Source organism: Phacochoerus africanus, chromosome 8 (genome assembly GCF_016906955.1).
Source record: "Phacochoerus africanus isolate WHEZ1 chromosome 8, ROS_Pafr_v1, whole genome shotgun sequence".
Classification (NCBI taxonomy): domain Eukaryota; kingdom Metazoa; phylum Chordata; class Mammalia; order Artiodactyla; family Suidae; genus Phacochoerus; species Phacochoerus africanus.
In genome coordinates, this window is record NC_062551.1 from 169,985,234 (window position 1) to 170,057,322 (window position 72,089).

Sequence of the window (72,089 nt, forward strand, 5' to 3'; positions counted from 1 at the left end):
CACTACGGATTTGGGATGATAATGCTGTGTCAGTGCAGGTGCACTGACTCTAACAGACGCCCCACTCTGCAGGGTGTCCAAAGTGAAGGAGGCTGGTGGGGGACAGAGGGTCTATGGGGACTCTGTCCTTTCTGCTCAGTTGTGTTGAAAACCCTCTAAAAACTAAAGTCGACTCATTTTTTAACAAGTCTTTACCAAAGGACTTTTTGGAGCCATTACTATTTGGATATTCTGGAGGTACCAGAGGTGATACAAGATGCAGTCTTTCCAAATATTTTAGCGTTGTTGTGCCTCGCCTGTCAGGGTCTCACGGGCCTCCTAAGCAGTTCAGGAACTGCCGCTCCAAGGGACTCCAGCCCTCCCACCCCTACTCTCTTGCCCCTCTCTGGTCCCTAGATCTGGTTTTGTTCCCTCAAGTGTGTTCTCAGCGATGGGAGAGGAAGCTGCCTGAAACTCCAATCTGACCACACCCTCCGTTTACAGCACGTCAGGCTAAAGTCCTTCCTAGGCAGAAGGAAGCCCCCCATGATCTGGCCTGACCCCACCTCAGTTTCACCTCTTACCACGCCCTGACTCACATCCGACCTAAGAAACAGCTTGTGCTTTCCAGGAATGTTCCATGCTCTTGTAGGGTTCTATCTCTCTGTACACACAGTACTATCTGCCTGGAACACTCCTCCTTCCCACACCTCACTGGCTGGGTACCACCTATCTCACCTTTAGATCATGGGGGGCTTCCTTTACCCTAGGAAGGAGTTTAGCCTCAAGTGTTGTTAAGTACTCAAGTGCCCTCTGTCCTTGGGAAGGTCTTCTCAACCTTCCTACCTCCCATAAAGAAATCCTAAGTCTGCTGCCCCATGATTCACCGGGCATCTTAAAAGCAGGGAGTATGCCAGGTTCATTTTTCTTATCTCTTCTTCCCAAATTCTAAAAGCTGACAGGCCCTAAGGTTCAGTCCTCTTCTCTTCATGCTTTCTCCTGAAGGAACTTCACCCAATCTCATGGCTTTATATACAGCCCACACCCTAATGACGCCCAAACCGATACCTCCACCAAATGATTTCCAATGCACACACTTACCTTTGCTCTGCTCTTTCCAGATCTCCACATGCCTGGCTCCTTATGCGGGTCTCAGTTCAAATGTAAACTCCTGATTGCTCCAGCCAATGGTCCCATACCCACCCTCTCCCCTAAACTTGTCTTACCTTGTATCATTACTATCTGAAATGAAATAGCTTATCTACTTGCGTATTGTCTGTTCTTCTAACACACTATCCCATGAGACGGGGGAGTTTTGACTGAATGCTTTATCCAGAGCCTATGATAGCGCTTGGCCCACTGGAAGCACTTATTAAACATTTGTTGAATGAATTACTGCCGAACACAGGTCTGGCACACAATACTTGGTAACGTTTGAGTGCAAAGTGCCCAATACTGTGCTAAATGCACCCTAGGCATTGCTTCATTTTACCTTAAGTATTACTGTGAGCCCCATTCAAGACTTAGACACTGGGGTTTAGTAGCTTGACCAGGTCACAGAGAAAAAGGGACCTGAATACTGGCAGCCTGGTCCAGAGCTGGCTTTCTTAGCCACCATGCTATCCTCTCACTCACATCTGCAAGGATTCAAAAGGAGACTCAAATGTGGGGCGGTGGAGGGAGGCCCTCAGCTTTTCTATCTAGTGGGGAGAAGTATTTCTAGTTCCGATATTCTGGGATTCTGGCAGGTACAGTTATCCAGAGTTCCCTGGCTCACAACTCCAGACACCACTGGAGAAAGCTCCCCTTCCTGATGGCCTGAGCCTGGGCCTGGCCCTTGGGTAGGCCCCATATGAAGTTTTTTAAAACACGGAAAGTGAGGAAGTTCCCTTCGTGGCTCAGCGGTGAACAATCCCGACTAGGATCCAGGAGGACACAGGTTCGATCTCTGGCCTTGCCCAGTGGGTTAGGGATCCTGCGTTGTTGTGAGCTATGGTGTAGTTCACAGACGAGGCTCGGATCTCATGTTGCTGTGGCTGTGGTATAGGCCAGCAGCTGTAGCTCTGATTAGACACTTAGCCTGGGAACTTCCATATGCCGTGGGTGCGGCCCTAGAAAGCAAAAATAAAATAAAATATGGAAAGTGAGGGCACTGCCTTTGGGGGTGTAACTCACCCTCCTCCCAGTGACACACAGAGAGAGCAAGCGAGCATTCCTTCCCTGCAATATTTATTAAGGAATTTACACATACACAGGAGAAAGGCAACCAGGAGTTGTGGTTCCCATAGATGAAGTCTTTTAAGCAAAGTTTTCTTGTTTTAATTTTCAAGTAGGATGAACAGTGACTGAGAGGAAAGCTGCCCAGGTGCTCTGCCTCATACTCGCGGAACAGGTGGGGACACAGAGCAGCCTGGATACACAGGCATGAAAGAGCGATTGGCAGACTGCAGAGGGGAAAGGAGAAAGGGAGCCACCAATGAGATTGTAAAACTGGCAACAGTTTTAGGCTGTGGATAGATTAACTCCTCTCTGTTGTAAACCTAAAGCTAAAGCAAAAACAAAAACAAAAATACCCAGAGCAGATGGGGAGAGAGTGGAGGCAGAATCCACACACACACACACAAGCAGTACACACGTGAAGCTCTGCATTCCCACTGGAGGAGCCGGTCCTTCAGCCACAAAGCCAGATCCTCCCAAAGGCGGGATGGAGGCAGGGAGACGGGTGTGTGTTGTGTGTGGGACCTTTGAGTCTTTGGTGCTAACAAAGGCCGACTGAAGCAGCAGGTCCTGAAGCCGACTGAAGCAGACCCAGAGAGCAATTCAGGGCAAAGCAGAGCCATAGTTTTGCTCATCCTCTTAGGAGGAATTTTGCCTCGCCCCAGGGCTAGGGCCAACCTGATCTAAGACCCAAGGAGCATTTAATTTGACGGCAGCCCTTTCCTCGTCCCCACAAATCGGGGCAGCACGATGCCTCCCTTTTACCCCCAAATTGAAACACATGGAAACAGCTCCTCAGCACATTTAGAAGGACCTGTAAACCGCCTCTTTGCCTAAAACACAGCACCTACATACCTTTCTGAGTCTGACAGGAGGCTTAACCTTGTGGGAAAGGTACTTGAAGTGTGCATATCTATCCTGCAGTCGAAATGCCTTCTGCCAACAATTCCTAAGGTGCTGGTGCCAGGAGAGGACCAGGGCTGAGGCTGGGAGGAAGTCAGGATGGCTGGGGGACATGGACAACATAAAGCAACAGAGAGGGCTGCGCGTTTGGGACGCGGCTGGGCTGGCAGAACGCCCCGCGCCAGATGACGGACTGAGCGATTTCTAAATCAAACAGAGCGAGGAGGGAAAGGGGCTTCGGGGGAGGAGTTGGGGAGCAAGGGAAGACAGGAGAGGGGCCTGGGGAGAGTGGTCGTCGTACAGGTGTGTTGTTTTTATTTCCACATCTGAGGGCTCAGCGTCTGATTTGCCGCCTGTCCGTTCCCGCCGTTCATGGACTGCCCATAGCTCAGCATGCCGTTGGCGCCACAGAAGTTCATCCCAGCCATCTGCTGGGTCATCTGCAAGGGAGAGAGGAGAGACCTGCAGCCCAGGCTGCGGGCATGCAGCCAATGAGGGCCGCAGGCAGGGGAGGGTCCTTGCGCTCGTGGGGAAGGAGACAGAGGGAGCTCTGCCGTGGCCCATAACGGCCCTGAACCCTTACAGATCATTTCCCGGACACCAGACCCGGAAAGGAAGGCCTTTCCAGAAGGGCGATGTTGGCTGAGACAAGGCTGGGGAGGGGAAGGGGGAATCCTGGAGCGTGTCCACAGAAAAGCTGCCTGGGAAGTCATTCTCTTTCTCAGGTCCAGTCTCTCATCCTGAAAAGAAGGGGCCTATTGTGAACTGGCCGGGCCGACCCCGAGGGTGTAAAGAGAAGCCCCCAGGCCAGCGCTTCAGCCGCGTCTCCAGCAGAGTTGCTCCTGACAGTGCCCGCTAAAGGGCAGTGCACGTTCAAGCCGACAGAAAAGGGAAGAAAAGAGGCGGGACTGTTCAGAATGAACAAAAGAAGGAAAAACCAAAGACCAACGTGTCTTCAGGTCTACAGTGTAGAGAAGGGGGAGTTGCTGGGAGAATAGGGGTTGGGGTGGGGCCTCCATGAACTGGACTGACCGACTGACCTCTGGCAGTGAACAGAAGAACCCATCAAAGAAAAAGGTCTTAAACTCCCCAAGCCCGGTACCTTTTCTGTAAAAGTTCTTTTCCTTTCAGAGAAGCTCTAACTACTTTTCTTCAGCCAACTTTTCAGGAAAAGTTAAAGGAAAAATACAATAAAACCCATATACCTTAAATTCACCAATTGTTAACACCTTTGCCTTATTTCTCCCTGAGGGGTGTGTGTGTGTGTGTGTGTTTGGTTTTTTAAGGCCATACCCGTGGCATATGGAGGTTCCCAGGCTAGGGGTTGGACTGGAGCCCCAGCTGCCGGCCTACACCAGAGCTACAGCAACTCGGGATCTGAGCCCCATCTGCAACCTACACCACAGCTCACGGCAACACTGGATCCTTAATGCACTGAGCAAGGCCATGGATGGAACCCTCATCTTCATGGATATTAGTTGGGTTTGTAATCCACTGAGCCACAATGGGAACGCCTCTAAAATTTTTTGATGAGCACTGAAAATTGCAAATATCCTAACATTTCACCCTTTCATAAGTCAGGGGACATAAGAAAGAAGACTTGGCTAAACAACAATGAAATTAATGAGTCCATTGTTGACAATTTTGTTTGATCACTTGTCTAAGGTAGTATCCGTCACGTGCTTTCTCATTGTAATGGATAAATAATCCGAACGGTATTTCTTGGAGAATGTGCAAATACCCTATTCTTTCTACAATTATTAGTTGTCATTCTTCTGGAAAGATTTTCCCTCCCTCTATCCTGCACTCATTAAATATATTATAGGTAATCCATTAGCATTAGTATCATTCTTTGTTGTTTTTTTTTTTTTTTTTTTGGCCATGCCCATGGCACATGGAAGTTCCTAGGCCAGGGATCCAACCCTCGCCCCAGCAACAACCCCGGGCCACTGCAGTGACAACGCTGGATCCTTAACCTGCTATACCACAAGGGAACTCCAATTAGTGTCATTCTTTTCGATGTTCAAATTTTCCCATATTTAGCCAGTGGGAACCTCCAGAAGCTGGCTTCTGTGTCCTTTTGACATGTTCCCATCAGTTTTGTAGCACTTCATTATGCATGTGAATAAACATGGAAGAATGAAAATAAATGAGTTAAAATCCCAACTATGAAAACTAGAAAAAGCAAAGTAAATCAAAAGAAAGCATACGGCAGGAAATAGTAAAAATAAACCAGAAATTGAGGTAGAAAACAGAAAAATATAAAACTAATAGATGGAGTTCTGCTCATGGCTCAGTGGAAACGAATCTGACCAGGAAGCATGAGGTTGCGGGTTTGATCCCTGGCCTTGCTCTGTGGGTTAAGGATCCGGCGTTGCTGTGAGCTGTGGTGTAGGCACAGACATAGCTCAGATGTGGCATTGCTGTGACTGTGGCATGGGTTGGCGGCCATAGCTCTGATTAAACCCCTAGCCTGGGAACCTCCATGTGCCAAAGGTTCGGCCCTAAAAAGACAAAAGACAAAATAAATAAATAAATAAATAAAACTAATAGATAAAACACAATCCTGGAGTTCCCGTTGTCATGGCTCAGCAGTAACAAACCCGAATAGTATCTATGAGGATGCAAGTTTGATCCCTGGCCTTACTTGGTGACTTGGTGGGTTAAAGGATCCGGCATTGCTGTGAGCTGTGGTGTAGGTCATAGATGAGGCTAGGATCCCACGTTGCTGTGGCTGTGGCCGGCAGCTGCAGCTCTGATTTAACCCCTAGCCTGGGAACTTCCATATGTCTCTGGTACGGGCCTAAAAAAGACAAAAAAGGAATTCCTTTTTTTTTTTTTTACCCTCCTCAGGGACGCAGGTGCGGCATATGGCAGTTCCCAGGCGAGGGGCCAAACTGCAAAAGGAAAATACAAGAACATTCTTTCTAGGAAGTTCTCTTTGTGGCTCAGTGGTTAATGAATCTGACTAGTATCTCTGAGGACACAGGTTTGACCCCTGGCCCTGCTCAGTGGTTAAGGATCTGGTGTTGCAGTGAGCTGTGGTGTAGGTCACAAACGAGGCTCGGATCCTGCATTGCTGTGACTGTGGTATAGGCCGGCAGCTATAGCTCTGACTCGACCCCTAGTCTGGGAACTTCTATATGCCATGGGTGTGGCCCTAAAAAGCAAAATAAAATAAAATAAAACAAAACAAAACAAAACAAAAGAACATTGTTTCCAAAGCGGGTACAACATTCATGTCCAACCTTGATAAAGACAGCGTGTGCATGAATGCGTGTGGGGCACACACACTGCCAGCCTGGTATTCCTCTGTCCATCTCTTTATTTTCCAGACTTGGAATCACTTTGTTTCAGCTATATTTTTTGTATCTAGTATAAAATTAGGCATTGCTTTGTGCATCCATTTGAACACCTTTTTCTTTTACTAGAAGAGCTGCCTACTGATGAGTGGCGTTTGGCCCCAACTCTCTCATACTGTATTTTTACTGTGTTTATTATATGTGCTGTATTGATGATCTACGTATCCTATTTTGTTGTTAAAAAATTCCTTTGGTATTTAGAGTTTCACATTTTTGCTCTAGTGATGACAGTTATACTAATATTTTTCGTCATCATTGTTCCCTTGATTCCAAACTCAACCTTCTGCTATTTGTTTCATCAACTTATTACATCCTTTGACTTCTACCTATTCCCTATGCAACAATCGATTTATTCTGCTTTCCCCTTTTTTCATCTTATTCATCCCATCATTTTAATTTTTATTTATTATTTTTTATTTTTGGCCACGCCCCTGGCATGTGGAAGTTCCTGGGCCAGAGACTAAGCCCGCGTCATAGCAGTAACCATCGCCACAGGAGTGCCAATGCAACTTCACCTGCTGAGACACCAAGGAACTCCTCATCCCTTTATTTTCAGTTTCGTTGTTTCTGTTGGTCACAACACCACAACACAGATGGCCCCACTCTTATCATTACCTTTGTTTTAGTCTCAGATTCTCAAACATCCAATCGCCGTTAGTCATTTTGCCAAAATGTCCCCAGTCATCTCTTAGACGGATGAAGTTTATCTTCTGGTAGATTCCACGGGAAAAGCTTTTAAGTGTGATATTCCCTGATTTACTATATATTTAGGATTTTTAAAAGAGCCTTCAGGAGCTCCTGTGGTGCAGCAGTAACGAGCCCAACTAGCATTCATGAGGATGCGGGTTCCATCCCTGGGCTCACTCAGTGGGTGAAGGATCTGGCATTGCCGTGAGCTGTGTAGGTTGCAGATGCAGCTCAGATCCTGTGTTGTTGTGGCTCTGGCGAAGGCTGGCAGTTGCAGCTCTAATCTGACCCTGGCCTAGGAACCTCCATATGCTGTGGGTGTGGCCCTAAAAAAGAAGATAATTGTGTCATATTTCAATTTGTTTTCTGAGTTCAGTAAATTTTCACAACTTCCAGGTTTTTTGGTCCATTTTGGTTCTAAGGTTTTGAATTTCTGTTTCAAGCTGTTTTGTCTTATCAGCAAGTGTTTGATAAAGGACATTTCATTCAGGCTTAACCAGTAGTTTTCTTCTACTTTGTTTTGGGGAAAGAATTTTCATTCCTTGAAATGTTTTGATTTTTATTTTCTTCTCATAGCAGCCTTGCATGAATGTCACTTACCATTTTCTGTTTGCAGAGCCTATTTTTCTGAATCAGCAGTACCAGACAGGTGAGAGCAGACGGCCTAGCCATATCAGTTCAAGAGCGCCCTCTTCTGTTGGTGTACTGACAGGACTCCTCGGTTGGGAGGAGGATGGTGGCTCTTCTGATTCTGCGATTCTTTCTCCCACTTCTCATCCCTGACTTCCCCTCCACCATCGGGCCTCTGGAGAGCACCACCTCCTTCTCAGCCATCTCCGTCTCTTCCAGCAGCAGTGCTTTCCCAGAGCTACCTTATTTTTGATGCTCTAGTCCAAGTCACAGGCCTCTTCTCAGTGTGTCTCAGTCAGGGCAGGGCTTTCTCTCTCTGGGGGGCAATTTTATCTATGTTCTGTCACCTTCGGCCCCCAGCTCCCTCTCCTCTTTTCACATAGTCTATGATGCTGGTTCTACTGGATTAGGGTGTTTATAAGCCTATTGCCCTATTATTGAAGTTTGCAGTATTCTTTTAGGTGCTATAGTTGTGGGTTATGTGCTTTTATTTTCACTCCTGGTTTATCTGTATAGGTTGTTTTTGTTTTTTTAGCTGCACCCATGGCATGTGGAAGTTCCCAGGCCAGAGATCAAACCCGCACCATAGCAGAGACCCAAGCTGATGCAGTGACAACGCCAGATCCTCAACCTGCTGTGCCAAAGGAATTCCTGTTTTTGTTGTTCTGATGACTGTGTGGAGATTGTAGAATTAGGCAGTTCCTTTTATTTTAAGGAACCCCAAACTCAGAAAGTCTATTGTTAGATAGACCTTCTATGAAAAAGAAAGCAAACCTAAGAATATCTCTGGCAATATTTCATTTATACTGTTAAGGATTCAAAGGATAAGAGAGAGAGACTGAGACGCCCTTGAGGGAGGCTCAAAAGTCTTGTCCTGAGTGAAAGGGAGCAGCTTACCTGAGTGAGGTTCCACTGCAGCTGCTGCACGGGCTGAACCCCATATACCGTCTGGGGCAGAGCTGCCATGCCTGCCATGTAGCCGGCCTGCTGTGTGGTCATCATTCCATTTGGCACACCCATCATAGATGCCTGCATGCCACCCATATAGCCTGCAGGCATGGCCATGGGGGCCACCATCCCAGAAGCTCCTGGCTGAGCTACCATGCCTACCGGTGGGGGCATCATGCCCCCCATTATGCTGTTAGGAGTGGTAACCCCAGGAAAGCTGGGGTAGGCTGTGGGGTATGCCATCTGAGCGGGAGCCATGAACACTGCTGCCAAGAAAACACACATACAGATCTGTTAAAGAAGAACGTGACACAGTCAGTCCAAACTCTCACTGGCTTCTCCTTCCTGCTAGAACTCCCCAGGACCACTCAGCTCAGAATGCTCTTCCACCCAGAACACTCAGACAGCCCCGACAAGACTTGCTACAGCTTCCAACGGGCTGCTGACCCAGCCATTTCTCTTTTAGGGTCCAGATCCAGACCCTGGGTCAGACTTCAGAGAGGTGTGAAGTCAGACCCCCAGATGTTTGGCTTTGAGTTGCATTAATCTCTATCTCCAAATACTTGATGGCTTCATAAGAAATGCCATGTTCAGGGCTGGTCTGGAGTGAGATGTCCTGGCCCCCAAGGCAACTGTCCCTGTCACGACAGATAGTTCCTGCATGTAAGTCCTCACGTCTGGTGCACTGCCACGACCCCCACGGACGCTACCTTGGGCAGGCATCTGAGGTGTCTGGGATCCATACAGTGAGAGGATGGAGTCTTTAGAGAGCTGCTTCTTGCCTGTTTCTTCTGATTTGCTCCCTGGCTCCGGAAACAGGTTCAGGTTTTCAGGAACAGAGCCGGCACTCCCTGCGGTTGGCATGGAACCTACAACCTTAGGGCAAAGAGGGGGGAGGGAATTGAAGTGGTCCTCACGGAGATCTCTGTAAGGACCACCCTCGTCTCTCTGCTGCTTCTCCTATCTGCAATAAGAACTCCCGGCTCAAGTTAACTGCCTCCGGACATTCTTACCGCACAAGTATCTGAACACTCTGGGCAGTTAAGCTCGTTGTTCTTCAGCAAAACAATGTGATTTGGGTGTTGGAAAACAAACAGATACAAACAATCTACAAACGATGAGGTGGAGAGAAGCAAGTTGAGATCCCAGTGCCACCACTTACTAGTGTAACAAAAGGCTCAGATAACTTTTCTGAACTTATGCTTCCTCATCTACAAAAGATCCATTTTGCAGGGCTATGGTGTTTTATTTTATTTTTATTAGTATTATTTTTTTGCCCTTTTCTAGGGCTGCTCCCGTGGCATATGGAGGTTCCCAGGCTAGGGGTCTAATCGGAGCTGTAGCTGCCAGCCTACACCACAGCCACAGCCACGCCAGATCCGAGTCGTGTCTTCGACCTACACCACAGCTCACGGCAACACCGGATCCTTAACCCACTGAGCAAGGTCAGGGATCGAACCCGAAACCTCATGGTTCCTAGCCGGATTTGTTAACCACTGCGCCACGACGGGAACTCTGAGTGTTTTAAATCACAAGTGAAGTACGTAAAATGATACATGAAATCACCTGGCACTGCGCCTAGAACACAGCAGGATTCCATAAGTGATAGCCATTAAAGGTTTCAAGCCTTCTACCTACAAACTCTCTGGCAAGAACTCAGGCTGAGGCTGACCCACAGGATCAGCTTTTACAATCTGACACACTCAAAGGGCCCTCTCTTTTTGGGTAGGAGACAAAATGGAATGAAGAGTAACCTTAGGCTGTCAGAGACGACACAGTGTAAAGGGAAGAATCAAGAAAACCAAAGTCCAGTCCCACCAAGGAAGCACGACTTGATTCTGCGATTAAGCTATCAAAACCATCCTTTCCAGAATGCTTTTTAATCCTGAGGAGCCCACAAGACTCACCTTTCTGGAAACCGAAGATGAGGGAGAGGGAACAGAGGCCAAGAGATCTAAATCCTTCTCTAGGGTATTGCTGGTCTTATTATTTGCAGTGGAGCAGGAGACAGGAGCATCTGGAAAAAGAGATCAAAGTCAAAACAGAGCACTGCTCATCAGGCCCATTCCTTCCCTTCTATTCTAAACACAAAACAGAGAAGGCACCCAGGCTCCATTACGGACCCTGAAATCTAGGCTCCGGAACCACCTAGCTTGGATGGGGCATCTCACAAGAGGCCTCCCCCCACATTCCCGAGAACATGAACACTCTGGGGAAGGCTGCAGCCTGGCTTTCAGGCAGAGGGCAGCAGAAAGCCAGGCTTGAAGGCTACATCAGCACCACCCCTTCTGGCTATTTGAGGGGCAAAGCTGTGTAGGATTCATTTTCAGAGAGAAATGGAAAAGCACAGACATTAGAAAGGCTAAGAAGCCGGTAACCTAAATCAGCCTAAATGGACTGAACCAAAGTGCAAACCATCAGCGCTGTGAAAAGAACGGGCTCTGTTTCTGAAAGGGGCAGCACCACTACCACGAGGTAACAGGCCAACTCAGAAACAGGCTGCACCTGGAAAATGAGAGGCATGGTGGCAGAGATCACAGGGGCTGGTTCAGTGAAACCTGCTAACGTTTACCGAATGCTTAGTGTGTGCTGGGCAAGGAGTTAAGAGCTTTCGAGGCATTATCTCATTTAATCCTTCTAAGGACGTCTTTGAAGTAGACTCTTACTACCCTCGCTGCATAGGTAAGGAAAGTAATGTTTAGAGGTTAAGAAAGCTGCCCAAAGTCATATAGATGTAAGTGGCAGAGCTGCAACCCTGGCTCCAAAGGCCATGCTTAACCACCACTGCACTTAACTATTACTCTATGACTGTACTGCCTCCCTGAAAAATGTCACCACTTCTTCGGACTGCTCAGAGGTAAAACAACAGGAAAAACAATCTCAGTGACAAAGACAGCAACTGAAGAAGACACCATATCTCTACCTATCTTCCCAGATAGGGTCACAGAGAACTCATCAAAATCTGTAAAATTAGGAGTTCCCTGTGGTGCAGTGGGTTTTAAGGATCCGGCATTATCACTGCAGTGGCTCAGGTTGATGCTATGACACAGGTTTGTTTGATCCCTGGCCTGGGAGCTTCCACATGCCATGGGCGTGGCCAAAAACAAATCTATAAGATTATAGGATTGGAAAAGTCTAACTCTTACCAAGGCCCAACAAATCCATGACCGGTGCTGTGGATTTCGGGGAGCTTTTCCGAGGTAGCTGTGGATCTTCTTTTTTCTGCGGCTAAGGTGAAAATATGTTAGAGAAAGAAGTAAGCAAGCGTTTCTGAACCTTCCATTCCCTTCTCCACTGTCAAGCCACAGGGATTTTTTTTGTGGCATGGCTGCTATTATTCAAGGAGTCGCCGAAGAAACACAGCTCAGGAAGTGTTGTGTGGAAGCATCAAGTCAGGAGAGGCAGTGCATAAATCAAAGCTAAAGTGACAAACAAAGCTGTCATCTGTGCTTGTCTGGCTTTCTGAAAAGACAGATCTTTCTGAAACCAAGACAATCACAGATCTGGGTACCCAAGAGGAGCAGTTTTCCGTCCCAGGAAAAGTGAAGAATAAAGGGAGGTGCCTGGTGGGACAAGAGCTGAAAGCCAGACATCCTCCAGCGATTAGAAAAACTTCGACATGGAAAGAGGGCTCAGTTTAAAGGTTACCTAGTTCGCTCTGCCAGTATCACTAATGACTGTGTCCTGCAGACAGTGCGACTCAGAATGATGATAAAGACTCTTTCTTAAGCAAAGAGTAAAAAGTCCTCTTTCCCAAGATTCCAAACTCCTACATTAGAGTATCTACAACCACAGCCACAGTATGTCCTGTGGAGAAAGAAAGGTGCCTGCTTCAATATGACAGAATGAGAATATAAGAAGGGATTGTTTAAAATGAATGAGCATGGCCTGGTTTCTGGGCTGTTCTTAACTGCAACAGGAAAATGAGGTACAGAAGGCTTTTAGGAGGGAAAGACTAACACAGCACGGGCTCAGAAGGTGCCACATGGCCTTGGCATTCTGGCATGAAACGTGCCTCTTGCTCAGATGGGATGGATGCAATTCCTGGGCTCCCATCTGGCCCCAGAAAGAAGTGTTACAGAGCAGAGGAGGCAGCAACGAGGCAATGAGAAAGAAGCAGAAATGGCAGTGGGTGATCCGACCTAAATGCGGACCCCTTGAGCCCCAGGGCCATGGTCAATATGCTATCAGCCGCCCTGCCCTGCCCCGCCCTCACCCGTGTAAACACACCTGAGGCCATCTGTACAGGGCATACACTTCCCCACTTACCATTTTCACTTTCTCAAAAACAACAGGTTCCATTTTTTTCTCCGGAGCTGGTTCGCTCCCTCTTTTCCACTTGTCATCTTTTTCTTTCTATGACGATTTCACAAAACAAGAAAAAGAACAGGCCTCATGGTGACAAACAATTCAGCGAACTGTAATTCCAAATGTCTGAAAGGACACCAAATCCCGACTGAGTCTGATGCAGGAGTCTGACAAACTAGGGGGCTTGGGCGTGAGTGGTGGGCTCTCCCACACTAGCCCCAAAGCTGTAAGAGGCACTTTTCAAACAGCTTAGGCATTCTGTCTAACCCACTTAGGACTCTTTAAAGTATGCAACTAGTTTAACCACAGAGGTTAACACGTTTCACTGGCTCGCTGCCCCTTTTCAACCCAAGTTTAACTCGCTCATGCTTTAAGGGGTTCCCCCCCGTCTTGGTACAGTAGTGAATCGGTTTGTGTGCATCTTACTCGACATACGCCCTTTGTGACTTTGCAATTTCAATGAAAAGTTCTCTCACTCTTCATCTCCCTTTTTAAACATCAGAAAATAAAACATAATTTCTATAGCACTGGGAACTATATCTAGTCACTTCTGATGGAGCATGATAATGTGAGAAAAAAAATGTATACATGTATGTGTCACTGGGTCACCTTGCTGTACAGTAGAAAGCTGAAAAACAAAGAAAGAAAGGAGTTCCCATCGTGGCATGGCAGAAACGAATCTGATTGGGAACCAGAAGGTTGCGGGTTCAATCCCTGGCCTCGCTCAGTGGGTTGAGGATCTGGTGTCACCATGAGCTGTGGTGTAGGCTGCAGACATGGCTCGGATCTGGCATTGCTGTAGCTGTGGTGTAGGCCGGACAACTGCTCTGATGAGACCCCTAGCCTGGGAACCTCCATATACCACAGGTGCAGCCCTAAAAAGACAAAAGACAAAAGACAAAAAAAAAAAAGAGGAAAGAAAATTGACAGAACATTGTAAACCAGCTATAATTGAAAAAATAAAAATCATTATTAAAAAAACAAAATAAACCATAATTTTAAGCTTAAAGAGTAGAAAACAAAAACAAAGAAATTAAGGCAAAAACGAGCTAAAGGATTAAAGTATCCCTTTTACAGTGTTCTGAATGTATCACCTGTATAAAACTAAAAAGCACATAAAAAATAGAATATTAGGGAGTTCCCATCATGGCTCCGTGGTAAGGAACCCAACTAGTATCTGCGAGGATGCGAGTTCGACTGCTGGCCTTGCTCAGTGGGTTAAGGATCCAGTGTTGCCAGGAGCTGTGGTGTAGATTGCAGATGCAGCTTGGATCCCGAATTGCTGTGGCTGTGGTGTAGGCCAGCAGCTGTAGCTCCAATTCGACCCCTGGGCTGGGGAACCTCCATATGCTACGGGTACAGCCCCAAAAATACAATAAATAAATAAATGCTTCTTATTGGGGGGGGTCTTAATTGTAAAACTACCACTCTTACCCAATGCTGAGAAAACATTTTAAAATAGTACAACTTCTAGAAAGTATATTAGCAAAAGTATGAAGAGAAAAATACTAAGATCTTTTGACCTAGATAATAGCATATTTTGTAATATTTCTTAATAATCTACAACATGGAAAAATGTTATATACACCAGTAACTTCATCCCAGAATTACTTATGCTGAAGAAAACTTAACCTTTATGCCACAGGGGAGAACAGTAAAATAAACTGTGATCTAGATACACAATTGCAAGTTGTGAAAACAGTAAGTAACATTAACTAAAAAAAGACACCCCACAACATGATGTGTTAAGTCAAATGAAAGCAGGGATATTCTCTATCAATGTGTTATAATTACGTCTTCCAAAAGTAACGACATAGAAAAAAAAAGGTGAGGGGGGGGAACGGGGGACTCCAAGATGATAACCATTAGTAAAGAAAAGAGTAGGAATGGATTTTCCACTTTATTTTTCATATTCTCTGTAAAGTGATATTATAATCACAAAGAACATGTGCAGCGCTGTCTGTTTCATACATAGTATAATGCTTTAATACACAACACTTTTTTTAAATTTCATTTTTCTTTTATCTATTGCTAGTAATTAAGATTGTAAACACACTGGATAAGAAGTAAAGGTCATTTAACACATTTTATAGCCTCCTTGAAAGCACATGAGGGAGGCGTTCCTGTCGTGGCTCAGTGGTAACGACTGGTATCCATGAGGACGCAGGTTCAATCCCTGGCCTCGCTCAGTGGGTTAAGGATCTGGCGTTGCTGTGAGCTGTAGTACAGGTCACAGACGCACCTTGGACCTTGTGTTGCTGTGGCTGTGGGGTAGGCCGGCAGCTGTAGCTCCAATTGGACCCCTAGCCTGGGAACTTCCATATGCTGCAGGTGCGGCCCTAAAAGGACAAAAAAAAAGAAAAAGAAAAAAAAAAGAAAAAAGAAAAAAGAAAGAAAGAAAAAGCAAGTGCTCATGGGAGATAGAGAGAATGCCCACCGTAGTGTCACCTGTGCAGAACACGATCTCTTCTCTTTTTCTTTCTTTTAATCTTCGGCCACTCCTGTGGCACATGGAGGCTCTCAGGCCAGGGGTCAAACCAGAGCTGCAGCTGAGGCCTACGCCATAGCCACAGCCAAGACCGTATCTAAGCAGCGTCGGCGACCAACGCCACAGCTTATGACAACGGTGGATCCTCGACCCCCTGAGTGAGGCCAGGGATCAAACCCGAGTCCTCACAGATACTAGTTGGGTTCATTACCACTGAGCCACAAGGGGAACCCCCAGAACACTATTTCTTGAAGTTAAAATGTTTTGCCCATTCATTTAAAAACATGGAGGATAATGTGAGAAAATATGTGTGTGTGTGTATGTATATTACACATATATTACATATATATACACACACGTGACTGGGTCACTTTGCTGTACAGTAGAAATTGACAGAACACTGTAAACAAATCTAATGGAAAAAATAAAAATCATAAAATAAAAAAATAAAAATAAAAAAATTCATTAATTAACAGTTTCCTTTTGACTTGATATTAAATGTCTTCACTTAGCAAATATAAATTCTTGGCATTAAATCTTCATAAGAATATTTTTTAAAAATCTAAGTACATCAAATAAAAGTTTTGAAAAAGCTCTTTGGCACATAGGAAATATTTCCTTCCTAAGTGAAAACATTCAGTGAGTAAAACAGGCTGTTTTCCTGGGTACAGTACACCAGCAACATAATTACGAAGGAGCACTATCTCCACACAGCAACTCTTCCCTCTTCCATTTCTGGATTACCTCACATACCCTTTTCTGACCTCATCTGATTTCATATGACTTGGTACAATGAACAGAGCTAAGCAGACAGACCATAGTTTTCTATAAATAAAAAGAAATGTTTGTGCTTTGGTTCCAAATCCTGTATTTGGATGATACTATCCAAGCTATGGCTGTACACTTGGTTAATTCTTTTTTGGAACAGTTAAGATAACTTCCAGGTCCCTTTTCTGGATGACTCTGGGTAAAAGAGTCCTTCCCACTAAGTTGAGAAGGAATTAACTTTATCTAAATACACGGATTACCCTGTACTTCTTTGCCAACATGGAAATTCACCTTCTAGTTAGTGTTTCTTTTCACACAAGCTCAAAAGATAAGTCTAGAGCTGATTCCATTAAGCTTGACTTTAAATTACCTGGAAGGGCCTGGAGACCCAGGTACACTTAATGATTTCCCTGGCTATCACATCTTCCATTCAAATAAGTAGCAGATAGATCATAGATAGACAGACACACAGATGGATAGACTGATTCTGTACTAGAACCGAAGAATTCCATATTCTCCACGCTTCCATGGCTAGAGAAATATTAGTTATTTCAAAGCAACTTTACTATAGAATCTTGTCAAAGGCTTTTTAAATGTCTGAATAGTCACATTTACTGGGTTTCCTTTAGTTGTCATTAGACAGGCATATTTTCTTCTTCTAGCAACCATGCCGTATTTCCTCTTGTGTGTTATACTTGTTTGTGCTAGCTATCGTATGGTACAGTTCAGATTCTAACCACATATGCCTAGGATGGAAAGTGTACGTGGCAACGGGCAGCCTCCGAAAACCCTCCTCAGGAACAAGGGTCCCACTGACAACCAGTCTATGGACACACTGTAAGTCTGCTGCCAAACTGAAGGAAACTGGGGATTTAACTACATCTAATTTTGTTGACTTCATTTATAGAAAAAAAATGTGTGCACACACATACATACATAAAATACACATGCACGTCAGTATACGCACATATATACCTGTACATATTATTCTATTCGATCTCGTATGCCTAAAGTGTCCATCTGAAGAATAGTTTGGAAATGGAAATCACTAACATCTACATCCAGATCAAGGTTAAGAATTCACTGACGGTTTGCCCTGTCCATCCCTGAGGCAAAAGTTTGCTCCGTGATATCTCATGGTACTGTTTCAATAACTGGCTTTTTCTTTTGTGTGTGATGGTTTTAGAGTATTTTGGTGATGGTTCAAATTCTCTGCTGGCCTGATTAATAAGCAAATTACTTATTAAGTACAAAACTTGAATGATTTATAACCAACCCTAAGGGCATTGATGTCCAGACTTCGGTCCATGTATTTCTTCTTTTCATATTTATCTCGAATAAATCCCTCGACAGCGCTGCAAAAAGCTGGTTAAGGATAAATCAAACAAATCTCTCTCCCAGCGTGACTACAAAAGGTCAATTTGTATCCCATGGACACTGTCCTCCTCCCTCCTCCCTCTTCCCCACGGGCTCCCGGGCTCTTCTTCTCCTACGGTTCCCCGATCAAAACCTTAAAATGCCCCCTTCATGGTTACTGCAGGAATTCAAAACTTCTTAGGATTTTCCTTCGGAGTAATGATAACAGAAAATGGGATTGGTCTTCCTTTTGACATCAGTGGAGCCTGTGGCTGTTCTAGAACACAGGTAAAGCATTCAATTATCTATTTTAAAGCCCTTAGGTCAACAGGTCTTAAGCAAAGACACCTGAGTGCCCCTTAAAATTATAACCTCTCTGCCCTACTGCCAGATTCTCATCTGTGGGTCTTCTGCCGGGCCCCAAATCTGCATTTAACACATTCCACTTGCACCCTCCAAAAAGCAAACTCTAAGAAGATGGTCTGCAAAGTGCATTTTGAGAAGCACTGACTTCAGAGGGTTTGGTTTTATGAGTTGGGTACTATCCCCTTTTGAGGGCATCAGGGAAGAAAGTTATTAACTGGTCAACCACAGTTACTTCTTTCAGCCAGGACATATAAAAAGGCATTAAAAATGAATGGCACTTTTGCTGATTCAACACAGCATAATAAACTATTCTTTTTATCAAACAATAGTTTCAGAGATACAAAAAACTATTGGAGATGTCACCTTACGGAAGAATTCACAGTAAACAACTGCAGTCTTAATTCCCGAGTGAGACACCCTTCCGGCATTAGAAAGTACACATGTGCTTTCCGCGTGTCTTGGTTTCAGGAAAGAGGAAACACACATAAAGATGGCCCAGTCGGATCATGGATCTTGAACCTCTGTGACTCTCCCCAAACACCAAAAAACCACTCAGCCATCTAAGTTGCTCCAGAAAAGATACGGGTCTATTTGAGGTCGCCGAAAGGTTTCAGGCAGGTAGGCTTCATAAAGGCGGTTTGCCTTTCCATTCCCCATCTCTTGCATGCACTGCGATCAGACAGATGTGCAAAAAAGGGAATGTCAGGAAAGATTTGAAAAGCTTCTCACCCAAACGCACACTTTTACAACCGAAGAGCCAACCTAGAGAGTGGCAGAACCGAGATTTAAACCTGTGTGTTATGATTTCTAATCCATGGTTCTCTCTACTCCCAACCACTGGCCCCCACAGCTGTCTTTCCTGCCACCTCCTTTCCTTTTACTGAAAGATTTGTCAGACAGGATACACTTAATTCGATAATTCAAGATCCGCTTTGAAAGTCCAAGGCATACAGCTGCCAATCAAAATGTCTACTTGGCAGGCAACCATCAGTGTCCAGTCAGGCAGGCGGTAATGTGGTATCACTACGGTTCTCTGAGTTTAGAGTAGTAATGAACCTATTATGCTCTATCTCCAATAAATGTGTTTGCCATCAAACTTCTGAAATACAGACTCCTTAACACTTGTGAGGGATTCGCCCCAAGATTTAAAAAAAAAACAACGAAAAACAACGATGCTTCAAATTCCCAAGTACCTCTATGGCATGTATTTTTCCTTCATAAGATACAATAAAGTATAACTGAAAAATATAACTAAACATTTAGGCTTTTAGTGAATTTATACAACTAATCTAGAATAACCTCTAAAGCCATTTTCTGTTTAGAATAACCTCATTTCCAGCCCCAATTTTAGTAACTGGTTTTCTCTGGAGCCTGTCTTTTCTCCCCCCACAACTAGATTTTTTTTTTTTTTTTTTGGTCTTTTGTCTTTTTAGGGCCGTGCCTACAGCATATGGAGGTTCCAAGGCTAGGGGTCTAATTGGAGCTGTAGCCACCAGCCTACCCCACAGCCATACCAATGCCAGATCCGAGCCCCTCTGCGACCCACACCACAGCTCACGGCAATGCTGGATCCTTATCCTACTGAGCAAGGCCAGGGATTGAACCCACAACCTCATAGTTCCTAGTCGGATTCGTTCCCGCTGCTCCAGGATGGGAACCCCTCACTTTATTTTTTAATTTTTTTGTCTTTGAGGAAAGAAATTGTTTTTGATTTACTTTAATAAGTTCCAGGGCAGGAGGAGGATAGAGAACAATGAAGGCACATCGAGGAGCAGGCTGAACTCACTCACTTAAGTGTCTCACTCCCAGCCCGTCAACCTAACAGCCAGTAAGATTCGTATGTGCATTTTCGCAACAGAACATCATTAGACGTCTACGCACTGGAGGGGTTTGGGGGTTTTTTAAAGTGAATATCTAAAACTACAAATGTTAGATCTGCAAATGACAAGGGTCTTCTAAATTTTTCAACTTTCCTTTATCTTCACCTCTGTGCCCAGAGTGAGCCTCTGGACCTACTTTCACACGGAAACGCGGGAGCAGCCGACTCGGTCATGGGCTGTGTGAGTACCTGGATCTGTTCTTGGGTCCACTGGTCGAGGTTAACTGACTTGACCCTGGATATGTGCACCCCGAGGTTCCTGTGGATTCCAGCACAGCGGATGCAGATGAACACGCCAATGTTCCAGGAGGCCCATCGCGGCCCTGCGCAGGTGGGAACAGGGCAAAAAAGCACAGGTTAAGACAACATTCCAGACCCAAACGGAGGCATTTAGACCACAAGGTAACGTTTCTCCTAGAACATAAGTGAAAGAATTGTTACCGCAATACTTTTTTTTTTAACTGGTTTCGTTCATTCCTCCAAGAATTAGCCTTTTTTAAGTGTATAGAGGATTTGCGTATAACTCCCACAGGTGTACACCCGCAACACCATCTAATTCCAGAGCATTTTCATCACCCCGAAAAGCTATCTCAAACCTATGAGCAGGCACTCCCCATTTCCCACCAACCTCCCCCTACCACTGGCAACAACTTTCTGTCTTTATAGATTTGCCAATTCTGGACATTCATATCAATGGAATTATATAATATATGGGCATTCATATATGGAGCAGCTTTTTCCAATGTCTGATAATGTGAGCGTTGAAATGCATATATTGTAATACCATTACTTATGTTTTTTTAAAAAAAAATCCAAGGTGCACAGTGCGCAGTCATGTCGCATTCTACTTAGTGTCTCACATGGACAGCCCTCTCTCAAGGAGCTTTTCAATGGTGGTGAGGCCTGGATTCAGTTTTACTGCTAGGAAAAAAGACACAGATATGCCATGCCAGGTCAAGGCTTTGCCTGAAATTCAAAACGTGCTTATTCTCCCCACCCCACCAGGCCTATAAAATATGCATCCAGCTTAACGTAACAGGATCCTTCCCCCTTGGGCTGATGTTCCTATTTTACCCAGAACTATCTGGATTCAAGATTGTTGAATAATAAAGATGCTTCCTGCAATAAAAATCTCAGATATATATTTTAATAAAAATCTGTTACATAATCTCCCATCCCCTGCCAGCTCTTCTCACCCCAGTAATCACTCTGAAAAATTTTCAAACTCCTCTTCCTAATTTTTATACAGGATAAAAGTGACTTACTTTTATATGACACCTGCCAAAAACTTACTAAAATATCACTAATACTTCCTTCTCCATCAAACCACTAGGCAGAAATTTATCACATAAAATGAGCCGGATGTCAAAGTTAGAGGTTGTGATAAAGAGGTGAAAAGATATTAGATTTTCTACAGAGATAAACAGGAACAAAGGACACAAGATGTCAGTTCTGCTGGCTAGAGACAATCATTTGGTTGGTCTGCAGGTTTGACAACAGTTTTAATGCAGGAATGCTAGGGTAATACGGCAGAAAATTATTCCTATAAAGTTGAATCCACAATTACTATAAATAAGAATGCAAAATTTGGACAAAGATATCACTTAGACATTACGCCAAAAACTGCAAACACAGAAGGCGCGAGTCCTTCTTACAACCACCAGGTGGTGTTCTCTGCCTGAAATTTTATCCCAATACCCTCTTATTACCATAATCTTGAGAGGCTCAGATTTATCTTCTAAAGAGACCCTCAGGGAGTTCCCATCCTGGCTCAGTGGTTAATGAATCTCACTAGGAACCATGAGGTTGCAGGTTTGATCCCTGGCCTTGCTCAGTGAGTTAAGGATCTGGCGTTGCTGTGAGCCGTGGTGTAGGTTGCAGACGCGGGATCCGAGTTGCTGTGGCTCTGGCGTGGGCTGGTGGCCTTGGCTCCGATTCGACCCCCTAGCCTGGGAACCACAGGAGCAGCCCAAGAAATGGCAAAAAGACAATAAATAAATAAACAAACAAACAAATAAATAAAAAGACCTTCAGTCCCTTCAAACCCCCAGACGGATTTGCACAGATCTGCCATGTGGCTAATAAACACGCAGACGACGCACGGGAGTTACACACAAAACGAACAACCTAAACAGATGTAGGCGTATAACTCCCACAGCTGCACACCCGCAACACCATCTAATTCCAGAACATGCTTCCTGAGGATGCTGTGTGTCTATTTCAGGTCATAGTTTTCATAAAGGGACTCAGATAAAATACATTAGTTACACAGGATGAAAAATGGAACCAAAAGTTAAAATTTCATGTTTCTTTACCATTTTGCCCTTTGTTCTAGATTCCAGAACTTGTGATAAGATAGTTAAAATTATATTTGTTTGCTCAAAATCAGAAGCTAAAAACACTAATTAAATGTTAGGTGTTTGCTTCTTGGCACTTCAATCAGGAGAAGGTGGTTCCCAAACGTGTAAGCTACTGTCACTGTGGAATTTCTCCAGGTCCCATTTCAGAGTATTTAAGGCCCCTTTGCCTTGGAGGAACATAAGACTGAGTCCTGCTGTTCTGGAGCCACTAACAAGGCCTCAGTTCAGAAACACAGGCAGTAACATTTTCATGAGGTCTGAGGAAAGCCTCCTCTATCCCTCTCACAGCCTTTGCCCAGGGAAATACCGATAGTTCTATCTCAGACACAGTCTCTTTTAGTTTTAAGTCACTAGATTTATTAATCAATAACTGCATGTTCCTTAAAGGTTTCTGAAATTGGACAAAAGGAAAAGACAACAGAGACAGTTGCTCATACGGCTGAAATTATGGGAAAATGGTGTTGTTATTAAAAGCATAATCTTGGCAACTAGCAAATAAACTTAGGGTTGATGGTCAGCTTTATCGATAACCAGCGGTGTGACCTTCAGAGAAATACTTAAACTTCCTAAGCTTCCGTTTCCTCAAAATTCGTAGAGTAATACTTGCAGCGCTTAGAATAGGGAGGGGTAACAATAAAAGAGAGAGCTACACACGAGAACATGGTACAGAGTGAGATTCCAGAACGCATTTCCCATTCACCTCCACTGACAAGGCATGTTAACGCATAGATAGGTATCCGACACGACGCGATACCACGGAATGCTGCTGGTCAGACAAGAACACGAGTTCCAGTCCTAAAAGGTCAGAACCAGAATCAAGTGGCGGAAGAGCAGTAAGAAGAAATTTACCCTGGATCCAATTTCAAAGTCTTCTAGCAAACGTGAAATTTGAAGCAGCTTCTTTGATCCCCCTCAAAATATTCCTTGAAAATGCACGCCCTAGCCCCCCACCTGTTCCCCTTTTCTGTTATACACGCCCACCCTGCCCTTGCACCCCACACACCTCCACTACACACACAAAGGAAGGCAGAAAGCTGACATCCTGACGTGCCTGGATTCACAGTACCCAGGGTTGCTGCTCCAACGCCAGCCTACTTCAATACGGGATCCGTGCGGAGCTAATCCAATTGTTCCTCCATACGTCTTGGTCACGGCAACCACGGAGAAGATGTAACAGCTATCATTTTGGAGTTGAAAGTGGACAGAGACTTTGAGAAGCAATATTCTGAACCATTTTGAAAGCAAAGAGGATAGACAATGACACACACTGGTAGTGATTAGCACAACAGAAGAACAAGGTCATGGCTGAGTGAATATATTCAACAGGAGCCTAGGAGCAGGCTCAGGAAGCATTAAGCAGTATTAAAATTAACAAATGATCATCCTGCAATAAGGGACCAGTAAAAATGAAAGTATATGGATTTGGCTAATCTGTCAAGAAATTGGCTGTAGTTAAGTACCAGCCTGGCATCAGGGAAATCTGGGCTGACACGGACCAGCTGCATGCCTTTTGACAAGTCCTCTAGGGCTTATTTCCCTGTTTGTAAAATGGAAAGTATATAAATGTGAATCCAGTTTACATTCAGCTACTGTACAGCTTCTACAAAACTGAGTAACTACTGATGCCTGGCTGTCAATTTCCCTTGCTGATAAAACTTCTCCTACCACCAGAGCTGCTAGGCGTCGAAGGGTTCTGGGCTTGAGAAGTCAGCCCAGGGAAGAGAACCAGCATCATGGATGGCCTGAAGCTACTATTATAATTACAAACCATTGATCTCTAACCCCTGGAGTCCCAAAAAATAAACGTTGAGGGAAAAACAAATTGACAAATCAATGGATACCCACAGGTAGACTTGCCAGCATCATGGAGCTGTTGAAAAGCTCTTCGACAGGCAGGGACAAGGAAAGGAGAGAAATTCTCTTCCGTCTTCCATCCACGCTCTGTTGAATCTATCTCGGAAACTTTCCTAGACTCTATCCATTTCTACCTAGACCTCCTCATAGCTCACCTATAAGCATTCAAGATTCCCTAATTCAAAGAGCTCACGGGCTAACAACTAATTGGTCTCCAGACTCCATCAGAATAATCTCTCTAAAACACAAGTCTCTACAGGTCAGGCCCCCAAATATAAATCTTTCATGTCGTTTCCAGTATAAAAGCGAAAATGTAGGAGTTCCTATCGTGGCGCAGTGGTTAACAAATCCGACTAGGAGCCATGAGGTTGCGGGTTTGATCCCTGGCCTTGCTCAGTGGGTTGCTGTAAGCTGTGGTGTGCGTCGCAGACACGGCTCGGATCCTGTGTTGCTGTGGCTCTGGCGGAGGCCGGTGGCTGCAGCTCCGATTCAACCCCTAGCCTGGGAACCTCCATATGCCGAGGGAAGCAGACCTAGAAAAGGCAAAAGACAAAAAAATAAAAAAATAAAAGTGAAAATGTAAACTGGTGCAAATTTTCTTTCTTTTTTTCCTTTTGTTGCTTTCTACGGCCGCACCTGCAGCACATGGAGGTTCCCAGGCTAGGGGTCAAATCGGAGCTACAGCTGCCGGCCTGCACCACAGCCACAGTAACTCGGGATCCAAGCTGGGTCTGTGACCTACACCACAGTTCATGGCAACACCGAATCACCGACTCACTGTGCGAGGCCAGGGATCAAACCCGCATCCTCATGGATACTAGTCAGATTCGTTTCCGCTGCACCACAACGGGGGCTCTGGTGCAAATTTTCTGAACGGCATATCCCAAATTTAGCTCTCAATCTCCTGCCACAGAAACTGCTCGTCCTCCATCCTTCTCCATTTCAGTCAATCACACCTCCACCCATTCAAATGCATCAGTCCGAAATTTATACGTCTTTCCTTATACGTTGCTCCCCAACCACCATATCTATCCCATCACCAAGACCAAACACCTCTCTCAAATCAGTATCTCTTCTCTCCATCTGAAACGCTCATACTCTAATCCAAAGTCACCAGATCTCTCAGACTGTGTAATAACCTAAATAATGTCTCTCCACTTTTATATTCCCTTATCCCTCAAACTTAGACCAAAACCATTCTCCACAAAAGAGCCAGCTTGAGCTCTTAAAGAAGCAAATGGGATCTTGCCACTCAGCCACTTAAAAATCCTTCCTGTGGAAGCCTTGCTTCTATCACCGCTGGATGAAAGAACAAAATCCTTAACATGGTCTCCAAGGGCTTAGCGATCTGGCCTGGGCCTACTTCCCCAGTCTCTCAGCGCCAATCATACCAGCCTTCTTTCATTTTCTCAAAACGCCAACATGTTCCTTACGTAGGGCTTTTTTTTGGCCTTTGTACACGCTGCTCCCAGCAGCTCTTTCCCAGCCACTATCCACCCCTTGCAGCCTGGTCAATTCCTATGTATCACGAAGGTCTTGGCTGAACAGTTTCTTCCTCAAGGGAATCCTTCCTTGGTCCCCCATCTAAACCAGGTTTTGGTCCCTCTTCCATCTTTTCTTCTGGTTTTTACGTTCATTACGGAAAATTTCAAACACACAGAAGCCAAGTATAATTAACCAGCAGGTCCAGCAATGATCATCCTCTGGCCAATCTTATTTCAGCTGTACTCCCACACATTCAACTCCCAACTGTGGAGTATTTTGAAGCAAATCCCAAATATGGTACCATTTCATATGTGTATACTTTGACACATATCTCTAAAAATAAGGACTTTTTAAAGGTTATAAACTTGCATTTACCCTCGACCTTTTCTAAGTTGTACTATACTTTATCGTACATTTGTTTGTGTGACGGCTGAATGTGTCTTTTCCACCATAAGTGCCCCAAGAGCAGACACAGATCAGTGATGTTCGCTGTCACGTTCCCAGAGCACAGTTCCTCACACACAGCAGGGAGGTGAAATCTGTTTAAAAATTAATTAAAAATAAGTAAATCCTTTGAAACCCCTCCCCCACCTCTTGTAAGAATTCATCGGGGAAATAACAGGTCAGGTACACAAAGAAATATTCATTAACATAGTATAATAAGGTTCTAACAAAAATTAGAACTATGATATCACTACACAATTAGGGAAAAGATTTTGTAGCTCTTTATTTAATATAGAAACATGTCCATGTTATATTACTTATAAAATCCAATTTTAAACAGTATACACAGAACCATTTTTGTTTAAGAATGGGAATAAATATATATGTATGTACAGAAAAACTGTCTAGAAGAATATATGTAAAATATTAAAAGCTATTATTTCTGGGTAGTGGGATTGCGAAATATTTATTTTCCTTTTTTTTTGTCTTTTTGTCTTTTCTAGGGCCTTACCTGCACTGAGGGAGGCCAGGGATCAAACCTGCAACCTCATGGTTCCTGGTCAGATTCGCTAACCACTGAGCCACGACAGGAACTCCTATTTTCCTATCTTTTTAATATACTCTGATTTTTTTGCAATGAACTTGTATTACTTTTGTAATGAGAAAAATCAGTACAGATATTTTAGAAACAAAACACAGCCATCCATGGCTCCTTACTGGCTGCAGGATAAGTTGAAACTCCTTAGCATGACAATAAAGCCTTTTAAGAGCTTGTGCTTTGCATGCGATGATAAGCCATCATTCTGAAACGTGTCCTGACTCACACCTCTTTGCCTACACCTTCTTCCTACCAGGAATGGCTTTCTCCCCCATTCCCTGCTTGACAAACTTCAAAATCCAGTCCAATGTCACCTCGTCCATCCATGAGGCCCTCAGTGAAATAAACCTTGACCTTCCTTATGCTAATAGTTCACTGCATGCTTTGCTCTTCCAATACTTAATATCTTATTACAGTTGTTTACAAGTCTCTCTTACCCTAAACAGACTCACAGCTCCAGAAGGCAAGGACCACATCCCTTCATCATTTATCCCGAACACTTAGCACCATGCTTGCAAACAGTATATACAAAATAAATATTTGTTAAAATAAGTTACGAATTACCAAGATAAAAGTATACAATTTTTTTCCTGTTTTGCGAAATGAAGGGAGAAGAAGTTTTCAAACACCCTGAAGATAAAGATGTTACACAGAACTGGGATTAGGTCACTTTGGTGAGGCTCCAAAGACAGAACTGGCACCAATGAGTAGAAGTTGATTTTAGCACACTCTGGAGAAGAATCTCCTAACGAAGGCTGCGTGAAAACAAGCGCAGCACAGCCAGCAATGGTGGAACAGCGTAAGTGCCAGCGCTCAAGCAGAGACTGGATGATCAAATTTGAGGGATGGTAGAGAAATGATCCCTGTGCAGTGAGTGGGGAAAACCAGGGGCTTCGACTCCTACGGTTCTATTAGCTGATTGGTAGGAAATTCTTAGGTCTCTCCTGACTGAAATTCAATGGTTCTGAAAAATGCAATGTGAGATGACCTATGACGATGTTAGGTCTTGATGAACCTAAAAATCTGAAATCAAATTCACTTCACAGAGCCTATGACCGACTGAAAGCTGGCTTAAATGTGACAGACACATGAGGGCAAACCTAAACTGGCACACTCTGCTTTGAAAATAGAGGCAAATTTCTCTTGGACTTGGCCTATCATTAACTCCAACATGAAATTTGGGAATCAAAGTGAAGAAGAAGCGGTGTTTGTTTTAAGTACAATTCTATTGCTACTAACTCAGTTCCACCCATCACCTCCCTTCAACCCCTGACTCACTACAAACACCACACAGAAACACCAGTGCCATCTGGGAGGAATTAAGTAGGGCTACTCAGAGGTATGTTTACCAGCATATTTCCAACTATGCAAAAGAGAATTCATCTAGTTCCCTATTCCAAAATAACAATAAACTCGACTTCTGTAAGTACAAACATTTTAAGGAACCATGAGACCAAAATGAGAGCTTACTCAATCAACCTTTCCTCTCAGAATGCTCTGCAAGAGAAGTCCCTTTCCATCCGGTCCATCTTGCAAGACTGCTGTTTCCTTTTGTCAAAGAGACACTGTGCACATTTATACACTTGAAAAAAAAAAAACAGAAGTTAAGCTTTTTAAATGTTTGAAACAAAGCAAACTGAAAGATTTCTGAGACTGACTAGAGAATAAAGGGAAATACTGTACCAGGAATTCTAAAATGGGAAAATGGGAGATGAAGGACTGTTAGAAGTCGCTGAGTCTCACATCCTGCTGAATGCGATCAGAAGAGCTGTGGTACTAAGTCAGTTATGTACCATTTCGAAAGGAAGGTCATTCTACCACTGGATGGCACTAAATCGTAGAGATGCCTTGCTTACACTTAGTCCTTTAATCTGCCTTCTTAACCATTTTTACCTCCTGGTGCCACTTCTATACTCTTCCCATATTTATATACAATAACAGAAAATGCAAGATAACGATCTGGAGATTCTAGCGGGAGAGAGCAGCTTATTCATACATGCAACCAAAATACAAGCCAGCTGAGTCAACTTAATCTAAGAGGTCAATGACTGAACAGATAGATGTAGCAAACAGATTGCTATGACATCAGCGGAGATGAAGCAAAGCAACATTATCTTCCTATTAGGTAACCAGAAAAAGGAGCTTAGTGAAGTATAACAGGGCTAAGCACTCACTGATGAAATAATTAGTCGGTCGACATCTAAACTTATTTTAGCAGTTTATTTTATTTTCAAAACTTATTTATTTTTGGAGTTCCCCTCGTGGCTCAATGGTTAACGAATCCGACTGGGAACCATGAGGTTGCGGGTTCAATCCCTCGCCTTGCTCAGTGGGTTAAGGATCCGGCGTTGCTGTGAGCTGTGGTGTAGCTTGCAGATGCCGCTCGGATCCTGAGTTGCTGTGGTATAGGCCGGCGGCTACAGATCCGATTCGACCCCTAGCCTGGGAACTTCCATGTGCTGCGAGGAGCAGCCCAAAAAATGGCAAAAAAGAAAAAAAATTATTTATTTTTGGCCATGCCCACAGCACGTGGAAGTTCCTGGGGCCAGGGATTGAATGTGTGCCATAGCAGCAACCCAAGCCACTGCAGTGACAACACCAGATCCTTAACCCTCTGTGCCACAAGGGAACTTCAGCAGTCAATTCTAAATGCCTTTCTCTAAAGACATTAAAGCTTGTAACACTAGGAAATCAATAGGGAAGCGGACTGGGGACCAGTGAGAGCAAGGGGACAGACAACATCTTTCTGTGGTTAGCGGCCCTCATAGACAGTGCATCTACCTTGACTTTGATCTGCTCTGGTACCACAAATTAAATACAATTGAAAAAGCACCTACAGAAAGGAATTAAGTCTAAAACAATAAAACAGCTCAAGGGGCCAGGGCCAAAACAAGGCACATGTCTCTACCTGGCTGTAGCAGCTTTCTCAGCTTCTCTATATACTGGCTCTTCACACTCTCTAAAGCCTAGGAAAGGCAGTACTTTCTCTGAACCAGTCCAGTAATGTGCTTATACATATCTCACATCATCTACCTGGCTCCTGCTAGCCACAGAGCTAAAGTTATGGGTTACCTAAGCTATGCCACTAATCAGCGGTATGACTTTAGACAAATCAATTCACTTCTCTGACAGTCAATTTCCTTACCTAGATTAGATTCTTTCTTCCTTTCTTTCCTTCTATTTTGTTTTATTTTATTTTTGCTTTTTAGGGCCACATCTGCTGCAAATGGAAGTTCCCAGGCTAGGGGTCGATTAGACCTGCAGCTGTCGGCCTACGCCACAGCCACAGCAACGCGGGATCCAAGCTGTGTCTGCAACCTACACCACAGCTCACAGCAATGCCGGATCCTTGACCCACTGAGCAAGACCAGGAATCCAACCTGCATCCTCACGGATACTAGTCAGGTTCATTACCACTGAGCCACAAAGGGAACTTCCTAGATTAGATTATTTCTAAAATCTTCCTCTTCTAAAAGATAATAATAGTATCTCTAAAATTTATTAAACTACTCTGAAAAGACTAAAGGAAGCTATTTAACTTTTGGTAACTGTAGCTCCGCATCAGTCTCATTTTCCTTACTATATTATCAGACAGTAGGGATTTACTGTGGTTTAGGCTGTAACTCTTCCTTTCTGGCTATCCCAGCAGCTGGATTTATATATACTTAGGTGGTGTTCTGCTAATAAAGAACTACCAATCCAGGAGTTCCCATAGTGGCTCCGTGGTTAACGAATACAACTAGGAACCATGAGGTTGCGGGTTCGATCCCTGCCCTTGCTCAGTGGGTTAAGGATCTGGCGTTGCCGTGAGCTGTGGTGTAGGTTGCAGACTCGGCTCGGATCCCGCGTTGCTGTGGCTCTGGCGTAGGCCGGGGGCTACAGCTCCGATTTGACCCCTAGCCTGGGAACCTCCATATACCGCAGGAGCAGCCCAAGAAAGGGCAAAATGACAAAAAAAAAAAAAAAGAACTACCAATCCAACCAACTTGTACCATTATTCCTCAGCTCTACTTCCTGGACTACTTCAGAAGGGAAAAACCCAGGTTTGAATTTTTCTGGCTCTGAAAAGGACATTCTGCCACATTATGTTCTGATGACATCACTGCCCCATTCGAAGATATGTAATGAGATCTCCATTGTCAACTAAATTCCAAACTCCACGTGTGGCTTAAATTCTTCCATGATCTGAGCCTTTCGAGAATCAATTCTTATTACTCCTCTTCTCACTTCTATACACCAACGAAAAATCCCTTCCCCTTAAAACTGTGTGTACAGCTGCCAGCTGCCATGTTCCTGCCACACAGAGAAATCTGAGCGGGTGACTCCTACTTACAGACACTCAGAGGCCTTTTTCTGATTTGGAGACAAGAGCCCGATTGTGAGACTCCTGGACGAGGTGAGTCCCTGATTCTGAGCAGAGGCCTCTGACTGCCACAGAGATGTAACGATGTCTTTCTGGCCAGTGTTGGAACAGCTGTGTCGTGCTACTGGTGCACGGCATGAAAGCCTGAGACAAGGCCCAAGCCTCCTGGGGTTTCCCTGGGAGATTCTGGTATGTGATGCTATGATTGTTTTCATAGTAAAGAGCTGATGTATTTTAAGGAGAGGAAAAGAGCCAGTCAAAACATCTTCCTGGGTTAAAGAATCTCATAAAGTCAGTGAGAGGATTAGACTGAGTACACAAGCTGATGCTGCCAGTGGGGGCCAGTCCACTATAAACACTGAATATGGCAAGACTTTATAAATCTAAACAGGTCCACCTCTTTGCTTGAGGATACAGTAGAGTTTTCTGACAAACAACTAAAAGTGAGCCGGCTGAACTTTCATTTCATGGAGTGCTGATGGCTTGCCTTCAAGGACATACATGATCACCCAAAGATACATCAGCATCTCTCCAGTCCCTAGTGACTGGTGCCAAAACACTCTAAAAGCATCTCAAGAAGAATGTAGAGCAACTTTAGAGGGAAAGAATGGATGGTATGATTGAAAACACTCATTTTTAGGAAAGTCTAGGTTTGCCGTCCCAAGAAGCTGCAAAATGGAGGCAAAGAGTGTGGGAACTAAGGAGTTCCTGATATGGGGCAAGGGGTCAGCGGTGGCATCTTGGGAGTGCTGGGACACAGGTTCGATCCCCGACCCGGGACAGTGGGTAAAGGATCCAGCGTTGCTGCAGCTGAGGCTTAGGTGGCAACTGCAGCTCGGCTCTGGTTCCTGGCCTGGCCTGGGAACTCCAGGTGCCTCAGGGTGGCCAAAAACAAAAAAACAAAAAAAGAGTGTGGTGACTGAAGAAAAAAATGCTTGAAAACTCAAATACACAGGTGAAATAGGCGGTGAATGATAAAAAGAGCCAGCTATGACAGAAACTGGGCTGGAGAGGATAAATCTCCCTGCTCTCTTTAGAGATTACATGGATGATGGCAATTTGGGGTTGGACAAAAAGAATGGATCAGAAAATGGAGACCACCTTTGAAGTTCCCGTCGTGGCGCAGTGGTTAACGAATCCGACTAGGAACCATGAGGTTGCAGGTTCGGTCCCTGCCCTTGCTCAGTGGGTTAACGATCCGGCGTTGCCATGAGCTGTGGTGTAGGTTGCAGACGCGGCTCGGATCCTGCATTGCTGTGGCTCTGTCGTAGGCTGGTGGCTACAGCTCCAATTCGACCCCTAGCCTGGGAACCTCCATATGCCGCGGGAGCGGCCCAAGAAATAGCAAAAAGACAAAAAAAAAAAAAAAAAGAAAATGGAGACCACCTAGACTATGAGACGAAGCTGATTCAAAGAAACTCATCCGTGCTGTTAACTTAAATGTTCCCTTAAAAAGGCCTGAGGGAGAAAAGCAAGGAATGTTCTTAAATCAAGTGGAGAAAATCAAATGAAAAAGAGCTTACAAGTCAAACCGAGGAATTCCAAACTGAGCAGCCCCTTTGCAAGTTGAATATTCAGTTTGAAAGTGAAATTCAAAAGCTTCAGCTGAAACCTCAAATACTGACTGAATTACATCAAGAACAAGTAATCAAACTTCACAGACAGTTAATCAAGGAGGGGATTTATTTACTGCCTAGAAAAAAAGAAGGAACTTCCTGAAGTGTACGGAAACATGAGCAGAAGTGCAACTCCTACAGAAAGCTGGCCAAAGACCTAGAGAGAGAATTGGAAAGAAACACTTCCTTCTATCAAAGATGGATCATGTCCCATGAGGGGAAAAAAAAAACCCTCAACAAAGTTGGCTGGCATTTCTGGCCACTGAGAGAAAAGCTCAACGAGCTAAGAAAAGAAGTGGTCACAGGAAGACACGAATGGGCTAAGGCAGAGTTCAGATCCCAGCTTTCCCCCAGTGGGGCCTCTGCCCTGCTATTTAGCAAGCAGAGGCCCGAGGGGGTGAGGGGGTGAGGGGGTAGGGCGTTCCCAGGAAGGAGGAGGTTGCACTGTGAGGGCTGAGAGAGTGTGTGTCCAGGTTTAAGTCCATAGGAGCCACCTCCTGAATATCCACGATCACAGCAGAACATCTGCCTATGTCTTCTCTTCAAAAGTCATTTTGATTTCTCCCTTTTTAGTTAATGGCTGTTAGTCAATTGATGCTACATTTGCTCTTATAATAATTCCTAAGACAAGGTTAATACAATGCTTAGGAACACATTTCCACTTCCCTGGACTCTCTAGAATTAGATTAACTGTTGTGCTTTGACTGCCATAAAAGATCCTCTATGACTTAAACCATTCATTCAAGTTTGATGTGACCAGGTGGAAACATTGGAAACAATACAGGACATGCAACGAGTTGTTATTAAAAATCTGTCAAAGCAAAAATATTTATCCCAATAAATTTTGATTTTTTTTCTTTGTTTCTGTTTTTTGCTTTTTAGGGCCACACCCACGGCAATATGGAGGCTCCCAGGCTAGGGGCTGAATCAGAGCTACAGCTGCCGGCCTACACCATAGCAATGCAGGATCCTTAACCTACTGAGCGAGGTCAGGGATCGAACCCACAACCTCAAGGCTACTCGTCGGATTCATTTCCGCTTCGCCACATTGGGAACTCTTCGACTGGTTTCCAGAACAATGTAAAACAAAAACTAAACAACACTACCCTCAGTTAAACTTAGTAATATTTTTATTAGTTTAGCCCTAAATTCATAGATTAGGGGAACTGACATTTTGCAATTATTAATTTCTTGATTTTTTTTAACCTTTGTTATTCTATTTAGCAAATGCTTTGCTGTGTAAATGTTTTAAAGTTTTATGCAGTCAAAATTAAAAAGTTTTCCCTTCTAAAAAACAAACAAACAAACAAACAAACACAACAAGTATGTTCACAGTTCTTGTTAAATAAATGCTCCCATGAGAGCCCAGTATGAAAGCTGGGGTACACAGGACTGGGCCTCCAAGTGAGAAGCTCCTCTCTTTCTGGATAATCTTGAGTTTCGCCTGGAGGATGAGGTCTCTGATTAATGCCAGTAACCTTAGGAAAAGGCCTGGATGCCCATCCACTGAGAAATGAGTAAAGGCGCCCTGAGTGAGCAGCAGCATGAGAAGGCCAGTTTGCTTTATCCCCTGGGTCAAGTTCTCTAGAGAGAAAATTCCTGGTGGTGGGTCCTTAGATAGCACTTTCCACATGGTGGAGGGCCTGGTGTGAAGAAAAGAGAAATCAAGCAAGGTGATTCAGAATCTACCCTGGTCCTAGGAAGCTAAGGCAAAACGACCTCAGCATTACGAAGCAGAACTGGGACCGGGAACAAGTCGAAGTAGGATCAGCAATTAAACCTTCAAAGGGTGACTATTTTTTAGTTTCATATATTTTGTGTTAAGTTTCCCTTTTTGTTCCTCCTTTGTACTCAGAGTTCTGAATGGGGTTAAGAGGGCTAAGGGAAAAGAATCAGGAGTTCCCACTGTGGCTCAGCAGGTTAAGAACCTGACACAGCACCTGTGAGTATGCAGGTTCGGATCCCTGGCCTCGCTCAGTGGGTTAAGGAGCCAGCATTGCCACAAGCGGCAGTGTAGGCCGAAGATGCAGTTTGGATCCAGTGTTCCTGTGGCTGTGGCACAGGCCTGCAACTGCAGCTCCCATTCGATCTCTGGCGCAGGTGCAGTTGTAAAAAGGAAAAAAGAAAAAGAAATCAAAGGACGTAATTTATGTCCACAAGCCAGAGCTTTAGAGCAGAGGCAGCAATGTGATGAAAGCCTTGATGATCCAGAAGAAGCGCTGAAGGGGGAAAGCGAAGCAGACCACGCTGGGGCCACCTGGGCAACTTTCTGTCTCTACCTGTGGATTCTCCTTCCTCAAGTCACATTTTGGAGGCTCTCGGTTTTGACCAATGACGAAAACTGGACTACTTACACCTTCCGGACCAACTTAAGATTGGTCACAAACAGTTAGACATGGGCTATTACTTCTATTTGCAAAACATCATTTTGTGAAAATCTTGCTCCATCTACTTTCCCCATCAAGCCTTTTTTCCTTCCTATTCTGACTCGCATAGTACTTTGCTGTTCCCCAGGGGACACTCATCTAACGATTGTTCTGCTGTTGAGTTTTATACTTGTTTTTATTTAGTAAACTCCTTTAGGTAACAACTGCCTGATTAGTACACTTTTTAAAAACCTAGTATGAGTATTTCTCGTATGTGGACTTGAAATTTGAATTGCTTATTACTCAGAAAACCACACGAAGGTAATTTAAATATCCTACATAGAAAATTGGGAGAAAGGGTATCCTTAATGCTCCTTGTATCCTGGTTAGCCCTAGATATTTTGGCTCTAGCTAATTTCCTCTACACAAAGACCCTGCTTAAAGCATTTATGAATAAGCTAGAAGAGTGGTAGCTCAGGGATGGCTTCTCTGGAAGGGGGAGGGAGGAAATAAAAAATAGCTGCTTTCATCGGGGGCAGGAAGGAGATTATTTCATTAGGAGCTGAACAGTGAGACTATCTCAGTACGAACAATTGTTTGGCTTGAAGGCTCCATGTGGCCAATTACTCCAGCAAAGGCTCAGCTGGAATGGGGCACGGAGCCTGCCAGGACTGAGGGACAGAGACTGACACAGGCTCAAGCGTTTTGATCATGGCTCTGGGATCCCAGAGCATCCCAGTAAGGATACTCACAGAATACACTCCACCCCAGGCAGCACACAGCGTCATTCTGCACCCAACCTGGTCAGGAATGTGAATTGAAAAGAGATGAGGAAAAGAGGGCCCTGGGGACAAAGGTAAAGCAATTCAACCTAAAACCAACACGGGTGGGGAGGGATAAAATAGGAGTGTGGACTTAATATACACACACCACTATATATAAAACAGATGGGCAACAAGGACCCACTGTATGGCAGTAGGCATATAGAGTGGGGAACTACATTCAGCATCTTATAATAACCAAAAATGGAAAAGAATCCAAAAAAGAATGGATATATGTATATGCATAACTAAATCACTCTTCTATACACCTAAAGCTAACACAACACGGTAAATTAACTACACCTCAATGAAAAAAAAGTCAAAAATGTAAAAAATGAAATAAATCAACATTTTGTAGCAAATAAGGATAAAACCCAGATCCAATCAGAGCTATAGCTGCCGGCCTACGCCACAGCTCACAGCAACACCAGATCTGAGCTGCCTCTGACCCATACCACAGCTCATGGCAATGCCGGATCCTTAACCCACTGATTGAGGCCAAGGATTGAACCCGCAACCTCATGGTTCCTAGTCGGATTTGTTTCCATGAGCCACAATGGGAACCCCAAAACCCAGCTCTTATAAGAGAGCCAGTACATTTCAATCAACCTCAGTGGCTAAGAGCAGGCTGGGGGAGGGGGGTGTAGGGTGGTCTGCTGAGCTAACAACCTGGCAACGGCAAGTGCTCAGAGTCGGCCAGGTGGACCTGATATGTCAAAACTTGACACTATAATTACACTCATTTCCTATCACTCATGACCTCACTTCACGGAAGAGATGTTAACTCAGTTCTCTAGAAGTTACGGTCTTTGCCCTCAGGGACATTTAGTTCTTTACATTTTTAGGTTACTTCCGATAAAAGCCTTAACTTCCTCTTTGCAGCCAATACCTATACAAAGCCTGAAAAAAATGCTGAAGATGCAAGGTGAGCCTGCCCAGTTGGGGGACGCATAACTTCAGAAGCTGCCAAAGAAGGGTGATGGAGCTCTTGGCCAATGAGATTGCTCTTCATCCTCCACCCTCAGGACAGGTAATACGCAGAAGAGGGCCAATATGAAGAAAGGCGTTAAAAACAGCCCACATTCAAAGAGGACCACTCTTCTCCCTCTAGAGCAGTGCTTCTCAAGTGAAGCACTTTGAGGGGCAATGTCAACACCTGGAGACATTTTCAGTTGCCCAAACTGGCAGCAAGTGGGGGTGCAACTGGCCTCGAGTAGGGTAGGCCAGGGATGCTGCTAAATATCCTACACAGGACAACATCTCAACAAAGAAGTACCAAGGTGTAAATAGTGCCGAGGTTGAGAAGTCTTGCTCTAGAGAAAGCATGTTTAAGCCATTTCGCTGGGAGCATGCGAGCTATGAGCATATACCACTGTGGAAAAGCCTATTCTCTTGTTCTGTAACAAACGATAAAACATGTAGATACAAAATTCCAAAAGTGGAAGGAACTTAAAGGATTATCTAGCCCGACCACAGCTGGAAAATCTAAGGCTCCAAGAGTCCTTTACCCAAGCTCACAGAAGGAAGCATCAGCTGGACTGGAATTAGGATCATCTCTCTACACCCCACGTGTGTGTTAGACGGAGCAGATGCTCAACCACAGACACTAAACTGACGTTCTGTTCCTCAGGTCCCCTTTTCTCCTGCTGCTCCTCTGCCGCTGGGACACCCACAGCTGAGCTCGTGAGGAAGGCGCATCCACTCCCCTTCCCACCCACTTTCCTCTTCCTCAGAGGAAGCCCAGAGGTGGAGGAGAGGGTAACACACCAGGGTTCAAGAGCAAGTGGCCAGGCAGAACTCGCTTTTCAGTTGTCTAAAGGGACGCTCATGCCTTTCACACAGAGAGAGGCTTTACACAAAATCTTCCGAGTCAGCAAATGAACGCTTGTGCAAGACTACAGACACGTGAGCTTCTCCCTTCACGATGGCAAGCAACCTTCCAACACATCAGAGGAGCCCCAACCAGTGGCCAACAGACGAAAATCAGTGCCAGTTTTGTATCCAAACAAGCTAGGGAACTTTCATTTCTAAACAAATAGCAGGATAGAAATGAATTCCGGGGTCAAAGTACAGACGGTGAGCGTGTGGAATGTTAGTCACGGAAACAGCCCCGGCTTAAGGGAGCAGAGTGAAAGGTGGAGATTTGACCTTTCAAAAGAAGACATTCACGACAATGTCTCAAAGCGAGGTGGTTCAGAATCGGGCACCACGAGGTACAGGTCAGAAGGTGTGGTGCAAGGGGGTGGGCAAAGATGCCAGCCGTGTGGCCAGCAAGTTCCTGCTGAGAAAACATTATGCAGAGGAACCCAGGGCAGGTCTCTAAAGGGAAAAACTGCAGCTTCGAAAAAGCCAAAGCAAGGTTCTTCAAATTAGACAGACCTGTTCCAGCGGGGACACGGAGAGCTTTCAATGGCTGCAAGGTTATTATTAATTTCTACGGCACCTGAGAACAGTGTCTAAATATTTACTCCCGTCCCACGAAAAGGCGAAAGGACTGCTATTTCCGCCTCCAGTTTCACACCCCTGCTACGTTTTCCCCGAGATGATGTGTCACACTGAAACCTCCTACTGAAAGGGCAGAGTACGAGCCTCGTGACCTGCTCCAGCTTTCAGTGTAGCAAAGATGCCAGAAGCACACAAAAGAATGGCACAAAGAAGCAATTACCACAACGCAATCCAGAGATTCACCTGCTCTGCTTCCTGCAATGTCACAGAGCTTCAAATCCCTGAGCTAAGAGTATGAAGGTGACTTTCAAAAAACAAAACAAGAAAGGATTATGATCTAAACGCACATTACAGAATAGTGTTCGAGATGGAGACACGGACTCTAGATGCCACGGGCTGGGCAGTAGTGACAGGTAAACATGGAACCCATCCCTGTCCTCATGGGATTTGCAGCCTAAGGAAAGCCTTGTAAAGCCAACACCAAAACCGGTGGCTGTCAGAACCCCTGCCACCAATGTAGGGCTTCTAGTCCTCCTTCCCAGTGGACCAAACTGAAGGAGGCCTGTGGGAACAACGCAGATGAGAAATCAGTGGCACAACGGTATTTCCAGGTTATCAAGTATATGATGTGGAACCTGCATGTGAGCTGTAAGAACACATCGCAGCCCATCCCATAAATCTGTTCCTTACAATCAAACCTGGACTCCCTGGCTCTCTGCTCCTTGCCACAAACGTCCACTGCAATGAAGCAGTTCAAAATGACAGCCCCTGCAGCAAGGCCTTGCCTACATGGGCTCAACCCAGAGGACTTCCTGACAACTTTTTAAAACCAGAAGGCCCACATAAGTACTCAACTCTGAACACATAAATAACCCTTCAGCTAACACAACACAAAAATTCACATTGTCTCATTATGTTATTACACTGAAAAATTAAAACGCAAATGTCCAACAATTGGACAAGAGATAAGTAATGATACATTCAGACGATGGAATACAATGAAGGAATTTAAATGTTTCTGGTGTCATGAAAAATACTTTTGATGAATGTTAAGGAAAACAATAATGATATAAAATTATTATAGTATAAGCTGAAGTAAAAAATGGATGATAAGGATTATGCGAAATATCTTCTACATTATTATACTTTTTCATATTTTCCAATGATTTTCACCACAAATATGAATAATTTGCACAATGAGAAAAAATAAATTTTTGTTTTTTAAAGAAATAGCATTTTGTGATGTTTAGCTAATAAGACAACTGGTCTGGGAGTCTGTTCCTATGGTAACAAATCTTTTGTTTTTTTTTCCCATAAATGCATAAGAAGTCTAATGAAACTGAGCCTTAATTTTACTCTGCTCACTATAATGGACCCTTGATTTGAGCTGCTTGTGTCAGGCACCTGTTCACAGATGAGGCTCAAAATCAAGCCAGAAAGCTCAGAGCTGCTGACTGGGAGTCTTCTTGATTCCAATGAGTTTTCCTGATTCCAATGCAGTATTTAATGATGCTTCCTTTCTGCCACATAAAAGCTGGGAATGTGGAGTTCCTGTTGTGACTCAGTGGAAACGAACCGGACTAATACCCATGAGGATGTGGGTTTGGTCCTTGGCTTCGCTCAGTGGGTCAAGGATCCAGCATTGTCACGAGCTGTGGTGTAGGTTGCAGACTCTGCTCAGATCCTGAGTTGCTGTGGCTGTGGGTTAGGCCAGTAGCTACAGCTCTGATTTGACCCCTATCCTGGGAACTTCCATGTGCCTCGGGTGCAGCCCTAGAAAGCAAAAAAAAAAAAAAAAGCCGGGAATGTTAATATAGTGCTCACACTATAGGAGAGACCTTTTCTCAAAATTCTCCTCGGTCTGAAAGGGTTCTTCTAACCCAACTACTCATGCCTACCTTCAGAGAGACAAAGTCTGCAGCTCCAAAAAGCTATTCTTTCAATACAAATGCTTTCAACATTAGCAGAAGAGCCTGAATCTTTTCATTCTTTCTTTCTCAAATCAGCTGTCACACTTACATTGGTTTCCATGAGCCCCATTGTTTCCAGCTATTTTGAACACAACATCATGATAAGAACAGGGAGTTTCCTTCCTATTTCTCATCAGAGGGTTTGGGTCAGTTATAACCTGAGTGGTAAAGTATCAACAAGAAAAGATACCAATGCCCTCTCCCTCACCAGCTTTATACTGCAGCATAAAATGTAACCGGATCAAAAAGAAAATCCTGTAAGAAAGCATTTTTAAAAGGCATAAGAATAATGGCCATCTATAACAATATTAAGACAAAATTTTTAACTCAAGCCTTGAGAACGAGAGAACTTATTTCTACATATCTATACACACACAGTCGGGGGACTTCCAGTAAGATAAGAAAAGAGGAAGAAGTCAGAATTTACTTCGTGTGCACTTCAGGAAGTAGCACTGCAGGATTAACATGCAAACCCACATCTACAGTAAGCTCTGCAGTAGAGGCCTGGGGATTTACAGCCTTCCCATCACTAGCAACTGCTTCCAAAGACTGTAGCTAATTGGAGCAGAGGGAAAGAAAAGGTGCTTTATCTTCTCACATCTCTGTGCTGGGACAGGCTTATCAGCTAGAGCCGAGTAGGTCTCTCTTCCTCCTCTGTTTGCTTTACTATTTTCAGGACATCATAAAATGAGAAAGTTACACATTTGACTTTTGGGTGAGAAGAAATAGCACAGGATCTAGTTCTTGTTGCTTCCGATTAAGACCTTTCTTTTTGAAAGTTTTGACTTGAAATTAAATAAGGATTAACAAAGCATTCTCCAAGTGGACTTATGAAATCCAGTACTTTCTAAATAAATCATATCCTATAGATATTTAAAGAGCAGACCAGAATACCCGTAGGCAGTAAGAGGGCTATGGTCAACAAAAATAGTCAGAGAACTACTTGACATTTTGCCTGAAAATAAAAATGGGCAGCAAAGAAAAAAAAAAAAAAATCCCAGCAATATGTTACAAAGGGGGGTAATAAAAATCCTCTCACCACCCAGCAAAATGGTACAAAGGTGGGATTCCAGGGCAAGTTCCAGCCACAAGGGAGGGAGCAAGGAGGTTAAGGAGGGGGGTGGACAAACTGAAGACAACCACCAGGGCACCCTTACGCTGAGGGACGGCCACAGCTGAGGGCAGATCTGGCTCCTCTCTGGGGTTTCCACTGGGAAGGGATCTGCAGTTCAGCCATCAATGGACCAGCATCCACAAAGCCTGCGGGGAAATATAGGCTCCAGAAGAGCGGGTAGGGAAGGAAAAAGTTTGGAAAACAGTAGGGAAAAAAAGTTTGGAATACAGTAGGGAAATATTGTACTTATTAAACATGAGGCTTCAAAAACGCACCTCTTAGGGTGACATGGACTGGCTGGGAAGAACTGGTACTCTGGGAAGCAGGCATTGAACAGTACCAAATTACAGTTTTAATTACATCTGTGAATAACAGTAGTACCTGCGAAGAGGAAATTAATTTTTGGAGAAAAAGAGAAAACAATGAAACCTTCGCCATTTTTACCATTGATAACTTTACTCAATCAGAATCTCTTCTCTGTAGCTTCCGTGGAAAATAACAGCCTAAAAGCAAAAAAACTCACACTCCACTGAAAACCCTTGCTGGCCTAGTTCCACCAATTCCATTAATGTGGCAGCAGCCCAAAGGCAGGTGACCTGATTGACAAAAAAAGCACTTCTAGAAAGTGCTAAGCTTGTATCACATAACTCATTAAACACTTTACAATCAGGAAGAAAACTAGTAGCAACAACTTGAGAAGGCTGTCTTTAAATAGAACAGCAGCAATCTTTGATATGAGACAAAATACTTCTCGGGTCCAGCGTAGAAGACAGTACATTCAGGGACCTCACGTTTCTCCCTCCCTCTAACCTATCGGAAGGGTTTGGGGGTGGTCAGGGAGGGAGAGACAAACCTATACAACTGTGTAAAAGATATGTGGCACACACAAAAAAATTGGCTCCACCTTAACAATCAAAGAAAGTCTAATCTGTACCATGTTTTAAAGCTGCACTCCTGAAAATTCTCTTTGTACAGCTTAAATGTTACTGACTCAAGTCTTTAGCTGTAGATGGACAAGTTCAATGCATACATACCATGCCTAAGGCTTCCGAGAATTAACAGGGTGGGAACTTATTTTCTGAGTATCCAAACGATAAATTGCTCCTGTCAGAGACCAGAAGTCAAATACAGATTCCACAGAGACCAACAATCTAATTCTACAGGCAATGGCTGAGTTGTTCCCTTAGTTCCCTGGACTAATTATTGTTTCAGCAACAGCTAAGATCCTTTAGAAGCACAGAGATTGCATCTGCCTGAAAACCCTTCTTATTGCTTGTCCAAAATAACTCAACTGCTTACTTATGAGGAGAAAGAATTACATCTTGGGGATTTTTTAAAGTCTCTTTGCGCCTCTGCTTGTTTCAGTGTGGATCCTACCTACCCTTGCTCCCCTCGATCACAGGGAACTACATCTCCCAGGCTCCCCTGCCAACTGATTTTTGGGTAAGTTCCATCTGTGGGAGGCACTGATAAGGGTAAGAGGCAGGAGAAGGGGGCGGGAGGGAAGCCAGGGCAATGCTATCTTACTTGGTCTGAGTTCCAGCTGCCACCAGACAGCTCTTCTTTCCAAGCTTCTAGCTCACAGCAGATGGCTCAGGCTTCTGGCTTTTGGTGATACCAGCACCTTCCAATTTCTTCACAGGCATAGGAGCTCCCAGGTGTTGCCAATCTCTAGGGTGTCTCTCCAGCCTCCTAACCTTCTTGGTTCTTGTATCACCTGTGTGATCTGCTCCATATTAAATTCCCTCTACTTGACCATCAACAGTGGTTTCTGTTTCTCTGAAGGGTCCCTAACTTTAAAATATAATTTAAAACTTATCTTTCCTAAGAATTACACAAATATGCAGATAACCTATAAAAGATTACTTCTAATAAGAAAGAATTTATGTCATTCAAACAAATATTTACTGAGAGCCTGATCTGTGCCAACCACTGCCTGAGACGCTGGGAATACTACAGAGAACAAAACAGGCACAAACCCCCTACCCTCCTGGAGCTTGCAGGATGAGTTAACTGTGGCAAATTACCATTTTAAGAAGTTAACCAGTATAGAGGAATTCCGTCATGGCTCAGTGGTTAACGAACCTGACTAGTATCCATGAGGACACGGGTTTGATCCCTGGTCTCACTCAGTGGGTTAAGGATCCGGCACAGCTGTGAGCTGTGATGTAGGTCGCAAACGCGGCTTGGATCCCATGTGGCTGTGGCTCTGGCATAGGCCAGCGGCTACAGCTCCGACTTGACCGCTAGCCTGGGGACCTCCATGTACCCAGGGTGTGGCCCTAAAAAGATTAAAAAAAAAAAAAAAAAAAAAAGAGGAATTTGGTAAAAGTGGATTAACTTCAAGGTGTTCTACTCCAGCAGTCTTGGTACCCCCTCGTCAGTGTGGTGCGCTGTCATGTTCCAGGGGCCAATACAGGCCTTCTTCAAAGTTACTATCTACTTAAAGTGGACACTTGCTCAAACAGAAGTCTAGCTGTGATACGGATTTAAGCAGACACAATAACAAAAGTTAGGCATTGTATGCTTAGAACGTAGAACACGTGTGTTTTACGCAGATTCCTGCTGGCATCTTTTTCGCGGGGGATGTCATTTGGAGGAATTGAGTCTGAGTCCATTTGATAAGTCACTTTACCTCTTCCCCGTGGCACAGGCAGATTCCAACATGACATACAAAGCCAGCGGCAATGTACATAACGAATACAGGGTTGCGGTCTCCAACTGCATGGCATTATTTCTGACATGGAATTTTCAGGCAGAACAAAAACAGACAATGACTCATGTGGTGAACAGTTATATAGACAACCGTGCCCAAGAAAGCTGCCACCTACATACAATGACATCAGATGAAAAAGGCAGAAAGAAGATAGTTTTCTGATTTATTTAAAAGCAAAAGACTTGCTGAAAACTGTCCCAAGAGGTGTGGCTGCAGCTCCCTGTTTAGACATCCTAAGCCCTGAGCAACCAAGGGCACACATCAAACATTCAACACCCTTAGACGGCTTGAGTGTGAGAGCACGCTCAGCCCCAACATCAGCATCATCAACCCCAGAAATGGCATGGTATCTATTACTGGCATTTCACTAGACTTTGCTAAGATAATTTAATGAACTCATGAAGGTCAACGTCCATGGAGCTCATGGGCACAATACTAGATCTTCCTTCCTACTCAGCAGTTAGAAAGCATTTCACGTTTGCAATTATTTATAATTCCATTTGAGTAGCAGATGGACTTCCAAATACAACGGATTTCTTACACAACAGGGGGTCTACAGCATATTCATAATCTCAATGCCATAGAGCAAGCCAACTGCAGAGCTCGAATTTTAACCTTGCAGGTCCCTGCCATCCCCACACACTGTCAGAACACACTACAGAATCGCGCACACACAGTCCGGCACATCTTGGAACCTTTGCACATTCTGTTTCCTCTGCCTGGAATGCAAAGTCCCCTAAATTCACCTGACGACATCATGCTTATTTCAAGACATAGCCTACTGGTCTCTTTGAGCTATGACTTTCTGAGGCCGAATTGCTTGCTTTCTTCGGTGCTTTCATTTCTCCCTGTACACAATGCCACTACGACTATTACTGCTTTGCATTATTTATCGGTTTACACATCTGCTTCCCTGTTCGATTTATAAAATCCCTGAGACCAAAGCCCCTCTCTTTTAATCTACATATCTCGGTACAGTGTCTGACACAAAGTAGGTGCTGAAGGACTATTTTCTGAATGAATATACCTAGTGTGGGATTGCATTCTCAGACTAGCAGAGTTCCCCTTAAAAGTTACAGCATTCTCTACTCTAAACCACCGCCACAGAACATTTAAAGGACAAGGAGAAGGAATAGGAAAGTACCTCTCAGGGAACAGGTTTAGTAAGTTTATATTAAAAGACAATCTTGGAGTTCCCGTCGTGGCACAGTGGTTAACGAATCTGACTAGGAACCATGAGGTTGTGGGTTTGGTCCCTGCCCTTACTCAGTGGGTTAATGGTCTGATCTGGCGTTGCCATGAGCTGTGGTGTAGGTCGAAGACGTGGCTTGGATCCCGCGTTGCTGTGGCTCTGGCGTAGGCCGGAGGCTACAGCTCTGATTCGACCCCTAGCCTGGGAACCTCCATATGCCGCGAGAGCGGCCCAAGAAATAGCAAAAAGACAAAAAAAAAAAAAAAAAAAGACAATCTTAAGGGGGACTTTGATAAATTACTTTCAGTAAAACTGTGTCATCTTAACCATGACTGTCAGAGTTAAGGTGCATTAGCTGTAAAACCCAGCTCACGGCAACACCAGATCCTTAACCCACTGAGTGAGGCCAGGGATGGAACCTGCATCCTCATGGTTACCAGTCAGATTCGCTTCCAATGCGCCACAACAGGAACTCCAAGAAAAGAGTGTTCAACACATAGAGACAGAAGCAAAACTCCTGATGTTGTCCAATCTGATGGAATTTTACAAAACCTCTGAAAAGGTGTTGTGGATACAGCTAAAATAATTAAAAATTGATAGGAGTGTTCCTGTTTTAAGGAATGATATTTAACAAGCCATGACTTAGCGATTGACAGAAAACAAATGTAAAACAAAGCCAGAGACTAATTTACCACAGTTAAAATTTAGAAATAATATTCTAAAATTTCTACACAAAGATTCCCTGGTCTAATTTTTCATACAACTTTGAAGAGGCAGGAAACATCCACAGACCATCCTCCAAGGTCCCATAAAGTACATTTGCAAAAATGCTAGGACCCCTTTTTTAGGAAATGGTTTTGGCTTAAAAACTAGGGAATTACTGGGTGAGTCGTTCTAACTGTGGCTTCCAGTAACCAGAGCATTTAAGGGAATAAAGTAAGAAAATAGGTGAAATAAATAAGATCAGCAATGGTAATCATAAATAATGCTTACATCTGTGTAACACTTTAGCTTAAGAGGCATTTTTCTTTTTCAAATGAGGAGAATTAAACGGAGACAGTTAGGTGGCATGCTGAAGGTCCCAGAGCTAAAAGAAGCATGGAGTTTCTCTTGTGGCTCATCACATTATGAACCTGACTAGTATCCATGAGGATGCAGGTTCAATCCCTGGCCTGGCTCAGTGAATTACGGATCCAGAGTTGCCGTGAGCTCTGGCGTAGGCTGGCAGCTGCAGCTCCGATTCAACCCCGAGCCTGGGAACCTCCATATGCTGTGGGTGCGGCCCCAACCCCCAAAAAAGCTAAAAGAAGTAGAGGAGAGGAGTTTAACTGGGTGTCCAACATCAAGTCTATAGCTACTCTGATTCCTACTGCTACTCTGATTCCTTTCCACCTGAAAGGTGAGCTTACATGTGCTATGGATGGGCCTAGGACACTTTCTAAGGGGACTTCAGCAACAGCAGATGTTTCCAAATCACTTAAGCACGTCTTTCAACTTAGTCCCATCCTTTATGTGCACAGAGAGGGCCTCTTCGTGCCCTCCGAGGGATACAGCTGACTGAAAGATGCAAGGTGCCGTGACCTGTGGGTAACATGCTGCTCTTTGCACAAAAGTGCTGCAAAGGTATATACTTAAATGCAGTTGTCTGTGCATATACTAGCTCTTAAAAGTCATATACGAAATTACCAATGGTGGTTACTTCCAGAACCACTGGAAAATGGCGGCTAAGGAGCGAGGACCACAACTTTTCACTGTACATACTCCCTTTCGAACCTTTTGAATTTTGAGCAACATGAAAGTGCTACCTTTTTCAAAAAGTGAATCTAAATTTAAGAACATAATGGGAGTTGGAACAAAGGCAGTGGTCAGGTGACTGAGGCGAAACATTTCAGAGGTAAGATGCAGCAGAAGAATTGAGAAGTAAAAACTTATTACAAAGTTTCTGTCAGATTCCAGAATTCCATGTGGTTTCACAGTCTGAAGTAAATATTCCTCAAAACCATCAGAGCTCTTCCATTCTAATTCTTTGCTCATTAAATGGCTCTCAATTTTTCACCAATCTTGATACTGAGAAAGGAGTGTCCCAATAGTAGACCCAAGTATTCAGGTCATCAGAAAGGTAGATCCTTTCATGATAAATAAGATAGTGTCCAGTTTAAACCAGTCTCTGAAAAGGTTAATTAGAAGTTATTCCAAGCACACTGATAAAATACAGAATTGCAGAGCTAAAGGCTAAGCCTTGAACCAGTACAACCCCACCAACGGTCTATCCAAAAATGGGACCGGGACTCAACTTGGGAGAATTAACCATTAATGTCCCTGAAATTTTCAGTTTGTCCTCTGTTCTACCACTGCGTAAGTCAGTCCAAAATTTTACCCTAAAGGTCACAATAACTTAAGGGCTTTGGGTGATGAAACCACATCTTTCAGCCTAAAGCAAGTCACAGTATTTTTTTTTAAAGGCAGTACCAAAGCAGCCTCATTCCCACACAGAAATTACTTCAGTGCCTTTACCCAGAAGGGGTAGAGTGAGTCTTATGCTAAAAAAAGTTTAAAAACCCCAGGACCAACAAAACTTGTATCACACAAAAAAGAACACATGCTTATCCTCTGTTCTGATGTTCAAATTACATATTTAAAGATAATATCATTCTTAAATTGGTGAAAGACTTTCTTAAAAAGAGTCATTGCCAGAGTTATTTTGGAACATTACAAAAATATCTGCTCAGAGGTCCACAGTTCAGGGCGACGTCACCTGATTTCATATGAATGGATAAGCAGTCACCCACCAGGTCCCATACAATTAAGTTATCAATTTTCTAAGCAAGAAAGGACACCAGACATACACATACATACTTAAATCCACATCTTAGCCTACAATTTTAAAATTCCTCCTCCCACTAAATGTATTTTTTACATGCTAGCAGGTAACTTAATCTGCAGGTGCAAGGGTCTCTCCCTTCCAAGATCCGATAGTTGTCCACAGGATCATGACAACAATCAAAATTAGGAAGAAGGAGTGGAAAATGAAGGAGAGACCTTGAAAGAGTGGAAGGGGCCTGATTAACTCACAGATTAATAAACTGAGGCCAGAACAAACTTTCTTTTTTTTGTCTTTTTTTTTTTGCCTTTTCTTGAGCATATGGAGGTTCCCAGGCTAGGGGTCCAATCGGAGCTGTAGCCACCGGCCTATGCCAGAGCCACAGCAACGTGGGATCCGAGCTGCGTCTGTGACCCACACCACAGCTCATGGCAACGCCAGATCCTCAACCCACTGAGCAAGGCCAGGGATCGAACCTGCAACCTCATGGTTCCTAGTCAGATTCGTTAACCACTGTGCCACGACGGGAACTCCGAGAACAAATACCTTATTTAACTGAACTGAAAGATAACTGATGGACACATTGTCATCTCATTTTTAATACAATGGCCAAAGTCACTGAAGCCACCAAGCCAAAAGGTAAAACTAATTTGTGAAGAGAAATTGTTTCAGGAACCAGGATTCTATTGCCAAGAGCCGTTAATAAAGTTTACAAGCCAGCAGTCACTAGCTCTCATTAAGATTTAATTGACTAATGTTTCATTACCTGATCCCCAGTAATTCTGTTGATAAAGAGCAATGGAAAATTTGGAGGAAGAACTGATGAATCAACCTCTCTCCCATGTGCTATGTTTTATTGGAATATGAGTAAGATAAGAGTGGTATGCAAAACGGGGCTGCAGTGGCATGAAGCATCAAAATGGCATCTGACTCCCCTAATGTAGCAATGCTCTCTCCAGTGGGTTCACTGTGACTCAAGATCTGTCAACTGAGGACACAAGGGAATTTGAGTAAAGCCAAGAGATATACTCCTAAATTTTAAATCAAATCTTTCACTAGATCTAGCACAAGATCTCACAAGAGTCCACGAGAGACAAAATGAACCTACTTAACATAAACTGATTCCAAAACTCTTTTAAAAATGAATTCTTGCCAATGAATTTAGGAAAGAAGTCTGGGGACCTGCTTTCCTAATGGCACATGCCATTTGTCTACGGGGAAAGGGCACTAAAATATACTATAAAGCGTCCTGATCAATGTCTCTCTCCCTGATCTCCTTACATAACCTATTTCTCTAAAATGAAAGGTAATTAAGTGAAAGCATCAATTAAGCATGTACTTCCTTTCTCAATGTTGATAAATACAAATACATCTGAATCTTTCTTCTGCGCTATATGTCCAACATGCTACATGGCAAACGACCCAGGCAAATCCACTGCATTACAAACAAAAGTAAATTAATATAGCTCCCAAAATGCATCCCTTTCTACTCAAACCAAAAGGAAAAGAATCTTCCCAACTCCAATTATATTCCAAAGAATTCGGAAAGAAAATGAGGAAACAAAATATTTATCGTCTATAAATTGAGTGTAAACATTTCACGAATAACCAAGCTTTCCTAGCATACTGATTTGTAATTGTATCAAATCCTGAATCTTTGAGGGCACAGAAAACAAAGACTAAATGGCTCTGACAATCTACAATGATCACATTTCCCCTTAGAAGGGTGGCTGCCCTGGAAGCAACAAATTCGAAGCATGCTTTGCTTCCTTAGCACTGATGAAACCGACCCTGCACTACAGCCACAATCTGCTAGTTTCTGCCACCACACGCACATCAGGCCTCCAACACACTGCACAAGCCAGGGCTAGGCTGTCTAGAAATCCGCACTGTGTCACTGCACAAGGCAGTTTCCCCTCCACACATCCAGAAAGAGGAAAGCCACCTAAGCACTGTCAGATCTCAGCAAGGCTGTAAACTGACGGAAGGAGCTGCTAACCAAATAGCAGTCAGCAACCCTCACCACCTTAAAATCATTTAAGCAGTTTTTCTCACCGTCATCTCCCTTCCCTCCTCCCCCTTCCTCCCCTCTCTCTCTCGCGCGCTCTCTCTCGAACACACACTCACACACACCGCACACACCACTCACTGCAGTTCATCCCCAGCTTTGCAAGCAGAAGGCTGTGAACTCCGGGCTGCCTCTGGACTGACAGTCGGCCCAGAACTCACTCACAGCCCTGAAATACAGACATTCTCACCTGCACACACCACGCCACTTCCACCCCCACCATCACCGCCCCCCCCACAGTCGCCCTCGCAACCTCTCCCCACACCAATGCCTGCGCTGCAGAACACCTAGAAGCCTCTTCAGCAAGGGTAGCACGCGTTACCATTTAGAGGATCGGGGCCACCTAAGCTCGAGACCCCTCCCCACCCAGTCCGCCTCCCCGGTTCCGCCCGGAGGCTGGACCCCTCGCCCGCCGGGAGGGATGCTCTACCTTTAGACTGGCAGTCCGCACAAAACTTGTTATCCTCCTCCAGCAGCAGGTTGGCCAGAACCGCCTGATACCGATCCACGTCCTTCACCGATTTGCCCGTCATGGCCAGGGTGCCGGCGGGGGCAGAGGGCGACGCGCCCTCCGAGCCCCCCAGAAACCCTTGCCTCAGTCCGGAGGTGAGGACTCCCGGTCCCCGCCCAGGGGCACCTCCTGAGCGGGGGAGAGCCCTCTCCCCTGGCCCGGCCTGGCGCCCCTTCTCCCCTCAGCCGCGCCCGACCCCCGCTCTGCAGCCCCCCAAAGCGGCGCCCCCTGGCGGGCTTAGGGAAAGGCTCGGGTCCCGACCGGGCTGCGGGACCAGACAGGGACCCTCACGCCAGGCAAGGGGGGCTCTCGGGTTTCCTGAGTGCCGGGCGCAGAGACTACCCCCCGGCCTGCCTGTCCGCGGGTAGAGTCCAGCGCCTCGGTTTCCCTGGCAGCTGCCGCCTGCTCGGGCACCACCTCCGCCGCCTACTTCCGGCAGCTCTTCCTCTCCTCCTCCACCCGGCCCAGCCCGCGCATGCGCCCCGCCCCCACCGCTTCGGACTGGGCGCTTCCCTCCGCTCCGCCTCTCAGGAACCAATCCGGGCAGAAGGGAGGGGCGGGGCTTGTGTTGGGCGGAGGGAGGAATGGCCACGCCCCTTGCATGTCCTTGAAAAAGAATGAATGGAGCCGGCGGAAAGGGAGTGGAGGGATTGGAAGAAAGTGAGGAAAACAGCAATTAACGTTTGCTGAGCTCTTACTATGTGCCAGGCGCTGTGCTAAGCGCTTTATATGAATTATCCCAATATAATCCTCAAAAACTCTCTACGAGTTAAATATTTACCGTCCTTACGTAACCTGGGAGATGTGAATACTCCAAAGTCCCCCAGGTAATTCTTTACTTCAACAGCCAAAAAGAAGGGCCCAAGGTTCTAACCCAGGATAAGCGACATGACAACCACCCCAAATGTTCAGAGGATTCTGGTCCCCTCTCACTTGGAATGCCTGCTCCTTTTGAATTCTGGGTCCCCCGGTTCATTAGCGCTCCTCTTGTGATGACCGACATCTTTAGACATCGTTTCGCACGTCGCCTAGACATTTTCTGGTTTCATTCCTAAATCCTCCCCAAATAGTGCAGTTTTGTGCAGCAGACCTTTGCTGAAGGTTATTTGGGGAGGCGGGGTGGAGAGGAGGGGTGATGACAGTAAAACACGGAATAAGTAAACACTTTGAAATGATCACTCAACCTCATTGTCCAAAGCCACCCTTACTAGGTAGTGTTAGTAAGTACAGAATTTTTCCATGGCTGTCCTTTTCTTTAGGGATCCTCCCGCCCTCTAGCAAATGTTCTCATTCACTCATTCACTTAGCAGATTGTCACTGAGAAACTTTCTGTGTGTGCGTGTGTGTGTCTTTTTAGGGCTGCACCCACAGCATATAGAGCTTCCCAGGCTAGGGGTCAAATCGGAGCTGTAGCCACCGGCCTACACCACAGCCACAGCAAAGCCAGATAGAAGCTGCATCTGCGACCCGCACCACAGCTCACAGCAACGCTGGATCCTTAACCCACTGAGTGAGGCCAGGGGTCGAACCCACCTCCTTATGGACACTAGTCAGATTTGTTTCTCCTGAGCCAGGCTGGGAACTCCCTGAGAAACTTCTAGGTAGCTGGTAATGTACTAGGGGAGAGGGAACAACGTGATTCAATTCGAGGTTTTGAAAGGTCACTTCGGGAGTTCCCTTGGTGGCCTAGAGATTAAGGACCCAGCATTGTCACTGCTGTGGCGAAGGTTCGATCCCTGTCCTGAGAACTTCCACAAGCCACAGGCACAGCTGGGGAGGAAAAAATTCACTCTGGGTGCTAGGGGAAGAATGGATCAGGGAAGCTGGTAGGACCAGATGCTCAGGGCTCTCATCTCTAGTGAAAACTCTCATCTTTTTACTTCCTCCCAACAACAGGATGCCCTCAAAACTTTCATCAGAGAAAAACTAAAATTTTCTGTTACTTTACTAATCAAAACAATTGGATTCTCTGTCTAAATCTCTTCCCTTCTCAGCCACATCAAGGAGATCTGACTTTCTTAAACACATTAAGTTCATTAAGGTATTTTTTGTAAACAAAGGCTCAGTTCTTTCTCTAGAAAGAATTCTGCCTTCATCCTAGGCCAGTTTTCTCAATCTATATCCCATTTGTAATAATTTTTCTTACTTACTTAACTTCTCTTACTTTAACATCTATTTTACAAATGAGCAAACAGAGACTTAGAATAATAACCTCTTTCATCTGGTGAGTAGAAGAGCTTGGATTTTTAACCTAGATCTCTATGATTCCAGAGCCTTAGTACTGTCAGAGTTTTTGTTTATGTTATCTGTTATAATCCTCAGAAAATCCCATCAAGATAGGTATTACCATAAAATTTTTTCAAAAAATTATGAAACAGGGTCTCAAGTTGATGAAACTCAAGATTACCCAGTTAAGTGGAATGATTAGGAGCTTGGGGTTAATAGAGCCAGACTATTGCCTTTGGAATGGATAAGCAATGAGATCCTGCTGTATAGCACTGGGAACTATGTCTAGTCACTTATGACGGAGCGTGATAATGTAAGAAAAAAAGAATCTATACATGTATGTGTAACTGGGTCACCATGCTATACAGTAGAAAATTGACAGAACACTGTAAACCAGCTATAATGAAAAAAAGAAAAATCATTATATATATAAAAAAAGATTACCCAGGTAATTGTGATAATTGTGCCTTGGTTCAAGGTCTTCTCATCTTCATCCCTTCACCATGCAAATAGCTTTACTGCCTTAGTCTAACCCTAGTTAAATTGATCCTTCACCCCACTCTTTGGAGAGAGATTTCTAATTGGAAAATCTGGTTGAATTACTCTCTCCTGCCTAAAATCCCTTTAGTGGCTCTTGAAGTCTATGACAGTGCTTGTCAAAATTTCCCATTTAGAGCAAGATTGCCTAGTCTAGTGACCCAGACTGTGGGGTCAAAGTAACTGGGTTTAAATCCTGAGCTTACCACCTGTGTGGCTTTTATCAGGTAACTGAACTTCTCTGTGCCTCAGTTATTTCATCTCTAAAATGTGAATGGTAATGATCGTAAGCCTGTTTCATAGGACTTTTGTGAAGTTTTGCCGAGATAATGCCTATAAGATATTTAGAATGGCTCTTGGAACATAGTGAGTGATAGACAATTAATGCTCTTTGGTAAATATTTCTGGCTTTCTTCCTTCTGGGTACATGGTAGCATTTTATTTCCTGGTGCTCTTATGGTTACATATGGCCAATGAGTTTGAGCAGAAAGGATATGTGTCACTTTGTGCCTGACGCATTTATTTGCTGCTTTGAGACACCTCAGATTCTGTTTCCCTCTGGCATGGAAACCATCCACATTCAAGGCAATGGTTGTCTTAGTTCAGGACAGCATGATGGAATACCATAGACTGGGTGACTCATAAACAGAAATGTATTTCCCGCAGTTCTGGAGACTGGGAAGAACAAGATCAAGATCAAGGTAGTCGAAGGGGTCTCTTCTATAAGGGCACTAATCCCACTCATGAGGACTCCATCCTCATGACCCATTACTTCCCAAAGGCTCAACTTCCTAATATAATCACAGTAGGTGGTAGGATTTCAACATCTGAATTTTGAGAATTGTGGACTTAAACGTTCAGTCCATAACTGAATAATAATAGCTCTATTATCCTAAATTCCTGAGTAGCTGATAAGTGAAAGCCCTCTGCCAACCCATAAAGAATGTGTAGCATGAGCAAAAAATAAGCCTTTGTGTTAAGCAAGCCACTAAATCTTGTTCGTTTACTCCATGGCATAACATAGCCTATCCCAATGGATACATCAAATATTAACTGCTCGGATCTCGAGTTGCTGTGGCTGTGGTGTAGGCTGACAGACGGAGTAAATCAAGAAAAAGTGAAACACCAAATCCCCCAAATAGATCACTCAACAGGAAAAAGACAGAGGTTATTCCCAGAGTGATGGTGAAGGGGAATTCCAGGGTATGCTTATATAGTGCAACGACTACCCCAGATTGGAGCAGTAGAACAGAAATGTTAGAATGGCCAGTGCCAAGAAAAAGAAAGTTAATAGATTAGCGTATGTGCTGGAACTAAGAAAATATTCTCTTCTGCCAGAGGGTATGAATTAATTATAGAATTCATAGCAAATTAGGCAAATAAAAAATGGAGCAACCATTGACTCTGGAGGGGAAAAAAGCTCAGTCAAAAAAAAAAAAAAGTAATCAGTGAATACAAGACTCTGCTGTCAATATTTAGTCATAATATTAGAGACCTTGAGTATTAGTTTAATAAAAATACTGCTATTTAACTATATTGGGGAAATGTGGCATGGAAAGGAGAAGCCTGGAGAAAAAGAAATCTAACTGTCCACCTGCCGTAGCAGGACGTGAATAAACAAAGCTGAAAGGTATATAATGGTAGCATAAGCCTGTCATTTAGATAAAATTTTAAACTCCAGATGAAACAACAAGAAGAGCTGAAAATGGTTACCTCAGAGGAGTAAGAGCAGGGTAGGGAGGGGTGGGGCAGAGCCTTCTTTGTCCTTATATGCCTTGTAGAACTAGACTTTCTATTTTTGTATGTGTTTTATCTTGACTAAAAAAAATTTAGTTAACCTAATATTTTTTTTAAGAACCCACAATTTTGCTCTGATCAACACCCATGGACTCTAGGAGATATTTCAAAACATTTCCTGTTGAGGTGGTTTTTATTCCATGCTAAGTCAGCCTCAGATAAGCATCATTCTGGATTTTTCTCTCCATCTGCCCTCCCTGGAGTAACTTCAGAATGCTTTGGAATGTGAGTCATAAGAAATCCAAATAACCATAACCTAAACAAATAGTGGTTTATTTTCTCACAGAACAAGAAATCCAGAGGCAGGGAAGTTTATATTTATTCAGCTACCTGACAAGGCCATTAGGATCCAGACTCTATCATTCTGCTTTGCCCTCTTCAGGCTACTGAATTTCTACCCCCACGTTCAATGGTTATCAAAGGGTAGTTCCCCTGGCCAGCAGTAGCATCACATGAAAACTTGTTAGTAATGCAAAGTCCCAGCCCCATTCCAGACCGAGGAATCAGAAACTCTAGGGTAAGTCCCAGCAATTTGTGTTTTAAGAAGCTCTCTGGGTGATTCTGGTGCCTGAGAACCACTGCTCATGCTAATCACCTGATGTTCACAAAATGGCTGCCATAGCTCCAGATATCACACCACCTTTGAAGACAGAAAGAGAAGAAAAGAATGTCTTCAATTCCTTTTACCAAGAAAGAGAAAAATTTCCCAGAACCTCCCGGCTGACTTTCCTTTAAGACTCCTTAGCCGGAACCGGGCTGTATGACTCAACCCCTAACTACAAAGATGGTAGAGAAACATGAATCTGGCTTTCCAGGCCCTGTAGTGGAAGGCAGCAGTAGAGGAGGGGGCTGGGAATGGCTGTGGACACTCAGCAGACAGCATCTGCCACAGGTTTATGCTGGTCAGGGCCATAGGTGACATCATTCCTGCCTCCCTCTTGGGAAAGCAGCAGATCTTGTCACTCTTCCGCAAAAGTAGCCTTAGAACTTGTGAACACTCCAGATGGGAGAGACAACGGGGCACAGAGATCTAATTCTCACTAATATTATCTTTCCTCTCAAGGAATGATGGTTCTGATCATAGTTCATTAGGCTGGGAGTTCCCATTGTGGTGCAGGGGAAACGAATCCGACTAGTATCCATGGGGATGCAGGTTCGATCCCTGGCCTTGCTCAGTGGGTTAAGGATCCGGTGTTGCCATGAGCTGTGGTGTAGGTTGCAGAAGCAGCTCGGATCCTGCGTTGCTGTGGCTGTGGCTCCAGTTCGACCCCTAGCCTGGGTGTCTTCCATATGCTTTGGGTGCAGCCCTAAAATAAATAAATGAATGATAATAATACTTAATTAATTATGCTGAAAGAATCCCTTTCCCTCAGAAATAAGTAGGAGAAGGAAAAAGAAAAAGAAAGAAAGAAAGGGAGGGAGGGAGGGAGGGAAATAAGCAGGAGAAGGAAGGAAGGAAAAGGAAACAAAAAAAATCCTGTCTTGCGACACTTGCTGAAAGAAACACCGTCTAGTGTTTAACATGGAGATTTGGCTTAGCGGCTGCTTTGATACCATTACTCAAACAGCCATCAAAATGCCCTATTTTGGTATACAAGACACACACACAAAAGAGCTGGACTCTGTCTCCTTTTTCATTTTTTATTTTTTTGGCCATGCTTGTGGAAGTTCCCTGGCCAGGGATCAAACCTTCACCACAGCAGTAACCTTCACCAGAGCAGTGATAATACTGGGCCCCTAACCAACTGAGCCACCAGGGAACTCCCAACTCTGCCTTAATAGAGTTAGTTTCCAGGCAATCAAGCATGAGAACCTTCCCGACAGAACAATTAGTATTTGCGAAAGGGCAGAAGTGGGAAAAGAGAACTGTGAATTGTTAACAAGGGTACGTATGACATTAGGAGAAGCTGGAGACAGAGCAAAGGGCCAGATCACAAGGGGCCTTGTGTGCTATGCCAAGGAGGTTGAACTCTCCATTCTACCTAATGCTAAAGCTTGGAGGGCATCTTAACTTGGGTCCACAGATGGAAGCATTTTCAACCTTTGACATTACGACAAATTTCATGAGTGTGTGGGGATGTTCACTGGTCTGAGTTGTAGACTCTAGATTGGCAAAGATGTGTGTAATCGGAACAAGTTTAAGACTAAATCAAGGAATTAAATCAAATCGGGTGTTTATCACTAGAATAAATTCAGACTCCAACCAGATTCTAGATCCAGGTTAACTAGAGAAGGACAGAGCTCAGACTAGAACCGGGCTTCCATTTCCCTGTCCAGAGCCCACTCCTGTGCAATCTCTGAAATGGACAGCCTCCAATGAATGCCAAGAGAGAGCCAGTACTCCTCCAGTGTGTGGGAAATATCTGCCAGGTCGCAGAGTTCCTCCCCTCTCCAAAACCCTCTCAGTCCCGCCCTCTGTCACCCCTTCCAAATGATGAGAAAGGAGATGGGGCATCTCTGAGGAAGAACCACCTGTGCTCCATGAAAGCTGGAGCACTTCAGGATGCCCCCCCCCCCAAGGCACCAGAAAAATGGAACAGCAGTGGATTTTTCCTAAGAGAGTGGGATAAGTGCAAGGGAACTTCTCCTCGACAACGTCTCCTGTGACTCCTGGTAAAGAGGAGGGTCACGTGGACCTGCTCACAAACTCGTGTCTTCAGAAGTCTTTCAACTCTGGAGGCTCGCAACCATTAGTTATGGTGAGTGACCAACCCCGGGGGGCAGAGTTTTATCACATTTTTCTTAAGGAGAAACTACCTTATGAAAATCACAACAAGGGAGTTCCCGTCGTGGCGCAGTGGTTAACGAATCCGACTAGGAACCATGAGGCTGCGGGTTCGGTCCCTGCCCTTGCTCAGTGGGTTGACGATCCGGCGTGGCCGTGAGCTGTGGTGTAGGTTGCAGACGCGGCTCGGATCCCGCGTTGCTGTGGCTCTGGAGGAGGCCGGTGGCTACAGCTCCGATTCAACCCCTAGCCTGGGAACCTCCATATGCAGCGGGTGAGGCCCTAAAAAAAAAAATCACAACCAACAGTAAGATGTTAAAAATATTTCAGAAGAGGAGTTCCCTTTGTAGCTCAACAGTTAATGAACCTGACTAGGATCCATGACGATGATGATTTGATACCTGGCCTTGCTCAGTGGGTTGGGATCCCGCGTTGCCGTGAGCTGTGGTGTGGGTTGCAGACTCGGCTCGAATCCTGTGTGGCTGTGGTGTAGACTGGCAGCTGCAGCTCCGATTCAACCCCTAGCCTGGGAAGCTCCATGTGCCTCAGGCGTGGCCCTAAAAAAAAAAAAAAATCGTGTGTGTGTGTGTGTGTGTGTGTGTGTGTGTGTGTGTTTCAGAAGAAGATTCAGAAATGTTCTTCACTTGACTAAACCCATTCATCAGTGGTGTTCTTTTCAATCAATTCCCGAGTTGAAGAAGACTTTTGGAAGTTCCCTTTGTGGCTTAGCAAGTTAAGAACCCAATGTTGTCTCTGTGAGGATGCAGGTTCAATCCCTAGCCTTGCTCAGTGGGTTAAGGATCCCGAGTTACCGCAAGCTGTGGTATAGGTTACAGAGGTGGCTCTGATTTGGTGTTGCCCGTGGCTGTGCCATAGGTCCCAGCTGCAGCTCCAGGTCGACCCCTAGCCTGGCAACATACTTAACTTCTGTGTTCCATATGCCACAGGTGCGGCTGTAAACAGGAAAAAAACCTGTTTTTAAGTTCTCAGCACTTTATTATTATTTTTTTTTTTTGTCTTTTTGTCTTTTTTGTTGTTGTTGTTGTTGGTATTTCTTGGGCCGCTCCCACGGCATATGGAGGTTCCCAGGCTAGGGGTTGAATCGGAGCTGTAGCCACCGGCCTATGCCAGAGCTACAGCAACGCGGGATCCGAGCCGCGTCTGCAACCTACACCACAGCTCATGGCAACGCCAGATCGTTAACCCACTGAGCAAGGGCAGGGACCGAACCCGCAGCCTCATGGTTCCTAGTCGGATTCGTTAACCACTGCGCCACGATGGGAACTCCAAGTTCTCAGCACTTTAAATACCACAGACTTGAAGTATTCATCCAGGCAGACTCAATAGACCTCCAAGTAACTTTATTAGCGCCCTCAAGTAAGGTGGGAATTTCCCTTGATCCAGCTAGTTGGGGCCCTATGACTCACAAATATTACACAACTAGTGCCTAAAAAGGAAGTGGCCCGGATTGGCAAATAAATTGCCACACAAATTCAGTTTTGCACCAATGATACAGTCTTCTTGGTTTTGCCTTTTACCAGGAAACAGATGTATCACCCATTCCATTCTTTTTTTTTTTTTTTTTTGTCTTTTTAGGCCCGCACCCATGGCATATGGAGGTTCCCAGGCTAGGGGTTGAATAAGAGCTGTAGCCGTTGGCCTACACCACAGCCACAGCAATGCCAGATCCGAGCCACATCCGCAGCCTATACCACAGCTCATGGCGATGCTGGATCCTTAACCCACGGAGTGAGGCCAGGAATCCAACCTGTGTCCTCGTGGATCCTAGTCAGATTCATTTCTGCTGAGCCGCGACAGGAACTCCAGTATCACCATTCTGGAAGCTCATTTTATCCTTGACGTCCTCACTGATTCTCAGACCCCTTCTGGTCACTCTTACGACATCAGGGGTAGAGACCTCGGGTTTGTACATCGCCTTCTGTATCTTTTGCTGATTTCCAGAACGGTGTGATGGGTCTGATCTGGTTTCTGCATCTCTCGTGCTGGGGTACCCTGAATGACAGCTGGTTCTGTTTGGGTACCCTGCTGCTCCCTGCCAAAGGTCATGGCTGGGGAAGCCAGGGACTCCTCCGCTGGCTCCCCCGGCCCGCTCTCTGGTACTGGAAAGTGTTGGCTTCATCATGTGGCCTATTTAGCAAATTCAGAGCATCCTGGGGAGCAGCCAGTCCATGGCTTCTTAAGATGGTGATCCCATAGCCTCACACCTCTTTCTTACTGGCGGGGGATCCACCCCACAGCCTTTGAGAGGACTGTAGGCTACTGTCCATCCCATCAACCTTGACCCTCTGAAAGGTGGGAGACGGTTCCTGCTGTCTACCTAACTCGCCAGCCCTCTGTCATTTCCAACTACTGCCTATGAGCTACCATATTGGACCAGGTGCTCGAGTGACCTTATAAAGGATGGAAAAACGGTGCTTGGACTGCAGAAAAAAGTACCACCACACCAACTGTTATGGGGATTAGAAGCAATAAAGAGCTCTTCACGTATTCTTCCTGGGACCTCAGGCAACACACTTAACTTCAGCGTGCCTTGGTGTCTCATCTTTAACATGGGATTAAAAGGTTGGTTATGGGAGTTTCCACTATGGCCCAGTGGGTTAAGGACCCAGCATTGCTGCAGCTGTGACATAGGTCATAGCTGTGACCCGCATTCAGTCCTTGGCCCTGGAACTTCCATATGCTGTGAGTACAGCCAAAAATAAATAAATAAATAAATAAATAAATACAAGAATGGATATGAAAATTTGAATTAATATATAAGAAGCATCTGGGATATTGTAGGTGTCTAACAAAGGGTGCCTATCATTATTAGCTACAAACAGCAGGCCTATTTTTACTCCACTTTATCAGTGAAGTCACAAAACTATGCATTAAATAACGTACCATCAATAGCAAGAGGCGAAAATAGTAATCTAAGAAAAATTCAGAGAAATGTAATTGTGGGAGCATTTAATACAATAAATGCCCCAATAGAAAAATAGAGTAGGTAATATGAATAGGATCCTTAACTAAAGAACAAGAAAGTGGGAATTCCCGTTGTGGCTCACTGGTAATGAACCCAACTAGTATCCATGAGAATGCAGGTTCGATCCCTGACCTCAGTGGATTAAGAATCCAGCATTGCCGTGAACTGTGGCATAGCAGCATAAGTGGCTTGGATCTGGCGTTGCTGTGGTTGTGGGGAGGCCAGCAGCTGAAGCTCCCATTCAACCCCTAGCCTGGGAACTTCCATATGCCACAGGTGCAACCCTAAAAAAAAAAAGGAAAAGAAAGAAAGAAAAATGATCAATAAACACATGAAAAAATTTGCTCTCACTAGAAATAAATACAAACTCATAGAATAATAAAATTATTTTCACCTATCACATTGGCAAGGATTTTAAAACTACTATCATTTGGGTTTGAAGGTAGAAAATCAGCAATTTTGGATACTGCTGTGCTGTGGGGAAAGGTGTGGACTTGTTAACACAGTTCCGAAGAACAATTCAGAAACATATGTTAAATATCTTAGAATAATTCATGTTCAGTCATGATAATTCCACTTTCAGGAATTTATTCAAAAGCAATATATTCAAAAGCGAGGATATTCTTTTCCTTTTTTTTTTTTTTGTCTTTTCGCCTTTTCTAGGGTCGCTCCCACGGCATACGGAGATTCCCAGGCTAGGGGTTGAATCGGAGCCAAGGCCACCGGCCTACGCCAGAGCCACAGCAATGCGGGATCCGAGCCGCGTCTGTGACCTACACCACAGCTCATGGCAACGCCGGATCGTCAACCCACTGAGCAAGGGCAGGGACCGAACCCGCAACCTCATGGTTCCTAGTCGGATTCTTTAACCACTGTGCCACAACGGGAACTCCAAAAAAAGCGATGATATTCTTTAAGCACTATTTTTAACACCGAAAAATTGAAACCATATCAAAATCAGGTTTAAAAAGGTGACTATCTGGAGTTCCCTCCGTGGCCCAGCCGTTAACAAACCTAAGATCCATGAGGATGGATCCCTGGCCTTGTTCAGTGGGTTAAGGATCCAGCGTTGCTGTGAGCTGTGGTATAGGTCACAGACGAGGCTCGGATCCTGTGTTGCTGTGGCTGAGGGCATACACCAGCAGCTGTAGCTCCAATCTGACCCCTAGCCTGGGAACTTCCACATGCCGCAGGTGTGAGCCTAAAAAGCAAAAAAATAAAAAATTAAAAAAATAAAAAATAAAAAGGTGACTATCTAGAGGATATAGCACTGCATTTTCTATGTATAAAAACCATAGAATTTACACACGAAATTTAAATCTATATGTTATAAAAATCATAAATTTTGTATAAAAGCAGGAAACAAGTTGGAAAAAACATATAGCAAAATTAACAAAATATTAATACCCTAACACTACACTACAAATCAATAAAATGCCCTCCAATAGAAAAATGGACCAAGAATTATTTGAAGATGATTTACAGAAAAAATTATAAATGGTCAATAAACATAAGAAAAATATTGGAAGTTCCTGTCATGGCGCAGTGGTTAACAAATCCGACTAGGAACCATGAGGTTGCGGGTTCGGTCCCTGCCCTTGCTCAGTGGGTTAACAATCCGGTGTTGCCGTGAGCTGCGGTGTAGGTTGCAGATGCGGCTCGGATCCCGCGTTGCTGTAGCTCTGGCGTAGGCCGGCGGCTACAGCTCCGATTCGACCCCTAGCCTGGGAACCTCCATATGCCGCAGGAGCAGCCCAAGAAATAGCAAAAAAAGACAAAAAAAGAAAAAAAAAGAAAAGAAAAATATTTATCTGAGTTCTTCCGTGGCACAACAGGTTAAGGACCTGTTGTCTTCACTGCTGTGGCTTCAGTCCCTGCTGCAGCTCGGCTTCGATCCCTGGCTGGGAAATTCTGCATGCTGCGGGAATGGTCAAAAGAGAAAAAAGAAAAATATTTAACCTTATTAGTAATGAAAGAAATGCCTATGTAAATGAGATTTTACAAAAATTATCAAGTCAGCAAAAGATGTTTAATTTTAATACCCAGCATTGTTGAGGATATAGGAAAATATACATTTTCGTGCACTATTGTTGGAAGTTCAAGTTGGCTTACATTTTTTCTGGAAAACCACAAGCAATATATTAAATACCATAAAAAAAAAAAAGAATCAGACCTCCAGCTCCCATTGCAGCACTGTACAAAGGAGACAATTCAATAAATTCGCAAAAAATTATGTATTATAACTTTCTTCTCAACTCACTATTTTGTTTTAAATATCTGTCTGTATTTATCAGTCTATTGGGTGCCCCCTGAGACACTGGGATGATGTCTGGCCAAAGTTTGATCTGCCAACGCAACTCTTGCCACAGCCACAGCAGCGACACAGAGAGACTCTTAGGCCAGGCAGCCAGGAGGGAACTCCCTGACAGCTTGCTGTTTGTTACCAATCAACCTAGTTTAATTCATCAATCCTGGTTTCAGTCAGGCCTCCATACCCTGGCGCTGTACTGAAAAGGAAGGCTCATCTCTAAAGGCAAGGAAGAAATATACCCAAGAACCTTGAGTGAAAAAAGCACAGGGATTAGCCGACTGCCCACACTCATGCCACCGAAGTCCCCCATTTAGTCATCAGCACCACCCTCTTTCTCTACCTACCTAGACGCCGGTGGTCAGGTGCTTGGAAATGGCCAGCTCACAATACCACGCCGAGGCTGTGTGGGTCTCGGCTCCTGCCTCTGAGGAACCCAAGGCATGCCGAAACCCATGGAAGGCTTCAAGCATCCTCAGCACACTGCCACCCAACCAGGCTCCCCATCCCCCTTCAAATGCTCAAGAGACGCCTGTGCCCACTGCCTGACATGAGGCTTCTTGGAGCAGAGAGTCCCTGGTAGGAAACAACCGATCAACCTCTGGGTGCCTGCTTTGGGATTGCACTCAAGACACCATCAGGCCCAACGCTGAACCTGCAAATTAGGAGCAGTGGAGAGCCGACCTTTCAGTGTCTTGGAGCTGCGCCTGAAGCCAGAAAGTCCTCTGGCGCCCTCGTGTGGACATCTGCTCTCAAAGCCTCTATCAGGCTTTCCTCCTCCGACTCAGCCGTCCCCAGGGCTGCACTGGTCCGGGGGGCCAGATGCCTGTTGGGTCTCCTTCCCCGGCTTTCATGAAATACCAAGAAGTGTCTTTGGAAGTGGGCTATTTCACTCTCAAAGCCTTTCAGAGCCCTGAGGCCAACGTAGGCCATGCCTCGCTGTTTAAACCCTCAGCTTTCGGCCCATCATGGCATGCCAGCCTTCTTTCTTTATTATAAAGACTGCGCTTACATATTTATTAAGATAGGTGTGTAGGTATGGAACTATTGATTTTTTTTCTTAATTTTTCACCTGGGATTCCTTCCTTCAAATGTCTGGCATCGTTTCTTTCTTTGGTTTTATTTATTTATTTTTCTTCTCATTCTCTCTTTCCTTTTCTTTCTAAATTTATTGACCCCATGTGGAGCGTTCGTGAGTGGTTTGCACATCCATGATTTTCAAGCCACAGTGTTTACCAAACCCACCCCAGTGACAAAGGCAGATCTTTGACCTAGGGCGCCGGGAGACACCTCAGTGAGACCTTGCTTTTTATCAATCAATCTGCGAGTCTTAAATGCCCGAACTGCTGTTATCTCTTCGAATATTTTTTCTGTCCCCTTCTCTCTCTCTTCTCCTTCTGGCGCCCCTATAATATGGATGTTGGGGGCATTTAACGTTGTCCCAGAGTTCTCTGAGACTCTCTTCATTTGTTTTCAATCTTTTTTCTCTTTTCTGTTCTGCATCTGTGAATTCCACTAATCTGTCCTCCACCTTGCTTGTTCGTTCTTCTGCCTCCTGTATTCTGCTGTTGGCTGCTTCTAATGAATTTATTTCAGTTATTGTATTTTTCATCTCTTCTTGCTTAAGTTTTATATCTTGTATCTCTTTGCTCAGTGTTTCCTGTAAATTATCCATCTTTGCCTCCAGTTTATTTCCAATGTCTTGCATCATCTTCAGCATCAACAGTTTAAAGTCTTTTTCCTGGAGGCTGAGAATCTCCTGATCACTTAGCTGTTTTTCTGGGGTTTTTTCTTTCTCCCTCATCTGAGTTATAGTTCTGTCTTTTCATGTTTATAGGTTTTTGGTGTGGTGACCTTTTTACAGATAATAGAGTTGTAGCCTCTCTTACTTCTGGTGTCTGCCCCCCTTGTGGCCGAAGTCAGAATGGGGGCTTGCTGTAGGCTTCCTGAAGGGAGGTAGGTGGGATGGGATTAGAGGCGTCTGTGTGCCTGGGGGGTCTTTAGGTAAACTGTTTACTGATGGGCAGGGCTGTGGTCCCACCTGGATTGTTGTTTGGCCTGGGGCTTCTCAGCACTGATGGGTGGGGCCAGATTTTCCCCAAATGGCCACCTCCAGAGAAAGGCACACTGATGAATATTCCCGAGAGCTTTGCTTCCAATGTCCTTCCCTCACAACAAGCCGCATTCACCCCTGTTTTCCCAGGATGTCCTCCAAGAACTGCAGTCAAAGAGTTCCTATCATGGCGCAGTGGAAATGAATCCAACTAGGAACCATGAGATTGCGATCCTTGGCCTTGCTCAGTGGGTTAAGGATCTGACGTTGCCATGAGCTGTGGTGTAGGTTGCAGATGCAGCTCGGATCTGGGGTTGTTGCTGTGGTTGTGGTGTAGGCCAGCGGCTACAGCTCTGATTGGACCCCTAGTCTGGGAACCTCCATATGCCGCGGGTGTGGCCCTAAAAGGTCAAAAGACAAAAAAAAAAAAAACAAAAAAAAAAACTGCAGTCAGGTTTGACCTGGACTCCTATGGAGACCTCGCTCTGCCCTGGGACCCAGTGCACGTGAAAGTCTGTGTGTGCCTTTTAAGAATGGGGTCTCCATTTCCCCCAGTCCCATGGAGCTCCTGTGCACCAGCCCCACTGGCCTTCAATGCCAGATGCTCCGGGGGCTCTTTCTCCCAGTGTTGGATCCCCGCATGTGAGGGTTTGATGTGGGGCTCAGACCTCTCACTCCTGTAGGTGAGTCTCTGTGATACAGTTACTTTCCAGTCTGTGGGGCTTCCCACCCGGGAGGTATGGGGTTGCTTATATCATGTAATCGCCCCTCCTACCTCTTGATGTGGCCTCCTCTTTGTCTTCTGGAGTAGGATATCTTTTTGAAAGTTTCTGGTCCATTGGGTTGAAGATTGCTCAATATTTGGTTGTAAATTTTGTTGTTTTTAGGAGAGAAATTGAGCTCCAGTCCTTCTATTCGGCCATCCTAATCCCATCTCTAAGGATTCTTTATGTATTCCAGAAATGCGTGAACTGGCTTTAGGTCATGTCTCCACATCAGGTGCATAGAAAGAAGAGAAGAGCCTCATGTGGAAAGAAAAGGATGGAGTTTCTAGGCACCTCTTGAGAGACAATGCCCAGCAATTAGCACAGCTGCTTTCCAAAATCTCACACTATATTAACTTGCCATGCACAACATGCAGGTAATGTATCCATCCAATACCCAGGTCAGGCTAGCCTTCCAAAACAAACAGCTCAACCACCAATACCACCCAACAGCAAAACAAAACCAACAATCCAATTGAAAAATGGGGAAAAGACCTGAATAGCCCTTTCCCTGAACCAGATATCCAGAGGGCAACAAGCACCAGGAGAATGAACGCCATCGCTCATGAAGAGGGAATTGCAAATCAAAACGAAGCTGAGCTCCCTCCTCAGCCCTCTCTGAATGGTCTTCATGAGGACGTCTTCGAATAACCTCCTGGACTGGATGTGGAAATGAAGGTGCTCTCCGGCCCTGAGGGTGTGTAGGAAATGCGTCCAGCGCCGATGGAGCACAGGAACTAGGTCGTCTGAAACATCGCCCTTGGACGACCCCAGGACCCAGCGATCCCACGCTTGGACGTGCAAAATGTTCTGTGGGAAAATGAAATGCCCCGCCCTGTGCATGCAGCACTCTTCACCACAGCAACACATGGAAACCCATTCTCTGGTCACGGACAGATGAGTGGATTAGGAAGAGGCTGCCCATATACCCAATGGAACTGTTCTCAGCCCAAAAAACGGCGACCAAAATGCCATTGTCAGCCACATAGATGCTCAGAAAATCTCTCATACTAAGTGAAATATGTCCAAAAAACAGAAAGACAAATACCATGGGGAAACATTTCCCTCCGGACTGAGCCAAATGACACCAATGAGCCTTCCTCTAGGAAGGAAACTCATGGATTTGACAACATATTTAGGGTTGCCAGATGGATGTGGAGGGTGTGGGAAGACCTGGGCTTTGAAGTTAATAGAGACAAACACTTGCCCTTGGAGTGGATAGTCGAGGACATTCTGCTGTTTAGCTGCGGGAACCATATCCAGCCACTGTTTTTGGAAACAATAGGAGGATCATGTGAGAAGAGCAATATGGACACACATGTATGATGGGATCACTTGGGTGTGAAGGTGAAGTTGAGCCCATATATCAGTGACATTCAAAAAGAATTCATGGTAAAAAGAAACGACAATATTGGGGGCTCAGCATTGCCCAGAGAAAGTGTCAGGGCATAGACGGCTGCCCCTCAGGAGAAGAGACAGGCCCAAGGACTCCGTGGGTCCTGTCAAGGTTTCCTAGCCTCGCCGCATCAGACCAGGCCTCATTACCTGACGCGTATGAATTTACAGAGGCCTTTTTCATTCCTAATTTATTACCTTGTTGAATTAGATTCCTTCACACATATGTGGCATCGGGTACACTCTGCCCTGGAAATGCATCCACTCCTAGGCTGCGCATCCCCAGGTTGCACTTCAAACCCACTGCCCCCCGAGGTATTGGGTCAGGAGAGCCTTTAGTATAGCTGTATCTATCCATTTCCTTAGCTTTTCTGTCGTACTCTCTCTGTGTGTGTATGCATATATATATATATATATATATATATATATATATATATATAGAGAGAGAGAGAGAGAGAGAGAGAGAGTCATTGACTCATTTCTTTATCAATTAAGCTCATTCTTTTCAAACTCTGTTTTGATTTATCAATTAACATGGGAGCCCCCTGCCACACTGGGATGTTGTCTGGCCAGAGTGTCATCTCCCAAGGCAGCTCTTGCCACAGCCACCGCAGTGACCAGGAGAGACTCTTAGGCCTGGCAGCCCCGTGGGAACTCCCTGAGAGCATGCTTGATGAGACCAATTAACCCTGCTTAATTCATGACCTGGTTTCTGTCAGGCCTCCATAACCTGGCGCCCTACTGACTAGGGAGGCTCATCTTGGAAGGCAAGGATATTTCCCTCAGCCTCTTGAGTGAAAAAAGCACAGGGATTCACCCAGCTGCCCACCCTCATGCCACCCAAGTCCCCCAGTTATTCTTTAGCACTACCCTCCTTCTCACCTACCTGAACCCCTGACGGGCAGGGGCTTGAACAGTGCCAGCCCAGGAGACAACCCTGAGGCTCTGTATGTCTGGGCACCTGCCTCTAGAGGAACACAAGCACACCACAACCCGGGAAATGCTTCAAGCATTTGAAACCAACTGCCCCCCAACCAGGCTGCCAATCCACCTCCACATCCTGAAGAGACACCTGTCCCCTCTGCCTGACATGAGGTGTCTTGGAGGAGAGAGTCCCTGGGGCCCAGGAAATACCCCAAAATCCTGTGGGTGCTTGCTGCGTGTGGGTTCTGCTCAACAATCCATCAGCCTCAACGCTGAGCCTGCACGTTTGGAGCCTTGCAGCCCTCGCCTGTCAGAGGCACGGAGCTGCACCTGGGGCCAGAAGGGACGCTTGCGCCCTCGTGTGGACATCTGCTGGAACAGCCACTCTCGGGTTTTCCTCCTCTGGCTCAGCACTGCTGGGGGCTGCATTGTCTGGGGCCCACATGCGGGTTGGGTCTCCTTGCCCGCTTTCAGGAAAAACCAAGCAGTGCCCTTCCACGTGGGCTCTCTCTCTCTCAAAGGCTCAGAGCGCCAAGGCCAACCTAAGCCACGCCTTGCTGTGTTAACCATCATCTCCTGACCCATCATGTCATGCCAGCCTTCTTCCATTTTGATAGACTTGAACATATGTATTTATGAAGACAGGTGTGTAGGGATGGAACGATTATTTTTTTCTTAATTTTACCCCTGTGATTCCTTCCTTCATACAGTTTAGTCTGGCCTCAATTCTTTCCTTCTTTTTTTTTTTTTTTTTGGTTCTCACTTTCCCGCTTTCTTTCGAAATATATTGACCCCACCTGGAGCGTGCGTGCTTTGTATCCCCATAGATGTTTGCCAAGGCACAGAGTTTACCAAACCCACCACCCTGACAAAATCAGCCCTTTTCCCCGGGGGGCCAGAAGGGATCTCAGGAAGAGCTTTTTTTGGATCTGTCAATAAAGTGGCCTGCATATGCTTGACCTGGCTTTAGGTCACATCACCACACCAGGTGCATAGAAAGAGGAGGCTCCCATGGAAAGAAAAGCATGGAGATTCATGAGCCCTCTTGAGAGACAATGCCCAGCGCTTGGCACCACTGCTCTCCAAAATATGTCCGTTTTTGCACCTCCTGTGCACAACCCGCAGGCACTTTATGTGCATCCCCAAACCCAGGTCAGGCTGGGCTTCCAAAATTAGCAGCTCAACCACTGAAACCAAGAAAAAGCAACAAAAAAGCAACAGTGCAGTTGACAAGTGGGGAAGAGGCCTGAATAAACATTTCCGGACTCCAGACAGACGGAGGGCATCAGGCACCGGAAAAAGGAACACCATCACTCATTCGTAGTGTATTGCAAATCATCACGAGGCCCAGGGACCTCCCCAGCCCCCTCCCAATGGCCATCCTTAGGACGCAGTCAAATGACAGACCCTGGACAGGGTGTGGACAAGAAGGTGCCCTCCTACAGTGTGGGTGTCTACATCCATTTGTGCAACCACTATGGACCACAGGATCCAGGGCATCCGAAAATGATACCTAGAATGATCATAGGACCCAGCCTTCCCACTCTTGGGCATAAATCCATAAAATGCTCTTTTCCAAAATTTAAACACCCCACTGTGTTCAGACAGCACTCTTCACAACAGCAAGACCTGGAAACACATTCTATGTTCATGGACAGGTGATTGGATTAGGAAGAGCATGTCCATATACACAACGGAAGCAGATTCTGCCATAAAAATATGCAAAAATAATCCCATTTGCAGCCACAGAGTTGGAAAGTAAATCACTCATACTAAACGAAATATGTCTGAGAGACACAAATCCCATGGGAAACCCCTTCTCTCTGGAATATTACTAATAACAGCAATGAAACTTCCTACGGGAAAGAAACTCTTGGAATGCGATACAGACTTTTGGTTGCCAGATTTGTGGGGGAGGTTTTGGGAAGGACTGAGATTTGTAGGGTAATAGATCCAAACACTTGCCCTTGGAGTGTGCGAGCATAGACATCCTGCTCTTTAGCACGTGGAACTATATCTAGTCACTATTTTGGAACCAAATGGAGGATCATGTGAAGAAACCAAAATGGATACACACGTACGATGGGATCATGAAGTTGAGAAATTTCGTGAAATTGAGCTCCATGTATCAGTGTTAATCAAAAATAAGCAAGGATAAAAAAATATGACGATATTAGCTCCTCAGCACTCACCAGAAATGATGTGAGGTTCGAGAGTGCTGACACTCTTGAAAAGAGACAGGCACAAGGACTCTGCTGATCCTGCCCAGATTTTGTAGCCTGGCGATAACGGACCAGTCAGGGCATGTCTTTCCATCTATTTGTGTCATCTCTGATTTCTTTCATCAGTGTCTTACAGTTTTCAGAGTACAGGTCTTTTGTCTCTTTAGGTAGGTTTACTCCTAGGTATTTTATTCTTTTGGATGCGATGGTAAACCGGATTGCTTCCTAATTTCTCTTTCTGATCTTTCATTGTTAGTATATAGAGATGCAGTCAATCTCTGTGCATTAATTTTGTATCCTGCAACTTTGCCAAATTCGTGGATGAGCTCTAACAGTTTTCTGGTTGAGTCTTTAGGATTTTCTAGGTATAGCATCTTGTCATCTGCAAATAGTGACAGTTTTACTTCTTCCTTTCCAATTTGGATTGCTTTTATTTCTCTTCCTATATGATTGCTGTGGCTAGGACTTCCAAAGCTATGGTAAATACTAGTGGCGAGAGCGGACATCCTTGTCTTGTTCCTGATCTCAGCGGGAATTCTTTCAGCTTTTCACTATTGAGAATGATGTTAGCTCTGGGTTTGTCATATATGCCCTTTATTGTTTTGAGGTAGGTTCCTTCTATGCTCACCTTCTGAAGGGTTTTTTAGCAGAAATGGTGTTGGATTTTGTCAAAGGCCTTTTCTGCGTCTATTGAGAGGATCGTATGGTTTTTGTTCCTCAGTTTGTTAATGTGGCGTGTCACACTGACGGATGTGTGGATACTGAAGAATCCTTGCATCCCTGGGATAATTCCCCCTTGATCATGACGTACAACCCTTTTAACGTATTGTTGGATTTGGTTTTCTGGTATTTTGTTGAGGATTTTTACATCTATGTTCATCAGTGAAATTGGTCTATAATTTTCTCTTTTTTGTGTGGTATTTTTGGTTTTGGTATCAGGGTGATGGTGGCCTCATAAGAATGAATTTGGGAGTGTTCCTTCCTCTGCAATTTTTTGAAATAGTTTCAGAGGATAGGTGCTATCTCTTCACTAAATGTGTGATAAATTTCACCTTTGAAACCATCTGGTCCTGGACTTTTGTTTGTTGGACATTTTTTAATCAATTTCAGTACTTGTGACTGGTCTGTTCATTTTTTTTCTATTTCATCTTGGTTTAGGCTTGGAAGTTTCTACTTTTCTAAGAATTTGTCCATTTCTTCTAGGTTGTCCATTTTATTGGCATATAGTTTCATGTAGTAGTCTCTCATGATCCTTTGTATTTCTGTGATGTCTGTTGTAACTTATTTTTCATGTCTAATTTTATTGATTTGAGTCCTCTCTCTTTTTTTCTTGATAAGACTGGCCAAACGTTTATAAATTTTGTTGATCTTTTCAAAGAATCAGCTTTTTGTTTCATTGATCTTTTCTATGGTTTTCTTCGTTTATATTCATTGATTTCTGCTCTGATCTTTATGATTTCTTTACTTCTGCTAACTTTAGGTCTTGTCTGTTCTTCTCTCTCTTGCTGCTCTACATG

General features: G+C 44.7%; 1 protein-coding gene across 4 annotated transcripts; it reads right to left on the reverse strand.

Annotated features, from left to right (window-relative positions):
• Positions 1 to 2,191: 2,191 nt before the first annotated feature.
• SMAP2 (small ArfGAP2) lies at positions 2,192 to 51,090 on the reverse strand. Of its 4 annotated transcripts, none has more exons than XM_047789588.1 (10): positions 50,555 to 51,090; positions 20,081 to 20,214; positions 18,596 to 18,681; positions 17,567 to 17,645; positions 12,996 to 13,082; positions 11,873 to 11,954; positions 10,634 to 10,743; positions 9,437 to 9,602; positions 8,676 to 8,989; positions 2,192 to 3,539 (listed from the first exon to the last, which is right to left on the reverse strand). In XM_047789588.1, the coding sequence occupies exons 1-10, from the start codon at positions 50,655 to 50,657 to the stop codon at positions 3,414 to 3,416; spliced, it is 1,287 nt and encodes a 428-aa protein (XP_047645544.1). In that variant the 5' UTR covers positions 50,658 to 51,090; the 3' UTR covers positions 2,192 to 3,413. The 4 variants fall into 4 exon arrangements, with proteins under 4 accessions (XP_047645544.1, XP_047645542.1, XP_047645545.1 ...); XM_047789586.1 differs by having other exon boundaries at positions 8,676 to 8,992; positions 50,555 to 51,089; XM_047789589.1 differs by lacking the exon at positions 50,555 to 51,090 and adding an exon at positions 28,103 to 28,203 and having other exon boundaries at positions 8,676 to 8,992.
• Between the last annotated feature and the right edge of the window lie 20,999 nt (positions 51,091 to 72,089).

Excerpts from the sequence above, each read along its gene's own strand:
- SMAP2 (XM_047789586.1), bottom strand. The coding sequence starts at position 50,657 with ATGACGGGCAAATCGGTGAAGGACGTGGATCGGTATCAGGCGGTTCTG. Across the intron at positions 18,682-20,080 it reads GGACCCAAGAACAGATCCAG|TGCATGCAAGAGATGGGGAA; the intron begins GTACTCACACAG and ends GTCTGATCGCAG. Across the intron at positions 11,955-12,995 it reads TTTTTGAGAAAGTGAAAATG|CCGCAGAAAAAAGAAGATCC; the intron begins GTAAGTGGGGAA and ends TTTTCACCTTAG.